This window comes from Lycium barbarum, chromosome 4 (assembly GCF_019175385.1).
Source record: "Lycium barbarum isolate Lr01 chromosome 4, ASM1917538v2, whole genome shotgun sequence".
Taxonomy (NCBI): domain Eukaryota; kingdom Viridiplantae; phylum Streptophyta; class Magnoliopsida; order Solanales; family Solanaceae; genus Lycium; species Lycium barbarum.
The window spans coordinates 56,075,806-56,147,894 of record NC_083340.1 but is presented as its reverse complement, the minus strand read 5'-3'; the positions used below and the strand labels follow the sequence as shown (position 1 = coordinate 56,147,894).

Sequence of the window (72,089 nt, the reverse complement as noted above, 5' to 3'; positions counted from 1 at the left end):
GATAAAGAAAATAGGAAAAAGGAGCCAGAAACTATACGAGTTAGAATCACTGAAAGAGGTCGAGATCCGAGGGGTAAGTGTTGATATATCTACCAAGGCCATCAACAGAGTATATTTTGGCGATAATTATACCTCTCCGAGACAGACGACTGAGTTGGCAGACAAGTTAGAGAGAACCAAGGAACAGTCAGTTAGAGATTGGGTGGCTACAGTTATTGGTCGTCCGAGCAAGAGGGCCGAATGTACTAACATGACAAATCGGATAGAAAGAGGTGGATGACCTTAGAGGAAAAATTTTGGTAGAGTGTAGTGTAGTTGCGGCTTCTCCTCACTCAGGCCGATAATGCACTCACTGCTGACAGACAAATCATTGTGGCTGTATTGATGTCGAGGTACTCGATTGATTTCAGAGTTTTGGAGAGTTCTCAGATCCAGTTGAGGGCTTCCCAGACTAACACTTCACTGGTCTATCCATGCCTAATTACAGAGTTGATTCGGAGGGCACCTGTGCATATTCTGCCTGACATCGATCACCAAATTATAGCCTCGCCTATCTATTCTATGGAGAGGAGCAAGAATAAGGCCCTCAGGGATGGCCTGGGAGAAGAGGATGGGTTCCCAGTGGCACTTGGATGTTTGCCTATGCCTCAGGAGTTTGTTCATTCAGCGGCCACGGGTGGATCTACGGAGGAGTTACCCGCCACTACTGCCCCTGTTATTGAGACTATCCAGACTGCAGATTCTAAGCCTCCAGCTACTGATACCATTGATGCTTCCGTTGAGACACAGACAGTTGTTACTGAGCCACAGACTTCAGCACCACAACCACAACGAGTTTCCCTATAGCCAGTGGTTCTCACAGCACAGCCCCAGGGTGCAGGCACAGTTGTTGACCCTTATGCCTTCTCGCTGGAGAATTTTACAAAATTTGCTAAGTAGGTGACAACAATGGATCAGTAGTCTAAGGTTATAGTGGCCCAGCTGGATGAGTTTGTGTGAGAGAGAGTGGGTGATGTTGTAGAGCCCGTGAGGTTGACATTGTCAGCTCAGCTCAATAGTTTTGAGGTGAGATTGACAACATTGGAGATGGCATGCGAGACGACTTGCGTTGATGCTTTGCAGGCAGAGTTAGAGAAATTTAAGGCTGATGTACTGGTGTTGAAGGCTCGTGACCCGAGCCTAGTAGCAGTCCCACCATCTGCTGCAGTGGAGATAGATGAGGAGGTTTCCGTGGTGCAGTTAGTTGCGCCTACCGCTGCGGATGGTCGGGGGAAGAGGAAGAGAGTAACTAGTGATGAGGAAGAGGAGACCGAGGAGGTGAGATATAGGACTCACCCGAGGGGTTCGAGTATAGAGGAGCAGCAAGTGGAGGAGGCCATTAGGAACTCTCTTTGCTCAACCTTCCTTTTGGGACTGCGGGAGCCACCTCGAATAGTGCTCCAGCTGGAAAGACATTTCCACCGACCCTTCCTACTCCAGAGCCAGTGCCTACTGGTACTACTACTGCTGCTGCTATTGATGTTGCTACTAATACTGCTGCTGGTGTGGTTGCGTCACATGATGCCTCGCAAACCGATGAGTCGCAAGCCGAGTCGCGCGCCTCAGGTATTCCTACTCCCGTATTTTACTTTTACTGCATTGGGGACATTGCAGATTTCTTAAGGTGGGGGTGGGAGTGGGAGTATTTGATTTACTAATAGTGTGTATATGCGTTTAGGACCCCCTCGGTCTTTCTTTCCATGGTTCTTTTCCCGAGGGGTTTATTTTTTGTTGAAGCTGGAATGTTTAGGTCGTATTTAGATAAAATAGAGTAATTTTGACTTATGTGGTGGTGGTTTGATTAACTTAAGGCAATCTTGTTGTGATTTGATTAAAAGCACTCCCCTCCGAATTTTTTTGTAAACTTGGACTTGGTTGTTTAATTGACATGCATGCTTCTTTGTGTGACATTTAGACTATTCTGTTACCTTGTGCATGGAATTTTAGCGGGGAGACTAGTGTGTTGACAATGATGATGCCATGTGTTGTGAGGTTTTGTATATATTCTCTATTATGTGTGTAATCTAGAACTTTCCTGGTTAGTCGTGCCTGCGTTCTTAGGATAAGTTGAGCTGTCAAGTGATCTTAGGCGTTGTTTGTGTTAGAAACCCCTTTAAGCTTGAATATAAGCCTACCTATAGATAAATATCCCTTGTTATCCATTTTGAGTCTTAAACCTGTTCTTTGACTAGCCGTAATAAGCCAATACCCATTCTGAATATCCCTCTCTTTGCACTGGGTCCCTCCTTGACACTAAAATGATGAGATTGAGGCTAAAAGCCTGAGTGGGGGTGATAGGTGGAATAAAGGGGAACATGAGGCGTAAGCCTAAAGTTAGGTAGAAGTCAATTGCCTAGTTAAAAGACATCGTGTGGTAAGTATAGAAAAAAAAGTAAAAAAATAATAATATAGAAGTAGAGTAGTGATAAAACCACACCGAGGCTATGAAAAAAAGAAAAAACGGAAGAAAACAAAAAGGGCAAAAAAGGTGAAAGGAAAACAAGTGCAGTGTTCAAAGAAGGTGAGTCACAGTTGTCCAAATATACATCCTACCCATCCCCGAGCCTACATTACAACCCTGAAAAAGTCCTAGTGTAATCACAGTGGAACTGTCTAAAGTCTAGGGTACTGAATATAAGGGCAAGCCTATTGTTTTTGCATGCGTAGCTAGAGAATTTCTTTGTGAGTGTGTGTGTTTGTCTTCTCCCTTGTCTTCTTTCCCACTTTGTGCGTACATAGGTGTTGGGACATTCTTTGGTCTTTGTGAGGGCATGAGAATTTGTTAAATGACTGGTTTTCTATAAGTCTTGGTTCATGTGTGCTATGGTTTCTGTAATAACTAAATGTCATTGATTGAAGCCTCATTGTTAGTTGCAACGAGTCCTTGATTGGTTTTGTTATTTTTTGGAGGGAGAGTCATTGGGATACAAGGGATATGTCGGTAGTTAATTGCCACAACCACTGTATATAGTTTTACTTTGTGATATTGAGACATTTGTAGATTGAGTCTGTTGGTTGACTTGCTTGAGGACAAGCAAAGACTTTAACTTGGGGGTGTTGATGTGCCATGAAATTATGGCACATCTAATGCTTTTTAACTCTAGGTTTTACTTATTTTCGAGTAAGTTAGTGTTAGTTTGATGTGTTTTGTGTATTGTACAGGTATTTCTAAGTTAGAATGCAAGGCAAGTAAAAACGACGGATTTTTGATGTTCAGTACTGGTTTTACACAAGTACGGACCATCTTTATGTCGACGGTCCGTCTTCTTGGACGTCGATATGCAAGGAAAAGTACTATAGCTAAGGAAGGTTGACGATATGCAGAGTTTGCAGATTGACGGACCGTCAATATATTGGACGGTCCATCGATTCGCACCGTCGATATACATCCTACAGAAAAGAGAGAAGTGTCAGACCGTCGAGTTGCACCGTCAACATGATCGACGGTTGTCGAAGTGCAAAGACGGTTGAGGTTCTGCAACTTAAAAATTGTCATCATATCATCAAAGTGCACAGTCAGCATGTTGACGGTACTGTCAAAGTACAAAGACGGTCCGTCGACTTACAGGATGACCTGGAACTGGATTGGGATTAATTATTCTGAGTTTGACTTTTATAAATACCTGATTATGTTTTATTTTTCAAACATCTGGAGTTAAGACTTGTATTAAGTACTTTTGGGTTCTTAGTATTTTTCAAGGTTTTCCAGACAATCACATTCGTTTAACTTTTAGTTTTATTCGTAAGTTTCAATAACAATTTCAATTTTGCAATCTTAGATCTATTATTGTTTATTTGTTGCCATGAGTAGCCAAACGCCTTTAATAAGGTTGTGAACCCAAGGATGGGTGTTTTGTGATTGGGGATTGTGATTGATATATGCATAATGGATTGTTAGGGTTTATTTGTTCTTCATCTTAATCGTATAGTTAGTGGTTGCAAATATTAGCTAACGCCATAAGCTTTAGTTTGTTTGGTAAAATAACTAGAGTTTGGTAAGAACAAATAACAAGAACTCAAGGCTTTAAACCATGTTTAATAAATTCACTTAGGAATAAGAGGAATTTACTTAGCATAACTAACTGTTCTTCATGCATACTTTCTTATCTTTGAGAAAAGAATAGAAATGAATAATATTTTCTTGTTGGGAAATAGTCTAGATTCACATAGAGGTTAAGTTCATTCATACAGCAATCCATTAGAAGTATATCAAGATATAGACCCATGATCATACACTTTATCTGACGGGGACACAACCTTGGTTCTTTTTACCCATATGTTTACAACTTAATTACTAGTCACTCTAAATTAGTCCACAAACCAAAACTCTTATAAAATCCTTTTTCTGGAATACACCAGGACCGCAAGATTAGTATAATACTCGTTTAGTAAACTTTTCACTCCATATTCCTTGTGGGATTCGACCCCAACATAGTTGGGTTACTATATTTGACAGCTCCCGCTTTATGATTTTAACTAGTGTAATTTGAGCGTATCAGATTATTGGGATCTCAACTGGGCCAGTCCAAAATATAACTTTCCCCTTCGAACATCCACATTTTCATAGACAGTTGCACCAAGCACGAGTTGCAGTCTTTTGTTGATTGTTTCGTCGGGTACCATCAGATACTCATAAGCGAAAAAGACACTAAGACGACAACCTTCATCACCCCTTGGGGAGTCTACCATTACCGGGTAATGTCGTTTAGCCTCAAGAATGCCGACGCCACATATATAACAGCCATGACAAGCCTGTTTCATGTCATGATGCATCGAGACATCGAAGTCTATGTGGACGATGTTATCATAAAGTCAAAGGAAAGCTCAGAGCATACCGTGCACCTGTGTAAGTTCTTCGACAGGCTTCGCAAGTTCAGCCTGAGGTTAAACTCGGCGAAGAGCGCATTTGGAGTTCCTGTGAGTAAGCTGTTAGGTTTGATAGTTAGCCGAAGAGGCATTGAGTTAGACCCTATGAAAATCAAGGTTGTTCAAGAACTGTCGCCTCCCAAAACTAAGAAAGAAGTCATGAGCTTCTTGGGAAGGCTGAACTACATCGGGCTATTCATAGCCAGTCAACTGTGATTGTGGAGCCAATCCTCAAATTGCTCAAGAAAGAATCCCCCATAAAATGGACGGAGGAGTGCCAAGAGGCATTTGATAAAATCAAGAAATACATTTCCAATCGTCCTATCCTAGTGCCACCCAGGCAAGGGAGTCTTCTGCTTCTGTACCTGTCAGTATCAGAAAATACTTTTTGGGTGCATGCTCGCCCAACATGCATGCTGGGGAAGGCAAAACGAACATGCCATCTATTACCTGAGCAAGAAATTCACATCCTGCGAGTCAAGATACACACTCGTAGAGAAAACATGTTGTGCCCTGACATGGATCACCCAAAAGCTAAGGCATTACTTGTCGGTATTCACCACTCACCTCATCTCCAGAATGGATCCCTTAAGATATATCTTTCGGCAACCGATGCCCGTTGGGAAGTAAGCCAAATGGCAGATGCTTCTAAGCGTAAAACCTTTACGGACTTTCTTCCCAGACGAAGAAGTAATGACTATAGAAGAAGAGGTACCGAGCCATACTCGGGTTAGAAACTGTTCTTTGATGGAGCAGTCAACTATAAAGGATCCGGTATCGAAGCAATGTTGATATCAGAAGCAGCACAACACTATCTGATGGCCGCAATGCTCAACTTCAGATGTGCTAACAACATGGCTGAATACGAAGCATGTATTCTCGGCCTCAAGATGGCATTGGACATGAACATACCAGAGTTGCTAGTAATCGGGGATTCCGACTTGCTCATAAATCAAGTGAAGCGAAATTGGGCGACCAAGAATGACAAAATACTGCCATATGTAAATCTGGTACAGAGATTGCACGGGAGATTTAAAAGCATCGATTTCAGGCATACTCGAAGGGCTCAGAATGAGTTTGTTGATGCTTTAGCTACAATAGCCTTCATGATTCAGCACCTCGAGAGTTCCCACATTGATCCCCTAGAGATCACTCTGAAGGAAGAACAAGCTCACTGCACACAGGTTGGGGCCGAGCCAGATGGCAAGCCATGGTACTCCGATATTAAGGCATACAGATAAAGGAGAGTATCCTCTATAAAGCTCAGCAAATCAAAAGAAAACCATCAGAAGACCAGCCAACAGATTCTTCCTAAATAAAGAAGTGTTATATAAAAGGATACCCGATCTCGGGTTACTTAGATGCGTAGACGCCAAAGAGGCCACAAAATTGCTGAAAGAGGTATATGCAGGGGCATGCGGACCTCACATGAATGAATTTATCCTGGCCAAAAATATCTTCAGGACAAGATACTACTGGATGACCATGGAGCATGACTCTTGTAAATTTGTGCAAAAATGTCATCAATGTCAGATACACGGAGACTTAATCAAGGTTCCTCCGACAGAACTACATGTAATGAGCTCCCTTTGGCCATTTGTGGCATGGGGGATGGACATTATCGGACCCATAAATATACCGGCATCCAATGGACATCGTTTCATCTTAGTCGCCATCGACTACTTCACCAAGTGGGTGGAAGCAACTTCTCACAAATCAGTGACCAAGAAAGTTGTGGTTGACTTCGTCAAGAACAATCTCATATGCCGTTTCGGTGTGCCTGAGTCCATCATAACAGACAATAGAGCAAATCTGAATACTGATCTGATGAAAGACATCTGTGAACAATTCAAGATAACTCACAGGAACTTTACCGCTTACCGGCCACAGATGAATAGAGCCGTAGAGTCTGCTAACAAGAACATCAAAAGAATCTTACGAAAGATGATCGATAACAACAAGAATTAGCACGATCATCTGCCTTATGCTTTATTATAGTACAGAACAACGACTTGGACATCTACCGGAGCAACCCCATATCTCCTTGTCTACGTCACAAAAGCGGTCATACCTGCAGAAGTGGAGATTCCTTTACTCAGGATCATCCAAGAAGTAGAACTGAATGATGCAGAATGGGTCAGAAACCACTACGAGCAGCTGGCCATGATCGATGAAAAAATAATGGTGGAAGTATACCACAAACAGCTATATAGACAGAGAATATCCCGAGCTTTCAACAAACGGGTTAGAGCCCGGCTCTTCAAAATTGGACAACTCGTACTCAAGCGAGTCTTCCCTCACCAAGAAGAATACAAAGGGAAATTTGTGCCAAACTGGCAAGGACCATACATGGTCAGAAAAGTACTCTCGGGAGGAGCCGTGGTCCTAGCCTAGATGGATGGACAAGAATGGCCCAAAGCTATCAATGCAGACACACTTAAGATATACTACATTTAGGACTCCTTTTGTTTATAATCCCATTATCATTTCCCTGTAATCATATCTTTTACTTGTAATCGTACTTTTGTAATAGAATAGGGAAAAATAATCATCCATGTAATGAAATGTTACACCTCGCACTTTCAAACATGAGCATACCACGTACTTCACCGTATTAATGGAGTATAAGAGACGTCCCATGAAGCTTTGGAAGGTACAAGCCATGGGAAGTACGTAACAATGAAGTAAAGGATGAATTACGATCTCGTAAGTCGTAACCGGGAAGGACGGCCTTGGAACCAAAGGACATGACTATTATAAAGAATTATTAATGATAAATATCATGTATGGAGAGTTTTGGAAGATTCCGGGACTAAGCAAATCGAAGAAAATAAATTTGTCGAAATTTGGAAAAAAGTTGGCAGAATTTTGGACAGAATTTTGGGTCAACTTTAGAGGGGTATATCTACAGGTATATCAGGAGTTTTGAGGTGTTTCAAGAGCCTAAAATGAAGTTCGTCGAGTCTAGTTTCCAACGCATAAAACCGTTCGTCAATATGACATTGGAGTAGGGATTTATGGGCGTTTTATAACGGACAGCCGGAGAAATACGGACCTGGGCGGAAAATCCGGAAAGCTCACTTAAAAGCCCACTTATGTGGTGACCCAGCCAAATTCAAGCTTGGCACCTTTAAAAAGGCTCTTACACTTCATTTTATTCAGTTTTCTTCAACTCCAGAACCCTCTAGAAATCTCCTAACATCTCCACACCTCTCTTGAATCTTCCACACTTCTCTCTCCATTATAAGAATGTTCTTGAAGGTTCTCCACCATTCCAAAACATTCTAAACCATCACAAAAGAGGATCAAAATCCAAAAATCCAAGATAATTCATGGAGAAGGATTGTTCATGTCTCTACTTAATGTTGTGATGAATTTGGTCTTGGAAGAAGTTGAGTGGGGTGAAGTTCTTCTAGTGTAAGGTATGTTCTCCATCCTTTTCTTATGGTTAAGTTGATTTAAAGGTTTAGCAAGTCCTATAAAAGAAGAGAATCATAGTAGAGAAGCTCCAAAGTATTAAAGTGAAGATTATGACTATGGAATGAATTTGAAATGAGATTGTGGATTAATTTGAGATTAAATTGAATATAATTCTTTGATTATGGTATTGTGGATATTGTTATGGTTGGTTGAGAAATTGGGAGAAACATCGTGTGGGATGTTTTATGGAGTATATTGGTGTTGATGATGATGTTGTTGATATTAGTATTGCTATTGTTGTTGTTTTGTTGGTATTGTGATTTCGATCTAGGGATATAATCAGGGGAGATGCTGCCTGAATTTCGACAGATTTTAAAAAGAATTAATTTGAAGACTTAAGATAAGCATATGACAATAGGTCTAACAGTGGTATGACTCTCACGAATGTAAATTTACGAGCTTAGAAGGATAAGCGTTAAGTAGTAAGAGACCAAAAAGTTTTGTTAAGGCTAAACCCTTTCTTTCTAAAGGCATGACTCTTTTCTTATGAACTCATACATGTTTTCCATAATATCCTTATTCCCAAAAGCTAGAAGTTCATGATTCTTAGATTTCCTTATGATGCTAAAGATAAGTGTGTTTCATGATGATGATGATTCCATTTTTGGAGATTCCAAAGCTTATGGATATGATGCTATTATGAAATTATTGAGCTTATTTCACGATTTTCTTGATTTTATTCATTTTTGTTGATCTCACCTTATAATAATTGTTCCTTCAAGGTAAGATATAGCGATGATGATTGTTCCATAAGATAATCGGAGGTTACCGACCTTACATCACTCCGATAAAGTTGTAGCTTTTAATTGGGCTCTCATGCATGCTTTATATATCTGTATGTATTTTAATAACACCGTGCCAATATGGCCGGGCAGACACCACTACGGTGGGCAGATTATGGATAATGATAATAACACCGTGCCTACATGGCCGGGCAGACACCACTAGTGGGCGGTGTGCGATGATTACCCCAGACGCAAGCTAATGATGATAACACCGAGCCTATATGGTCGGGCAGTTTACTTGTATATATTTATGATGTTGTTTAAAAAAATAAAATCAGCATGCATGGAGAAGGATTGTTCATGTCTCTACTTAATGTCGTGATGAATTTGGTCTTAGAAGAAGATGAGTGGGGTGAAGTTCTTCTAGTGTAAGGTATGTTCTCCATCCTATTTCTCATGATTAAGTTGATTTGAAGGTTTAGCAAGTTCTATAAGGGAAGAGAATCATAGTAGAAAAGTTCCAAAGTATTAAAGTGAAGATGATGATGACTGTTCATACCCGAATTTCGGGAGATTTTAGAAAGAATTAATTCGAAGACTTAAGATAAGAATATGATGATAAGTATAACAGTGGTATGAACACTCTTGAATGTAGATTTACGAGCTTGGAAGGATAAGCGTTAAGTAGTAGGAGACCAAAAAGGTATGTTAAGGCTAAACTCTTTCTTTCTAAAGACATGACTCTTTTCTTATGAACATATACATGTTTTCCATAATATCCTTATTCCCAAAAGCTAGAAGTTCATGATTCTTAGAGTTCCTTATGATGCTAAAGATAAGTATGTTCCATGATGATGATGATGATGATTTTTGGAGATTCCAAAGCTTATGGATATGATGCTATTATGAAATTATTGAGCTTATTTCATGATTTTGTTCATTGTTGTTGATCTCACCTTATAACAATTGTTCCTTCAAGGTGAGATATAGGGATGATGATTTGTTCCACAAGGTAATCGAAAGTTACCGACCTTACGTCACTCTGATAAAGTTGTAGCTTTTAATTGGGATCTCATGCATGCTTTATATATATGTATGTATTTTAATAACATCGTGCCTACATGGCTCGGCAGACACCTCTATGGTGGGCGGCTTATGGATAATGATAACAACACCATGCCTATATGGTCGGGCAGACACCACTAGTGGGCGGCGTGCGATAATTACCCCAGACGCGGGAGGCCCGGAAGCGGGCTAATGATGATAACACCAAGCCGACATGGTCGGGCAGTTTACTTGTATATATTTATGATGTTGTTTAAAAAAATAAAGTTAGCATGCATGATATCGGCCTTAAGAGGCAATCAGATGTACAGGTTATCTCTTTATCTCATGTAATGTTCCATATTTCTTATTATGATATTATTCATGCCTTACATACTCAGTACACTGTTCGTGCTGACGTCCTTTCTGGTGGACGTTGCGTTCATGCCCGCAGGTTCAGGTAGTCAGCTAGACAATCCAGACCAGTAGGACCTCCCGTCAGCCGCAGTCAATGCGCTCCGTTTGGTTCGAAGCTGCACACCCTTTTTGGTATGCTATCTTGATGTGTAGATATATGGGTATGACAGGGCCTTGTCTTGTCTTTTCTACAGTTTATATTCCATAGAGGTCTGGAGACAGTTTTATATTTTTGGAACGTCGTGTAGTTCTGTCATCTATTATTTTGTGTACAACACATGTAGCGGCCTTGCGTTGTTATCCTTAGCACATAGGCAAAATACATCAAAACACCCCTAAACTATACCCAAAATGTCGATATCACACCTAAACTATACGAGCGACCTATTACACACCTTAACATCTTAAAAGTGAATTAAATTACCCCTCCATAGACCAAAACCCAGGCACGTGTTTGTCCACATTTTTGAGCGCGTTGGAGCTGAAAAAAGGGCCATTAAAATTTAAAAAAAAATGGAAAATCAATTAAACAACCCTAATTAATAACCCCAACGGTTAAGTCCAAATTTTCACCCACCCGCATTTACCCATACCCGACCTAAACATTTTAGAACCCTAACTCCCCTAAATTGATGAAGAACACGCTCAAATCGGTGCTCAACCCAAGTTGTTTTTGAATCAAAGGTAACTAAATTCAACTTTTTTTTAGCTTGTTCTACTGTATAAGTTCAAGTATTGTTGTATTTCTCAACTGTAAAAATCGCTCAGATTCAATTTTTTTTTTGCATTTGTCGGTAATCTTTCGGATGGAGCACTACTTAATTTGCTTTTTTTTTCTCTTTTCTGGTAAATGTTTTTATACAATGGCTAAAATAGGCTTAAGCAAGAGGATGATCATGAGTTGAAGGATGTGCGATGCAAACGTGGATTTCTTTTGCCATTGTTGACTTCTTGGACCCCAAGGAACCTTGGTAGAAGATATTGGAGTTGTCCATATTATGGTGTAAGCGAAATTTATTTCAAAAATTGAACTTTGAAGAATTAATTTGATTTCAAATATTGAACTTTGAAGAGTTGAAAGACTGATTTTTTTTCTTGATTTTATTACATTTTTGGGTGCTACATCATGTGATTTTTTATCTTTGGAAGGATGCTGACATTGATCCAAGATCCAAATTTGTTATTCCTAAATTGGTGGGAAGAATTGGTGAACTTGAAGCATCATTGGAGGCTTTTGGAAAAGATGATTACAAGTCTTCTCCGTCAACAAACTCCGTGGAAAGCAAAATTGATATGAACAACATAGAAATTCAACTAGAAAATTTTGGAGAAGACATTAAGGAGATGAAGGAAAAAGAGAAGAAGTGGAAGAGAAAGTTGGCTAAGTCAAAGAAAAGGGAGAAAGTTCTTTTGATTTCCTTATTGTGTATTTGTATTATAGTAGTAAGTTTTCTATTTCAAAACTTGTTTTTTAGCGGTGTTGCAATGAAATTGCCCTAAGCTCTTGTTCTAGTTTGGCATGTTGTTAGGGGTTATTTTGTAGTAGTAAGTTTTGGTGCTTTTGGCATGTTGTTAGCAGGGTTGCACTTGTTAGTGTTGTAAAGAACTTATTTGTGTTGGCATTTTGTGGAATGAATTGGCAATGTTGGCTGTAATGTTGTTGTTATGCAATTGCTTTGCAAAATTAGTAAGTATAAGGCATAAAACAGTAAGAAATTTCATTTAACATTGAAAGAACTTTCATTAATCAAAGGAATAAAACATGAAAAGAAATAAAGAGACCTATTCTATAATTATGATCTCCGGTGCCTTCTTATTAACGAAGAATCATATGCGCCCGTTGACCTTGCAAGCTTGAAATTCCAAAACATTTCCTCTTTGCAGTCCGTTGTCATCAACAAACGCCTTCCATCCTTGGAAAAGACGCTTATATGCACCCACTTTTATTGCATATAGTAGGCGTGAGCATTGTGAAGAACAATGGCTTCACGGTCCTGTTTTGGAAGGAATTGGAAAGTATGGGAAGGAAATATGAAGTAATCCTTGTCAATGCATGATTTTGTTAACTTCTTCTCAAATGTTGTTAGGATGGTAGTCATTTTTGGTTTGAGGGGTTGCAATGAGAAGTAGTGAAAGAACTATGATTTAATAAGAATTGAGTAGTGAATGGGTGAAGCATTAATCACCAACCACCTTACTTAAATAAGCCAATGGAAGAGGTCAAAAACTTGACCAAAAATGTATTCGGAAAACAGATTACAAGGACTTCAAAAAGTGTACCAAGACTTGACCAAAACTGGACAAAATTAGTGCCATTCAACCCAACAATAAAGGCTAACAAAACTGCCAACAAGGCTGGACATAAATTCAAAACATATTAGACATTGCAAAACAAATTAGAACTAACGTTAAAAGCAGTCACAGCTGCATAACCATTGATCAAAAGAGAGTGACTTTACATAGACAAGAACTAATGTTAAATGCAGTCACAGCAGCCAATTCAAGTGCAGTCACAGCTGCCAATTCAAGTCCAGTCACAGCTGCCCAAAACAAACTTAAATGCAGTCATATCTACCAAACCACTACATATAGTTAAGGCAAAATAAATGAAATCACCCTTAAACTGCACCCAAAATGTAGATTTGATGTATTTTGCCTATAGTTAACCCCAACCAAATACAGTCACAACTGCCTAAACAAAGTATTAAAAAAACAACTACATAGAAAAATTCACAAAGCAGTCACAGCTGCCCAAAACATAAACTAAAGCCAGAATGGTCACATTCACAATGCAGTCACTACTTAGACAATTTCATAAGGCAGTGGTACTTCCTTGGCTCATTTGTACAGCTTTAGTCCTGGTTTGACTCTGCTTTTTGTCCCTTCTTTGTTGAAGCTTCCTTAAGGTCATATCTTGTCTTCCTTGCCATTTCACACCAACATTTGCTTTGTACCGCAGTTCACCAGTGACAACTGCACTTGACTTGATGTTTCTAAACATTTGACTAGGCAATCCAGGTTGCTCAAATAAATAGAACTACTTGTTAGTGGTACTTAATTTCAGAAAATGATATTTAATTGTTAAACATAGAACAGTCTTACATTGATGATAGTTGCTCCACTTTGTGTGTACAACACTCCCATTCCAACCATCTTTGGCCTATTAGTAGCAACACTCTACAAATTATACCAAAATATTAGCAACCAATTCAGCACTAAACTATACATGAAGTATGTGAAATTATTGACCTTTTCAATCGATCCCTTTGGCCTACCCCATCCTCTACCAGTTGGAGCAAGTGCCTTTCTTGGGCCAGCAACTGAACTTGGGCCAGCAGAAGCACTTGCACTTGGGCCAGCAGAAACACCTGCACTTGGGCCAGCAGTTGTAGGCTCTCTAAGACATCTCCTTTTATTGTGACCTGGGGTATGACACTTCCTACATGTCATTTCAACCCCCCTTTTAAAGAGTTTTCCTGTTTTTTAGGTTCACTTGCCTCTTTCCTCCTAGCAGTCTTAGGCCTGCCTGGCATCTTCCTCACTTCAGGTGGTATAATAGTAGGATTTGTAGATGTTGGCCACATCTTCAAGTTCAGAACCGGTTGAATAAAGTAGCTATATGTATTCATATAGGTATCTCTAGAATACCACTGAGAAATGTAATCCATTAGGTTCAACCTCTTGTGGTGACGAGCAACAATTGCATGAGGACATGGGATTCCTTTCAACATCCATGCTCTACAAGAACAAGTTTGTCTAGGCAGATCCACAACATGTCTAAAATAACCTTCAAGAACCTCATACCCTATATCAGAATTCCACTCAATACTGCATTTCATAGACCTTGCAGTATGCTCTGTCAGAACTTTCAATGCAATTGGAGAAAAGTCATGTATCCAACTATCACAAAACTCCCTCATCTGTCCTACTCTCTTCATCATTTTAACTCTTATTTCTTCAAGCATAGTTATTACAGTCTTGTTCCTTGCAGCCAGTATCAAAGAGTTGAAACATTCAATCATGTTATTGTCTATAATGTCACACTTTGTGGTATATTTTATGTAAAACTTGCTCCACCTTTCAGGTTTGTAATACATCAACTTATCAAGACATTCTTCTCCTAAAAGTTTTATGTAGTCTAAGTTCTCATTCAACTGAGACTCAAAAGTTGACTTTGCACACCTCCAGAAGCAATTCTTCCTCTGCTCTGTATTTTTGGGACCAATTGGATAAAACATGCCTAGCGCACATTCTATGTTCAACATTGGGCAGCTGCTCTTTTATGGAACTTTCAAGACCCTGTGAGGAATAAAAAACAGGCAGTTAGTAAAGTAAAAGAACATTAGTGTAAAGAGTTATGAAAACTGAATTCTACACTTAAATCTTACCTTCTGCATATCTCTTATCACAGCAATGTCTGTCCTATCTCCCAGCTGAAGATCTTCCTTTAAAATTCTAGCAAACCAAGTCAAATTGTGCTTGTTCTCAACCTCAACTACTGCCCAGGCCAGTGGCATCATCTGATTGTTTCCATCTTTACAAACAACAACAAGTAATTGACCTTTTGAGATTCCCTTTAAAACGTGACCATCCAAACCAATGCACTTCTTGCAACAAGCTAAGTATGACTTCGTCATTGCATCAAAACATATGTAGAATCCTCTAAACATTTTTTCCACCTACAAATGTCTCATCACTAAGACTAACTACACATGTACTACCTGGATTTGATCTTAACAACTCATCTCTATAATCTAAAATCCTCCCATACTCCGAAACATGGTCACCCATCAACTCAACTAAAACCTTGTTTCTTGCTCTTCTACACATAATTCTACCAACATAAAGATCCAACTCCTTCTTAATGAGCTGCTGAAACTCAAAAATCCTAATGCTTGGTTGTTCCTTTATTCTCTCATTATAGTGACTAGATAAGAATTTGGTATTGCAAAGCTTGTTCCTATTGGTAGGGTCACACTGGTGAATTGGATTATAGTTCTTCACCACAAAGTTGTTAGTCCTAGAGTCAAGACTAGCAAATAAAAGCCAAGGTGTTACACCTCGGAAAAGTCCCCGTACATGTACAAGGAATAGAACGACAAGGGTATGAGTGTGGGGTGTTTTACTAAGCAAGGGGTGATGATTCGTGAATTTTTTTGGAAATGAAAAGGTTATGGAATTTTATTCAGTACAGTAGTCGTGAAGTGGTATACGGCCCGTAAAGTGATTTACGGACCGTAAACCACCATCGTCCTCCAGCCTTTCAAGTTTCAACTTTCTGTTAAGTGGTGAAATGCTTAAATACGACTTGGAATACGGCCCGTAAACTAGTTTACGGACCGTAAACCTCGATCGTAAACTGCAATATTCTTCAGCCAACTTCTCTGTTTTGGACATGCTTAAATACGACCAGGGAGGACGGCTCGTAAACTGTGGTTTACGACCACTGTTCACCCCGACTGGAATTCATTAAAGATCAGATTTTGAATTAATAAAAGGGACCAAGGCTTCATTTTATTTCATTATGCATCTACACCATTCAAGAACACTCTAGAAGCTCTCCAAATATTCATCCACAAAATTCAAGAGATCAAAGGGGAACCAAGATCATCAACATCTAATTCATGAAAGCAAGTGCATGAGACTCTATTGGAAGTCATCTTCTTCAAGAAATCTCAAAAGGGTTGAAATAGGGTTTTGGTATAAAAAGAGTATTGTGGCTCAAGGCTTGTTCCACCATCATCCAAGGTATGTTTCATGACTATACCATATGGTTCAAGGTATTGGAAGGCTTAGATACTTGAAATGTATAAGAACATAGAAAATGGGCCTTGTATGGGTAAATAGTGGCACAATCGAATAGTAGTTGAATGGAGTCATGAATGTTGATAAGCTACGGTTGTGAATATGTTATAAATGACGTTTTGACCATGGAATAAGTGCGACGCATGAGTAAAAGTGGCGATTAGCTAAAACCACTAAATGTGGAGAAATTGGAGGAAATTGGTGGATTTTGCTAAACGTACATAAATGATGATTTCTGATTTCTATATTGTGGATATTGTCGCGAATGTTTGGGAGCTAAAATATAATATGGGAAACTCAGTATAAATAAAGGTAGTGCTGCCCAATTTTCCCTAGAAATAGTAGTCCGTCCTTATAATTTCTTAGCTAACGACGACATGAATTCTCTTGAAGGTATATGCACGCGCAATAGAGAAAGTACGAGCAAGCGATAAAAATAGTAAACGTCAAAGGTATGTGAGGCTATTCCCTTTCTTTCAAAGGCATGATCTGTTATATCCTGCATTTTCACATATTCAGAAAAATTCGAGATAATTTTGACTTGTAGCGAATAAGGCCGTATTTGGACTTTACTTAGTGTGAACGTGACGGTTATGGAAACATTGGTGCGGAAACATCGGGGAAGGTCAAGGGCAAAAATTGGAATTTCGGAGATTGGTTTCGGGAATTACAATTATGGTCTTTAACTAGTTGGGCTCAAAAAAAAAAAAAGAGAAAACAAAGGCCCAATTTAAATGATGGCCGGTTATGGAGGGAAATAAAATGGGCCAAGCCCATGTAATAATTTAATTAGGTTATATAAAGCAAGGGCTACTAGTCTTGAGCACATTTTAGAAGTTTCAAGACCAAAAAAAAAAAAAAAAATTGAGAGCAAGCAAAGGGCCAAGGGTTTCGGCCAAGTGGAGAAAAAAAATAGTTCATCTATCTTTGATCCAAAAATTCAAATCTTCTTGTATTTCTACTAATCTCAAGGTGCTCTTCAAGATGATATAATTATTTTGGCAAGAAATTACCTTTTGCGGCAAGTGGAAGAATTGATAAAAGGTAAGAGTTTTGTCATTTTTATACTATGGAAGATATATATATATATGTTGTAACATGTGTAAAGTGCATGAAAATATTGGAATTTTGGTGTAAGTGTGTGTGTATGTGTGGCCGTGTGGTAACTTGTATGAAGGAATATGAATTAAATTATTTAGTATGTTAATTGTGTTGTTGTAGTCTTGAGATGAAAATGGAAGGTTAATGGTTCTAGTTGGCATGAGAAAATTGTTGTTATGTGGTTGTCGGAAAGTAGGTGATTTTATTATCGTTTATGATATTATGGAAATGAAGTTGTTAAAGTGTGGATTGTTGTTGTTAAGTATGAATTTGTAAGTAGAAAATGAGTTGTGATGGTTTTGTTGTATATGTAAGAGTTTTGGATGGAATATGGAATTGATGGAATTGTTGAATATTGGATATATGACTTGGAATATTCTTGGCCTATGTTTGAATGATCTTAAATTAGTGTATGGATACGAGAATGTCGATATGGATTTGAAAATGCGAAGTTGGAAGGAAGGTTATGACATTATGTTGGAAAGATGGCTAGTTATGCTCTATTGTGTTTTATATGATAATTGTTGATGTTGTTGGATTGTTGGGTTGCTGTTGTTGATATATTAGGCCGAGCTAAGTCTCGGGGATGCTATATGTATAGGGGAAATGCTGCCAAAATTTTGGTAGACAAATATGTATTTAAGTTTGGATTCTTAAAAGCTTGAAATTCATATTTGGTAATTGTGACCAAGTGTAGATTTTGGAGCAAACGGGATTTGAGTTTGGGCAAGCGTAAGAAGGGCGAAAGGTATGTAAAGCTCACTCTTTCCTTCTTTTGGCATGTCCTATGTATACTAGGTCAAGACTTGAGCCTCGGGAACAATTCTGTCCATCGAAACCCGAGTTTGATTTTGAATACTATTCGTTCAATGTAATTGAACTATAATTCTTACGTTTTGTTGGAAAAGTGTCTAAACATCCATAACTTCCACAAGCGTATTCGGATTGCTTTGAAACTTTCTTGGATGACTCCATAGAGTCCAATGGTTGTAATTTATATCCGCCACCTCGACTTGACCCGAGGTGGGCCCACCAGTTCCGAAACTTCCTTCGCTTGTCTCACTTGAGCTATTCTTGTATGATATAAAAGTAAGTATTCTGATATACGATTTCTTGTGTGATGCATGATTCTGGCATGTGTGACTTATGTTTGGAAAGTAATAAATTTGACACTTGTATTATTGTGCGCACTGTGTGGTATTGACCGCTGGACCCCTGACCGCGGTGTGTGCGACATTGACCGCTGGACCCCTGACCGCGGTATGCCGCACTATGTGATGTTGACCGCTGGACCCCTGACCACGGTATCTGCGACATTGACCGCTGGACCCCTGACCGCGGTATGTCGGGTTTGGGATGCTAACCGCTGGACACTTGGTCGCGGTATGTGTGATAGTGACCGCTGGACTTTTGGCCGCGGTAATTGTGTGTTTGATTTTCTGTGTGTATGAGACGGAGATGTTTTTCAAAAGAAAGCAAAGTATTTTGACATTTTGATTGCCGTATTTGTCTTCCGGAACCTTATGTATGATTTGTACGTCAAATGCAACACTTTGGTATTCTGGCTATTGTGCTCACCTTCTGTACATTTTACTTCGGTTATGTCTTCATTTTCTGTACTTCATGCTTTGCATACTCAGTACATCTTTCGTACTGACCCAATTTCTTCGGGGGCTGCGTTTCATGCCCGCAGGTACAGATTCACGTTTTGTTGACCCACCGGCGTAGGATTTCCCTTTTGCTGTTCGGAGTGCTCCCTTTGTTCCGGAGCCGACGTTTTGGGTACATACTCTTCTGATGTATATGTTTATGTTTATTCAGGGTACGGCGGGGCCCTGTCCCGCCATCTGATTCTGTTGTTCCGTACTAGAGGTCTGTAGACATAGACGTGGGTAATGTACAGTTTTGTTTGGACGCGTTGTGTAAATTGTGTTTGGGCGGCCCATCCGCCGTGGCGGCCCTATCGGCCGCGTGTATGTATGTTTCGGTACGTTATGTATAGTATGATAGCCTTGTCGGCTTCTATGCAGTATATATGGTTGTAGGCACCAGTATGGAGCCATGTCTGATATTCATTTATATAGGAGTCGTCTGTATGCTGAATTTGGTAAATGAGCGCGTAGGGGAGCCCAGTTCGGGCACTAGTCACGGCCTACGGGGATGGGTCGTGACATGATCCCTAGCTTACGATTTCATAAATGCTCCCATCTTTTCCTTGCTATCAAAGGTTAAAAAGTCTAAGATTCCGAAGCATGATTTCCTTCTTGATATTCCATAAATGTTTTCCAAGTACTCCTATTTTCCAAAACCAAAGGTTGTGATTATGTGAGTTCTTATGATAACGACGAAGGATATTTTTTTTTCAATGACAACGATGATGTCAAAAGTGAGAATATCATTATGATGACCATAATGAGAGCAAATCTTATGTTTAAAAGTTTCAAGTTTACGATTTCAATGACTATATGAGGATGTCGAGCTAATTACTGATTTTCTCAATTTATTCATGGATGGTGACTTTATTTCTAAATCTTCCAAAGTATATGAATGGATGCCTTATGAAGTTCATGATTTTATTCTATGCTTCCTTTTAATGCTATTTTTCATTGATAGTCTCGCCTTATAATAATTGTTCCTTCAAGGTGAGACAAAGCGACGATGATTACTCCATAACATAATCGGAGGCTTTCGACCTTACGTCACTCCGGCGTACTTACAGCTTTTCCTTGGGCTCTCAAGCATGCTATGTATATTATGTATGTATATATATGATATGAAAGTGTTTTCAGGGGAAATGGGGAAAGGTGAGGCGCTATAGACGCATAGCCACCTGGTCAGCTGGCATATCATGATTTCATCCTGGACGCGGGATGCCCGGACGCGGGATATATGGGTTATGGATCGGGCCGTACGTTCCTCGGCACTAACTTATTATATTTACGGATCGGGCCGTACGTTCCTCGGCACTAACTTATTATATTTATGGATCGGGCAGTACGTTCCTCGGCACTAACATATGATGACATATGGATCGGGCTGCGCGTTCCGCAGCAATTTACTATATGGTGCTTTATGAGTATGCATGCATGGATCCGCCTTAAGAGGCAAGCAGTTATCAATTATCTCCTTGTACTTACTTTATTTTCTTATTCTTACTTTATTTCTTGATGTATGCCTTACATACTCAGTACAATGTTCGTACTAACATTCTTTTCTTTGGATGCTGTGTTCATGCCCACAGGTAGACGGGAAAGTGGTCTAGACTGATAGGAGTCACTAGCCGAGCTGAAGAGCACTCCATCTTCCGGAGGTGCTAATTGGTTGTTCCTTTTGTGTATATATTTGTATGTCACTCAATAGAGGCTCGTAGATGCTCGATGTGGGTTGTGTGGTTCCACAACATGGGTAGTACGCATGTGTATAAGTATATTGAAATATGTTTCTGTATCAACGCGTTATATTTTTGTAATGAAAAGCAAATCCTCTTTTTAAAGTTAACCGGAAATAGATGAAAGATTGTTAAATGGGTTAGGTAAATAATAGTACGAGCGGTGCTCGGTGGTTAGTCCCGGGTACCCGTCGCGGCCCCTAGCCGGGTCGTGACACAAGGACAACCCTCTACACACCTAACCCTTACCCTTGTAGGTTCATTAATACATTTTTAATGGCAACATGCTCATGGACTGCATACTTGGTAACTGGAGTTCTAAATTCATTAACACTTTCAAATTGGAGGCCTGTTTCCCACACTATTTTCTTGGAGGTTTTATCAAACACAACTCTGTTTGTAACCTTCCTTATTTTTGCTTTTACTCTCTGTTCAACTACTCCTTCATCATCATCAGATATGTCATCTAGATCAGTCTCAAAACTGGCAGCTTCATCTGAGGGGTAATAAGGCTCATCACCAACCAACTTACCTTCTATGGTGTCTCTATTAGCACCTTCAAATTCATCATACCCCACATCTGGCCCTTTTGGTCCTAAATCTAACTTAACATGTTCATGGACAGGAGCTCTTTCACCCCCCTTCCTTCTCTTTCTTTTCCCAGCTCTCTTTTCCTCCCTAAAACCCCTTAACTCCTCATCTACATCACTCTCACTGTGTACTTCTCCTTCATCAAACAATCCATCTAGGTATGAATCCAAATCACTACCAGTTTTAGAAAAATCAGGGACAGCCCTAGTTTGTGAAGATTTAGCAGTAGTATGAGGGGCATAATTTGATTCAGCAGTGGTATGAGAGGCAGGAATAGATTCATTAGCAGTAATAGAGGCAGGCTTTGATGCAGCAATAGTAGTGCTAGGGGCAGGATTTGGTTCAGTAGTAGTATTAGGGGTAGGATTTGATACAGCAGCAGTAGTATTCGAAGCAGGATTTGATTCAGTATTGTCAATAGTTGGAGGAGTACAAGGGACAGAAGTTGGAGGGTTAGGTTAGAGAGAGACAATAATTTGAGTTGGTTCAAAAGGAGGTTGATTGAATGGCTCTAAATCAGCATCAAAGGCATTAAAAGATGCAACACCACTACCCCCAATGTCTTGACCAGTCACTTTATCAAAAGAGACATCACTTTCCCCCTCCATATGGGTTATATATTCTAATAAAGGTGGGACCAGTATGGGCTCTTCAACCATGTGACACACAAAAGCCTCCAAAATATCCCTATCCCCCAAACATGCAGCAACTCGGGTTGTATTCCTATCACATTTGATTTCTACCAATACCACACTATCGATAAATTTAAGATAAATGGTGCATTTACCAGGGTCATACCCTAATTCTCTCACACAATCAAGCAATTCAAAGTAACAAAACCTATCTAAATCCATACGTGTAAATTCAGTTACTTGTCCGCCAACGTAGGGATTTTTGCTAGTCGCTAAATTCCCACCATGGTAAAATCGCAAAGTAATCAGTTCATAAGACATATTTCGACCAGAAAACAGTACAAATACTTCAATTTCATAGTCAAACACTTGACAACAACCAAATCGACATTTACATATTCAAGCATTTACCCAATCATTTACACTGTAAATTTGCAGAAAAATTAAAGAAGCAAAAAAACACTAGTTCTAATCGCACAACACAGAAACAAAATGAGCCAAAGGACTAACCTTTTAGTAACACAGCCGATGATTGTCCTCCAAACGTCAATAAAAAAGCCAACTTTGAATCGTCCAAGTTCAAAAAATCACCAACACTTCGATTATAGGTTTAAGATGAAGGATTGTTCATGGAGAAGGATTGTTCATGTCTCTACTTAATGTTGTGATGAATTTGGTCTTAGAAGAAGTTGAGTGGGGTGAAGTTTTTCTAGTGTAAGGTATGTTCTCCATCCTATTTCTCATGATTAAGTTGATTTGAAGGTTTAACAAGTCCTATAAGAGAAGAGAATCATAGTAGAAAAGTTCCAAAGTATTAAAGTGAAGATGATGATGACTGTTCATACCCGAATTTCGGGAGATTTTAAAAAGAATTAATTTGAAGACTTAAGATAAGAACATGATGATAAGTATAACAGTGGTATGAACTCTCTTGAATGTAGATTTACGAGCTTGGAAGGATAAGCGTTAAGTAGTAGGAGACCAAAAAGGTATGTTAAGGCTAAACCCTTTCTTTCTAAAGACATGACTCTTTTCTTATGAACATATACATGTTTTCCATAGTATCCTTATTCCCAAAAGCTAGAAGTTCATGATTCTTAGAGTTCCTTATGATGCTAAAGATAAGTATGTTCCGTAATGATGATGATGATGATTTTTGAAGATTCCAAAGCTTATGGATATGATGCTATTATGAAATTATTGAGCTTATTTCATGATTTTATTCATTGTTGTTGATCTCACCTTATAACAATTGTTCCTTCAAGGTGAGATATAGGGATGATGATTTGTTCCATAAGGTAATCGGAGGTTACTGACCTTACGTCACTCTGATAAAGTTGTAGCTTTTAATTGGGCTCTCATGCATGCTTCATATATATGTATGTATTTTAATAACACCGTGCCTACATGGCCCGGCAGACACCTCTATGGTGGGCGGCTTATGGATAATGATAACAATATCATGCCTATATGGTCGGGCAGACACCACTAGTGGGCGGCGTGCGATAATTACCCCGGACACGGGAGGCCCGGAAGCGGGCTAATGATGATAACACCAAGCCGACATGGTCGGGAAGTTTACTTGTATATATTTATGATGTTGTTTTAAAAAATAAAGTTAGCATGCATGATATCGGCCTTAAGAGGCAATCAGATGTATAGGCTATCTCTTTATCTCATGTTATGTTCCATATTTCTTATTATGATATTATTCATGCCTTACATACTCAGTACACTGTTTGTACTGACTTCCTTTCATGTGGACGCTGCGTTCATGCCCGCAGGTTCAAGTAGTTAGCCAGAAGATCCAGACCAGTAGGACTTCCCCTCAGCCGAAGTCAATGCGCTCCATTTGGTTCGGAGCTGCAACCCTTTTTGGTATGCTATCTTGATATGTAGATATGTAGGTATTACAGGGCCTTGTCTTGTCTTTTCTGCAGTTTATATTCTATAGAGGTCTGTAGACAGTTATATATAGTTGGAACGTCGTGTAGTTCTGTCATCTATTATTTTGTGTACAACACATGTAGCGGCCCTGCATTGTTATACTTAGCACATACGCGTATATATCCATATGCATGGTTTATGAGTTTCGATGCAAAGTTTATTATATTAATTTTACAGAAGTTGGTATAGCTCAGATATAAGTAAAAATGGGCCACCAGGTTACTCAGTATAGTGCAAGTACAAGTTTAGGGGTGCTTGGTCAGTAGTGGTCGGGCACTCGTCACGGCTCATCGGTTTGGGTCGTGACATGAACTATACGATGACCTAACTTCCTCACAAGTGGGATATGTAGGCAGTCCATATCGAACCCGATCGCATCATTAGTAAAAATTAAAACTCAATTATTTTTTTCTGAACTACATTCGACATGATTTCCTGCTGTGACAGGATACGTAGGCACTTTTGAGCTCGGTCGTCATGAAAGAAAGACCTAAGAAACCCTTAGGAAACCACAGAGACACAAAGGCAGGAAGGATCAACAAGGTCGGAATATAAGGATCGACGTAAGAGTCAGCCAATGTCCACCCTACACTGGGCAGAATTTTTTAGGAGACCTCAAAAATTGCTGTCAAAAGCAATCAGCAAAGAAGATGACAAGTCCACACCATACACTGGGGCAGAATTTTTAAGGGAACCTCAAAATTCTCGCACAACGAGAAGACACAAGAGTCAATGAAATAAAGGCCTGAAACTGGGGCAGAATTTTTGAGAAAGATCATAAAAATTCCACCGATTCAGGGACTCAGCGACGAAATCCCCTGAAAGATCGAAAGACCTCATTCGAAAAAACACATGTCATGACATCCAAAACGAAAACAAAGATTTTCAAAGGAAGCAACATGTATTTTATAACATTACTTTTAGATTATCAAAATTAGTATAAGATTGCTCTAAAGCCATCTCTCGAAATACCGAGTCCAAAAGGATTCAGATGAGTATCAAGAGAAGACAGCAGATGGGAGGAAAACGTCGCTAATCGGCCTCTTAGGAAACTAACTATTTTTCTATGGATGCAGGTTTTTAAACAGGAAGGCGGATACGTCATCAACTGGCTTACCCGCAACAAATAAAAAGATAAAACTCAACCAGACATCAAGTGACCAAAAGGAAAAGAGCATCTCTGACCACGAGGGTCATGAAACAAAGAAAAAGTGCACTCTGACCACGAGGGTCATGAAACAAAGAAAGAAAGCATCTCTGACCACGAGGGTCATGAAACAAATGGACAAAGTCATATTCGACCAAAAAGGGGGTCATGAAATGAATGAGAAAAACATATTCGACCAAAAGGGTCAACAAAACAAATGAATAGCAAAGACGTATTTGACCAAAAGGGTCATACAAAGAATGAACAACGAAGACATATCTAACTACAAGGGTCACATAAAGAACAAATGAATGGACAAAGACATATTCGACCAAACGGGTCATGACAAAGACGAAAGGGCATATCCGACCACAAGGGTTACAACCAATACAATGGACGAAAGAAAGATTATCCAACCGCAAGGGCCATATCTGTCATCTGTATGCCAAAAGGGCCATTAATACAAAATGCCAAAAAGGCATTCATATCAAACTGCCAAAAGGGCCATTCATACATACTGCCAAATAGGTCATTCATTCAAACAACCACAAGGGCCATTTATATCAAACTGCCAAAAGGTCATTCATACAAACTGCCAAAAGGGCCATTCATTCAAACAACCAAAAGGGCCATTCATACAAACTGCCAAAAAGGCCATTCATATTAAACTGCCAAAAGGGCCATTCATGCAAACTGCCAAAAGGGCCATTCATTCAAACCGCCGAAAGGGCCATTCATATCAAACTGCCAAAAGGGCCATTCATAAAAACTTCCAAAAGGGCCATTTGTACAAACTGCCAAAAGGACTATTTATACAACCTGCCAAAAGGACCATTCATTCAAATAGCCAAAAGGGTCATTCGTTCAAGCAGCCAAAAGGGTCATTCATTCAAATAGCCAAAAGGGCCATTCATACAAACAGCCAAAAGGGCCATTCATTCAAACACCATGAAGAATATCTGCAATACTGTTAAATTCGAGAAAATAGATACACAGCCGCCAAAAAGGAGCAGGCTAGCTGAACCAGATCCAGACAATCGTGGAGAAAACGTGGAACTTTTTCTTACGCAACCGGTCAAGATAGGGTGCCCATGAGAGTCAAGCTCCCAAGCCACGATTTGGAAGCCATTCGATCTCAGAGTTAGCCGTAATTTTGTTTGTTTTTACTTTCTTTACTAAAAACCGCGACCGGTCAGATGCACACCCGAAAATCTGAAGGTATTCCCGCATAAGGGATATACTCTTCTCCAGCGGGTCAAACTACATGTGACCTGATTCCCAGAGATCGAGGATATATAGGTGGGCTCAAGACCAGAGAGCCGGTCACACTCTAATAGCCGTCCAGAGAAATCCCAGTCACAACACTGGAGATCTCAGGACTTTTCTTCCAAATCACTTAAAGTCTTTGGTCGAGTCGAACTACAAGAAGCCTAAATTCTCGTATAGCCCGAGATATTTAGGAAACCCAGAAACCAGGGTTCGGGCACATGAAAAATGAGAGGTAGAATGAGGCGGGTCAGTCAAAAATTAGGGTTAGTCAAATTTCGTTCCTCAAGCATGGTCCTGCCATCCTCGAACACCGAAGGAGAAGTTGTTGACACCTAATTTTTGGCCTCGCGTAATGTATTTTAATTACTCAGAGTCCTTGGGTGACAAACAAAATGAACCATGCATTTTTTTAAAGTCAAAATGGTTTTCATAAAATTGTTTAGGTCAATATGTTACCCTTTTAGTTGGTAAAATAATTTCTATAATATCATAAATCATTTAGGAATTAATTGGCACATTTTGTGACATTTATAAGATATTTGTTAGATTTAATCAAAGAAAATTAATTTCAAATAATTATTTATTTAATTGTTTAAATCGTCAAAAATCAAATTAGCAAATATTTTATTCCCTTTAATCCAAGGAATTTGATTAATTAAAATAATTGACCATTTTACCCCTCAATCCTCAATTTTGTGTATTGGCAAAATTTGTTCGAATTAATCATAATTGTTTCTAGTGTTTAATTAGGATAATTAGTCAATTAGGAGGGGAATTATTGCAAATTGATTTTAAATTATTTAATTGTTTCTGTTATGACCACACTTAAATTAATCAATTCATGGTTTAAGGCAATTGGGATCATTTTCCCAAATTTAGCCTCCTAGTGGCTTTGATTGAAATGACCAAATTCATTGGCTTAAATTAACTAATGCCATTAATGTAATTTAACTTTAATTGGATAATTAGGCTTAATATGGCCATAATTTAAATAATCAATTAAGATTAAAATCAATTAAGGCCGTATTTGCAAGATAAGCCCATTGGCATAATCAACCGTGGTTTAAATTAAGTAGTAGGTTAATTTTGTCCTAAATTGATTATAATTAAAGTATTATGGTCAACAATCAAATATTTTAATTTTGCCCATTTTACCCTTTATATGCGTATATACACCTAATATACATGCGTACATAGTATACGTATGAAAGGGGCCTCCACTCATTTCTTTGAAAATTTGGACCGTGCCCAGTCCAAAACGGACCAGGACTCGACTCAAATGAAGCTGGCTTAAGTGGTAATACCCCCTCAATACCCTCATTTCAAAACAAAATAAACCAAACGCACCCTACCCTATTCTCTTTTCTCTTTCTCGCAAAACCCTAGAAGCCGCCTGAACATCACTCTCTCTTATCGCCCAGAAATGGAAAAAACTCAGAGGGATTCAGACTCCACTCAGTATTGTACGTTCATTTGCCGAAAACCATTAATGAATCCACTCGTTTTTTACCAAACGCCACTTTAGAGGTATAAAATCACTCTCATTTTTACTTGTTCTTCATTTTCTCGCCTGAATAGAGGTACAATCACGTTAATGGGTGTTGATTCTCACTTTTGGAACCCTCGATGTCCATTGGTTCTTCAAAAACCAACTGGATCGAGGGAAATCGGCTCTAATCTAGCCGTACGTTGTTTTATTGCGTTAATCTTAGCCGTTGATTCCATTCACAAGCAAAGGTTCCTTAGGAAATTTATGTTGTCCCAAATCGATTGACTAGGGTTTTAGTATCTTTTGGGGGTTCTATAAATAGAACCCCATCCCTAAAAAAAAAAAGGGGGAGTTTTTTCACGACCTCAGAGCCTGAATTTGAGTATTAAAACTCGATTTAGGCTTCTCAGTAAAATTTTAAGACTTAGCTTTTTTAAGGTTCGAGTCTCCTAGGTTCTAAAAATTTGTGTTTTTTCTTTTTGTGTGGCTGAGTTTGGGATTTGGAAGAACAAAGGCTTCAAATTCATTCTTGCTTACAGTTGCGCCTAAAAAAGGTAACACTTTAATCTTGTTGTTTATTTTTAGTTATTTTTCTAGTTATTTTCTGTTTATGTGATAGTGCCTTTTCCTTGCTATTAAGTGTTTTTAGGTTGGTTAGTAATTGTGCGACATAGTTATTTTTTTAAATCAAATTGTGCTTTAAAAGGACAAGAGAATCAGTCTCAAGTTGAACCTGTTGAATGTTGTGTTCTCTACAGTACTTCAGTGCCTGTTTTATGGCTTCAGCTTCAGCTTCCATGTTTGTTGCTATTCCCATTTGTTGTGCTTCTGCATAAACCAAATCTCCACTGTTATCCAAGATGCAGAATCCAAGTGAGCTACTCCCAGGATTTCCTCTGCATACCCCCATCTGTATTACATTGTAATCTCCCTGAAGGTGGCATTCTCCACAACACCTTAGCATAATAAACTTTTGGTTTATATCTACTAAGTTGTTGATGCATATTTTCCCAATCATTAGATAAATTCTACATCCATGGGAATGCCTTCCTTGCCAGTTGATGTACGATGCGTTGTACTTGTTGTTTCAGTCTGTAGAGAGTAACTGATCCTCCATGCTTAATGGAGTTTCTGCTTTTCCATAATGACCACATGATCACTGCTGGCATTGCTCTATAAACTGGTTGCAATTTTGGTTTTGTCTCAGCAGTCCACTATGCCATGATCATTTGTTGTAGACCCACTCCATCTGTGAGGATACCTGTGATACGCTCAAATTACACCTATTAATGGCATAAAGCGGACGTTGTCAAATATAGTAACCTAAACAAGGTTGGGGTCAAATCCCATAGGGAATATGGAGAGAAAAGGATACTAATTGTATGCGATACTACTCTTTAAAGGCTTTAATCCTATTCCGAATGTTTTAAAAAGAGATTTGGTTTGGAACAGCTATTTTGAAGTGTTTAGAATTTGTTTAGATTTTGAGAACCAATGTTGTGTCCCAGCGATGATTAGATGTTATGCTATGGGTGTCAATATGATATATTTCTAATCAGTCGAGGTTATGTATGCACTTAATCTCTAATACACTTTCTAATATTTTCCAATGGTTAGAAAGTATTTCTTTTCATGATTTACCCAAATGCAGAAAAGTTATAAATAAGGTTGATTAAATATGCCAAGTAGAACTCATCTTATCCCTAAGCGAGTTCATTAAACGAGGGTTAGCGCCCCGAGTCCTTGTTATATTATTTCAAATCACACCCTAGTTCATCTTTCCAAATAAACTAGGGTTTGTGCATGAACAAGTGTTTGCAACCACTTATAGAACAATGAATACGAGAAATAATAAAACACATCACAACCCATTATATATATATATACAATGTTAGATACCCATTACATAGCACCCATCATTTGGGTCCACAACTTTGATTAAAGAAACTACTCACACATTATGGTCTCAAAAGTAGTAAGCAATAAATGAGACATAAAGCTTACAAAGTGTAATAAAGATGATGGAAAATGGAATCTTGTTATCTTCACTAAACTCCAAAAGAGGAGTATTCAATGCTCACCCACCAAAAGAACTTTTTAAGTGGTTATAATAAAATCTGGATGCCAAAAATGACCTAAAATGTTCTTTAAATAGGCTCCAAAAACGCGCAGCAGAAACTGACAAAATTACCCCCGATAGCAAGATCGACGGACCGTCGATTTCTCCGTCCTTTGTACCTTTAGCAATGTGTTCCATTGGACGGTGCCGTCGACCAGTTCGATGCTCCGTCGAGTATTCCGTCTTTCTCTCCTCTTGTTGAGAGATCCTGCTTGACGACACAAACGACGAAGCGTCGATCGGTTCGACGCTTCGTCGATGCCTCCGTCCTTTGTCGTCTTCAACTTTGTCATCACTGGAAAATCGAGCTTATCGATTCTTCGAAGGACGGTTCGTCGGCTGATCGACGGAACGTCGATTCTTCATTTCTGACCAATTTTTCTTTTGTTCTTTGCTTTTTGCTTTTGGGCCATTGTTTTCCTAAAACATAACAAAACATATTAACGAGAACCAGACTTACTTGAAAACAACCAAAATTCCTAGTAAAAAGGCATCGAATGTGCCACAAATCCGCGGCACATCAATACCCCCAACTTAGGATCTTTGCTTGTCCTCAAGCAAGTCAGACAAAACAACCACAAAATAAAATTACAACTATGCTAAAAATAAAGTAAAAGTGACTACAATGGTGTTTGCTCATCGCTACTGGCATTTGCATTTTCAAATCAACTCCCTCTTTCTTTATTCCAAAACAGGGTTCTTTCAAAACAAACTTATTAGAATTGACCTTGACGCTTCAATTGATGACATCACATTATTAGAAGCATTTATGCGTGCGAGTATTCACCATTATGCCCTCACTTAGCTTAGAGAATGTCCCACACACAATTTTACAATAAGAATCGGGACAAGGATTGATGAGAATAGAAAGCACTCGCGCTCACAAAGAAGTTCATGATTTACAAGTGCAGATACCATATGCTTGCCTTTAATTTCAATGTCTAACACTTTCGGATGGTTCAGTTGTGATCACTATAGGACTTGTTCTTGGGTTGCAATGTTGGCTCGGGGATGGGTAGGATACTCATTTGGGAATTAGTGACTCATCCTCCTCGACACTACAGATTTTGACCTTTCTTCTCATGCCCAATCTATTCATTCTTCAACTCATGACTAAGATGTGATTTTACTCTTACTAGAATTTACAATATTTTTATGAGACAATATTATTATTGTTATAAAACTATATATATATATATATATGATTTTTTTTAAACATTACTCAAATTTAATCCGCTATCACATCCAGTTCTCAACTATGCAACTCACACACCCCCAGCTTTAGGCTCTTGGCCTTTACTTCACACATATACCACCTCCAGCTTAGGCGATTTGCCTCTTATCTCTAGTAGTGTCAAGGAGGGAATGAGTGCAAAGATGGAATGAATTCATGAAATGGGAAAAAGGTTTGTTATAGCTAATCAAGAGAAAAGGTCAAAGGCTCAACGTGAGAACTAGTGATATTCATATAGAACAGGTTTTGGGATTTTTAAGGCTGACTTGACTATTTAGAAGGAAAGCCTATGATCACTTCACAACCGACTATCCTAAGCAATATTGCACGACCTACCAGGCAAGTTCTGGATCCACATATGCTAACAATGAACACAAGAAGTTCTCACACTCACAATGGCATAAGGATTTGAACACTCAATTCATCCACACTCTAATATCTATGATGTCACAGAAAGAACCATACATGTCAATTCATTACAACCTGAGATACGCAATAAACTTTCGGAGGGGTCAATTTCAAATCAATCCATTTTCAGGGTCACAAATGTCCTTTTTAAAATAAAATTCATGCCAAAAGTTCAAAATGCAACATCCATGAAAGTCACAATCACTTTAAATAAAATTTAACAAATGTATACTACGAAGTACTTCAGGTTACCCCACCCCCAGCAAAAAGAGGATGCATTGTCCCCAATGCATCAAAAAATCATACCATCACCCCATGGTGGTGGTGCCAACCTAAAATACTCTAATCCTGCTGTTGCTGCTGAGGTGTCTCCTCCGTAGCAGTCTAAATGGGGGCCCTCTTTGTTGCTGGCTCAGTGGACTGAAGCGGTGGAGCTGACTGGCTCTGTGGCTGAAGGTCCTGAGGAGCTATCGTGATCGGCCTGACTGGTGCTGGGATAGCACTAGTGCTGGAAGATGCGCCGGTGAACCTCGTGTCTAGGCACGACCGCCGAATACCCTCCTGAAGGTCGAGGTCTTCATCCTCATTGTCCTCGTCCTCATCCTCATCATCAGCCAATGTGACAGGCCTCTTTCTTTTGTGATTCTCCTTAGGCTCATCCTTAGTCACCAAGTCAACTACTCGGATCAAATCGGAAATGCTGGCGACTAGTGTAGGTGGTGTCGGGTCGTCCACAATAACCTGCTCTCTCGTCCGAAGGGCCGCAATCTCAGCTGAGACCTGGTCAAGCTCGGTCTTCAAATCTCCCGAAGTACCAGACTCACTCTTCTTCTCAATAGTGAGTATCCGCATCTCTAAACTGTCAAGTCGTACATTGACTCTAGCATGATGCCTCTCCATAGCCTCCTGAAGAGGCTCCAACTCCGGTGCAATCTCTTTCCGGACAAACCTACCCAACTGCTGTAATATCCGGGTCACCTGCTGATTAGCATGCTCTGCCTTGATTGCAAACTCTCTGAAGTTGGCTCTGTTGAGGACAAAGAGATCCTCGGAAGTTGATGCTGCGGCTGACGGAGGAATAAGAGATGCAGATAGAACAGTAGGCCGAGGTAGTGCCTCAGAAGAAGGGGTAGCATCAGCTACAGATGGTGTAGAGGCCTCTGTGGTGGACAATCCTTCTGTTCCTATATCTACTGTGCCCTGTGGTACTGAATCCGTGACATGCTCAGCCTACTCACCCATGAGCTTTAGCAATGAACTATTGGTGGCCTGAGATGTACGGAGGGTCTCATCCCTACTCCGTGTGATATCGCACACCTTTGTTGCGGGAAGAGTAGTTGCAAATGTATCAATGTGCCTCACCTGGGCCAACCTACACAACTGCGTGATAAGGCACGGGAATATCAAGGCTGTCGCCTTCTGTGGTACGCGTGCCCGAATGGCTCTACTGATCAGATCACCCAAGTACATTGGTTACCTGGATAGCATAGCAGTCACAACCACTTCTCTGTCTGGTGTGACTGTGTTATCTGCTCCTGTGGGCAAAACCCGTTATATTACGAAATTCCACCAAAATTTAGCTTCCAAGCTGATATCTGCCTTATGGATTTTGGCAGCCAAGTTTCACACCCATGGGGCCTGGTCCGCCGGCCCTCTAGCCATCACCGTCGCAAACCATTCCCGTACCGATTTCTCAGCCCTTCTTTCAAATTTATCATCATATTCCACTGTGGTCAGTGCCACGAAGTCATTACCGAAATAAAACCTATTGATTGTGCGGGCTGAGATGTCAACATGGACACCCCGAACATACACTGTGTCCAATGGAGGGGCGGCTTTCAAAGCTCTCTTGTTCTTGTGGCGCTGCTCGAGCATTACTCTGTAAGTAGCATAGAATTCCCGAACCATTGTCGGGCAATAATCCCCTTGAGGCTGTGTGAATGCCTCAAGATGATAGTGCTGGATGAGATCGGTAATCCGAGGGTAGCTCTCTAAGCCGCTCATACTGATTTGTTCTTCTTCTTGAATATTTCTCCTCGGATTACCCCCGTCGACTGTAGTGGCCCCTTTTACATAGTACTTTTGACACCCTTCATAAGGGAAACGGATTGCCGCTATCTCAATCTTTTGCAGCCGCAGCCGCTCGTGCTCCTCATCTGAATTGCGCTCAGGAGCGGCTGGTTGTTCTATTGCTGCATCGCTAGAATCAGCGGATGTGGAGAATGAAGTCTCATCTGTAGACTAAGAGAAGAGTAAAGTGGGTGATTCTGCTTGAGGCGTGGTGGTCTGTGCCCTCGATCTAGTCGTTGGAACTACCGCTTGACAGTTAGAGTCAGAGGGTTCATCCCTAAGAGTAAGGGTTGTTTGACCCCGACCTCGGCCTTATCTGGGACCACCACCCCGCTTGACTGGATTCTTTGGAGGCATACCTGAAAAAAAGAACGCACTTCATTGTTAAGACAACCATAGAAACATAACAGAATCGGACAGAAGCACAAGACATGCGATAATGTTAAAGCTTCCAGTGGTCCGTCGATGTGCTACAAGAGTCGTCGAACAGATCAACGAAGCGTCGAAGTTCCCGTCGAATTGATCGACGAGCCGTCGATCTCATCGTCGATCTCTTGTTAGCCACTGGAAATTTCGATTAAAAGACATTGAGAAAGACTCCCCGTCGATCAATTCGACGGGTCGTCAATCTCATCGTCGATCTCTTGTTAGCCACTGGAAATTTCAACTGAAAGACGGTGGGAAAGACCCCCGTTTCGATCGATTCGACGGGTCGTCGAATCCACCGTCGATGTTGTTTTTTGTTAAGAACTTTTGATAAGGTTCATTCGACGTTGAGTAGGATGGTCCGTCGATTGAATCGACGAGCCGTTGAACTGAGCGTCGAATGTTTTCGCATGCTAAAACTACAGATTCCATACATTTCTTTGGCCGAGGTGCAAATCGTCACATATTTTGGGGTTACTCAGACTTCACTCCATGTTGGCTTGGGTTAGACTAGGGAAAACACTTTGCGGGCAAAATAACTCGATGGTCGTAATGCCCTCCAAGCCATCGTGACACACAATGCCTTACTTTGGCATTTCATCGAACAGTTGGTGGGCAAAACAACAACAATCTCATGAATGAGGTGTGTTTGTCGTAATGCCCTCCGACTTGGCTAAAGATCAATGACCCAATCAACCACAAAAAAACCAACAGACCACCCCCAGCAAAAAATAGGAGCATCCCAGGCGAAAATGAAATGATGCAAAAACAAGGAAAACAATAAAAAATATGCAAAAAGTGCCATGGAATGCAAAAACAAACAACACAAGGGAGGACACAATCCAGTAAGTCACATACAATGAAATAGAATGAATATGATTTCAACTTTTTAGAATGGAAAAACACCCGAAGAAGCACACATAAAGAAGGACAGAGTAGTAGGGGGGGGGGGGGGGGGCGGGTGGCGGTTGTGGGGTGGTGAAGGAAAGGGGAGGTGGGTGGGGTAACGGTTATCGAGAGGGGGAGAGGTGGAGAGAGAGAGAGAGAGAGAAAGACGTTATATATATAAAAAAAAATTGAGCCAGTGGAACGGACGTGGGTTATAAACCCACGTTTCTGAACCGTCGTGGTAAAAATACGGAGCGTCGATTAATTCGACGTTCCGTCGAGTGAACACCCCCTTCCGTCTTTTTTTTTTTTATGTATAAATGAAAAAGAGAGAAGAACGCCCGTCGAACTGACCGGTGATCAGTTCGACGGAGCGTTAAACCTGTCGTCATGTTGCCATTATTTCCAGTGACCAATATTTCAGGCGATCCACTCGACGGTGCATTCGACGTTTCGTCGATCAGATCGACGGTCCGTCGAATGTGTCGTGTAACTGCTGTCCTGGCAATTTCTGGGTTCAACACTTAGGTTCTTCAACACATCAACAAACATTAAACATAACAGAAAACAAAGGAAATACAAAAGTTAAACTACTTATAAAGCATTAAAGGTGGGTTGCCGCCCACACAACGCTTGGTTTAACGTCACGGCTTGACGTGATACCTCCATTTCCAGTTCAGGAACCGTATTTCAAATGATACCTATCAACCACCTTACCATTATGAATACACCAATGCTAATGCTTTACTCGTTGTGCATTCACTTTAAAATTTTGAGTGCCATCTTCGGTTTTTACCTCAATGACACTTCCATTTGGGGAAACACTTGCGATTTCAAACGGACCTGACCATCGAGACTTTAACTTGCCCGGAAAGAACTTTAGGCACGAATTGTACAACAAGACCAAGTCCTTCGGCTGAAAATACCTTTTGAGGATCTTCGAGTCATGATAGTATTTCATCGTTGATTTGAAACAACCTCAGCTTTGTTGCTTCATGCCAATCCATGTTCAGCTTCTTCAATTCCCAAAGGGCTTTATGCTCAAGTTCAATAGGCAAATGACAAGCCTTCCCAAATACCAACTTATACGGTGAAGTCCCAATAGGCGTTTTGAACGCCGTGCGATATGCCCATAGAGCATCATCCAACTATTTGGACCAGTCAGTGCCATTCACATTGACCGTCTTTATCAAGATGCTTTTTATCTCTCTGTTGGAGACTTCAACCTGACCACTCGTCTGAGGATGATATGGAGTGGCAACCCTGTGATGCACGCCATATTTTTCAACAAGATCAGCAAATGGTTTGTTGCAGAAATGAGAACCACCATCACTAATAATAGCTCTAGGAGTGCCAAATCTAGTAAAGATGTTATTTTTTAGAAAGGCATTGACTCTCCTACCATCATTGTTAGGCAAGGCCACCGCCTCCACCCACTTGGAGACATAATCCACCGCAACAAGAATATATTTCAGGCCATAGGAGCTCACGAAGGGCCCCATACATCAAAGAGCTCCACCTCAAGCACAAAATTCATCGGTGTTTCATGCTTCCGACCTATTGTGCCCTGGCGTTGGCATTTATCACTAGAACGTGCCAACATATTCGCATCACGATAGATGGATGGCCAATAGTAGCCACACTCTAGCACCTTGGCTACAGTTCTATTTCCACTGTGATGTCCACCAACTGGAGAATCATGACAAGCCTTCAAAATATCCATCACCTCATTCAGCCACACATCTTCTGATCATATTGTCAGCATAAGTCCTGAATAAGTAAGGCTCATCCCAATAATACTGTCGGCAATCTCTCAAGAATTTCTTCTTTTGATATGCCTTCAAATCTTCAGGAACAATGCCAGTTACCAAATAATTGTCAATATCGACATACCATGGTGCCACATCATTGGAGATTACCAAGAATCTTTCATCCGGAAAAGTGTCATCAATATCCAGCACATCAATCAGTCTCCCCGGTGCTTCCAGTCTGGAGAGATGGTCAGCTACTTAATTTTCTGACCCTTTTCGGTCTTTGACTTCAAAGTCAAATTCTTGTAGCAACAACACCCATCTTATCAACCGAGGCTTAGCATCCTTTTTATCCATCAAGTAGTGCAAGGCAGCATGGTCAGTGTGAACCACTACCTTGGCACCCAATAAATAAGCCCGGAACTTTTCAAAGGCATAAACAATAGCAAGTAGTTCCTGCTCCGTTACTTTATAGTTCAGTTGAGCTCCATTCAGTATTTTGCTGGCATAATAAATTGGGTGCAAGATTTTGTTGAGCCGCTGACCAAGCACAACGCCAATTGCAATACCACTGGCATCATACATTAATTCAAAGGGCTACGACCAATCCGGGGATACAACAATAGGTGCGGAGGTTAATTTCAGCTTTAACTCGTCAAAAGCCTTGATGCACTTCTCATCAAAATTGAATTTGGACTCTTTTTCCAAAAGTTTGCACATTGGGTTTGCAATTTTGGAGAAGTCTTTGATAAATCTTCTATAGAATCCGGCGTGTCCCAAGAAACTCCGAACTCTTTTTACTGAAATGGGTGGAGGGAGTTTTGAAATCACATCGATTTTGGCCTGATCAACCTCAATCCCTCTTTCGGAAATCTTATGGCCAAGGACAATTCCCTCCTTTACCATAAAATGACACTATTCCCAGTTGAGAACGAGGTTTGTCTCCTCACACCTTTGTAGCACCCGATCAAGATGGTCTAAACATTCATCGAATGAATCTCCCACCACAGAGAAGTCATCCATGAAGACTTCAAGAAAGTTTTCAACCATGTAAGAGAATATGGACATCATGCATCGTTGGAAAGTAGCTGGGGCATTGCAAAGACCAAATGGCATTCGGCTGAAAGCGAATGTCCCATAGGGACAAGTGAAAGTAGTCTTTTCTTGGTCTTCCAATGCAATGTTGATTTGGTTGTAACCTGAGTACCCATCCAAGAAACAATAATAAGACCTTTTAGCTAGCCGATCAAGCATTTGATCAATAAAAGGCATAGGGAAATGATCTTTGCAAGATGCAGTGTTCAACTTCCAGTAGTCCATACACACTCTCCAACCGGTGACAGTTCTTGTCGGAATCAACTCATTTTTAGAGTTAGGGACAACGGTGATGCCCCCTTTCTTTGGCACACACTGGACTGGACTTACCCATGGACTGTTGGCAATCGGATTAACCACCCCAGCATCTAGCCACTTAATAATCTCTTTCTTTACCACCTCTTGCATCGGTGGATTTAATCTTCTCTGATGTTCAACACTTGGTGAACTTTCCTCCTCCAACTGAATTCGGTGCTCAAAAATTCCGGAGGGAATCCCCCGGATGTCTGCAATAGTCCAACCCAAAGCTCTTAAATGCTTCCTCAAAACTGCGATGAGTCTTTGAGTTTGGCCCTCATTCAGAAGTGATGACACAATAACTGGGAGTGTGGCATTTTCTCCAAGAAACTCATAATTAAGATGGGATGGAAGTTGCTTGAGTTCCAACTTCGGTGGCTCAATAATTGATGGTTTTGCTAGAGGAGTTGTTCGTTTCTATAAATCAAGAGACAATTTCTTGGGCTCATAAGAGTAAGATCCCAGACCGGTGAGTGAATTCACTATCTCAATATATCCCTCCATTTCTTCTGCATCAAAGTTCACCAAAATGGCCGATAATGCTTCACCCAAGCATTCTTCCTCCATTTTGAATTCTACCGCTTCATCCACCACATCAATAGAATTAATGACTGAAATACTTTGATAAAGACTAGGTAATTTCATACCCTTGCTGGCGTGAAAAGTTACCTCTTCATCGTTCACCCGGAACATGATTTCATTCTTCTCGGAATCCATAAGATCCCTCCCTGTCGCAAGGAAAGGTCTCTCCAGAATAATAGGAATTTGTTGATCAATGGCACAGTCAAGAATCACGAAATCTGCCGGTAGTAGGAATTCCCCGATTTGAACAAGCACATCATCAACTACCCCCACTGGCCTTTTTATCGATCTGTCAGCCATATGCAACCTCATGGTAGTTGGCCTTGGCATCCCTAATCCTGATCTCTTGAAAATCTCAAGGGGCATAAGATTTATGCTAGCCCCGTTATCATAAATCTTAGCCTTAGCAAAATCCTGCTGCCCTATGGTGCATGGAATGGTGAATGCTCCAAGATCTTCCCTTTTTTGCACTGTGGTCTTGGAAATAATGGCACTAACGCGATGAGTGATACCCACAGTGTCGTGTTTCAATGGCTTCTTCTTCTTTGTTAAGAGATCCTTCAAATACTTAGCAAACCCAGGCATTTCTTGGACAGCGTCCATGAAAGGAATGTTCAATGTCAACTGCTTGAGTTGATCATAAAATCGCAAGCACTTGTCATCTTCTGTTTTCCTCACTAGCCTTTGAGGAAAAGGCAGTGAAGTTTTGAATAATTAGCTCAAAGGGCGTAGAGCGCCAGAAAGTTTTGCCTTCCCCTTTTCCTGTTTTTCTGCTTGTGCCTTGAGATTATCAAGAATTTACTCCTCTTCAGCTATAATAGGGACTTCCTCCTCTGTTTCTTCCTCCACAATAACATCAGATATATCAGGTTGCGCTTCTTCTTCAACAATTGGCTCGAGATCAATCACCTTTTTATCAGCACCTTGAAGTATTTTTCCACTTCGAGTGCTAATAGCAGCTACATGCTCCACAGAGTTTACCCCATTACCTTTCAGATTTGGAACTGTATCACTTAGTAGTTGTCCACGTTGAGGAGTATGCACTTCTCTGGAAAGGTCTCTGAATTGCGATTCAAGCTTCTGAATGAAAGTTGAATGAGATAGTTGAACCTGAGACATTTCTTTGATTGTGCTCTCTGTTCTGTCCTGATTCATTAGCATTTTATGCATCATACGTTTTAGCTCCGCAGAATCATTAGCATTGTTGCCAGCAGAGTTGCTAGCTGAATTGTCTCTCTACTGTTGGGAATTTGATGCTTGCCCCCTTGGTGGAATGTAGGGGTTCGAGCTCTTGTTGCCTTAATTGTTGTTATTGTAATTCCCTTGATTTGGATTTCCCTGATCATTTCTGCTATAATTGTTCCCTTGAAATTGGTGTTGAGGCTTTTGCCATGGGTGATAGCCCGAACCTTGATAATTTTGCCTTTGATAGCCCCTTTGCGAGTTGTTGACATAATTAGCATCTTCATACTGTTGTTTCCCATCTTGGTACATCCCCTCAGGGACTTGCTACATGCCCTGTGGATGAGGTGGTAACTCCTCAACAACATTTACCCCTTGTGCATCCTTTGCTACCAACTTCTTTGATAATAGATCCACCGTGGTTTGCAATTGAGCAAAGGCATGATCTCTCTCATGGTTTTCTTTTGCAACGGCAGCTAGTGATGGACTACCATAAGAGAGATCACTATCAGTTGAATGCCAAGCTTGATTGTGGGTGGTTAGTTTATCAAGCAAACGGGTGATGATGATAAATGACTTGTCCATGAAGCATCCTCCCGCGGTAGTATTGACAGCAATCATATTCATTGTATCTAAGCCCTTGTAGAATTTCTTCGTGAGAATAGCATCCGGAAACCCGTGAGTTGGAGATTGAGCTAGATAATACTTGAACCGCTCCCATGCCGAATATAGTTGTTCCTCCGGGAGCTGTTTGAACTCAAAGATCTTATCTGGAAGTTCATCCTTTTTGCTCGGTGGGAAACACTTCTTCAGAAATGTGTTGGCTAGCTCGCTCTAGGTATGGATAGAATTGCTAGGAAGCTTTTCATACAATTCCTTTGCTTGGCCAGCCAAGGAATATTTGAAGACCCGTAACTGCAGTGCATCAACAGAAACAGCACCTTGGGATTGTTGAGCACACACGTGCAGGAAGTTCTTCAAATGTCGAAGTGGACAATCCTCCAAAGAATTTCGGAAATAACCTTCAATTTTCAGCAGCTGATAGATAGAACTATCAATTTTGAATGTAGCATTTCCAGTCCTAGGAGGGACCACAACAGAAGTATAATCAGCCTCATTGATGAATTCCGCAAATATATTCTCCTCTTCGTCCTAATCTGGTGCAAGTGGGTTCACTTGGAGTCCACCTTGGTTTCCTTGATTGCGATTCTGTCTTCCAGCCATGTTCACCTAGTTCACCACAACAACAAACAAGGTGTGATGGAATAGAAAACGTTTTAAAGAAGAGTACGCACAATCAGTAATTTCTAAACCATATTCCCCGGCAACGGTGCCAAATTTTGATACGCTCAAATTACTCCTATTAATGGCGTAAAGCGGACGTTGTAAAATATAGTAACACAAACAAGGTTGGGGTCGAATCCCATAGGGAATATGGAGAGAAAATGATCCTAATTGTATGCGATACTAGTCTTTAAAGGCTTTAATCCTATTCTGAATGTTTTAAAAAATAGATTTGGTTTGGAACAGTTATTTTGAAGTGTTTAGAATTTGTTTAGATTTTGAGAAGCAAAGTTGTGTCCCCGCGATGATTAGATGTTATGCTATGGGTGTCAATATGATATATTTCTAATGGGTCGAGGTTATGTATGCACTTAATCTCTAATACACTTTCTAATATTTTCCAATAGTTAGAAAGTATTTTTTTTTCATGATTTTCCCAAATGCAGAAAAGTTATAAATAAGGTTGATTAAATATGCCAAGTAGAACTCATCTTATCCCTAAGCGAGTTCATTAAACGAGGGTTAGCGCTCCGAGTCCTTGTTATATTATTTCAAATCACACCCTAGTTCATCTTTCCAAATAAACTAGGGTTTGTGCATGAACAAGTGTTTGCAACCACTTATAGAACAATGAATACGAGAAATAATAAAACACATCACAACCCATTATATATATATACAATGTTAGATACCCATTACATAGCACCCATCATTTGGGTCCACAACTTTGATTAAAGAAACTACTCACACATTATGGTCTCAAAAGTAGTAAGCTGAGACATAAAGCTTACAAAGTGTAATAAAAATGATGGAAAATGGAATCTTGTTGTCTTCACTAAGCTCCAAAAGGGGATTATTCAATGCTCACCCACCAAAGGAAATTTTTAAGTGGTTATAATAAAATATGGATGCCAAAAATGACCTAAAATGTTCTTTAAATAGGCTCCAAAAACGCGCAGCAGAAACTGACAAAATTACCCCCGATAGCAAGATCGACGGACCGTCGATCGTTCGACGATCCGTCGATTTCTCCGTCCTTTGTACCTTCAGCAATGTGTTCCATTCGACGGTGCCATCGACCAGTTCGACGCTCCATCGAGTATTCCGTCTTTCTCTCCTCTTGTTGAGAGATCCTGCTTGACGACACAAACGACGAAGCATCGATCAGTTCGACGCTTCGTCGATGCCTCCGTCCTTTGTCTTCTTCAACTTTGTCATCACTGGAAAATCGAGCTTATCGACGCTTCAAGGGACGGTTCGTCGGCTGATCGACGGAACGTCGATTCTTCATTTCTGTCCAATTTTTCTTTTGCTCTTTACTTTTTGCTTTTGGGCCATTGTTTTCCTGAAATACAACAAAACATATTAACGAGAACCAGACTTACTTGAAAACAACCAAAATTTCTAGTAAAAAGGCGTCGAATGTGCCACAAATCCGCGGCACATCAACCTGCACAACAAGCAAAAAACTTCCATAACTTGACAGCTATAGAAGAAGTTAGAAATAAGTGAGCTACAGTTTCTTCCTTATGCTCCTCACAGCACCAGCATCTTGATTGTATATTGATCATCATTCTTTTCAAAATATCATCTATAGAGATTCTCCCTTTCCACAACCTCCAAATGAAGAAACTTATCTTTATTGGCAACCTTTTCTCCCATATGATCCAAATAGCTGGTTTGTTTGCTCTCTCTATGCCTTAAAAATTCCCTTGCAGATTTAACTGAGAATTTGCCACTTGTTTCCAACATCCAACATGGTTCATCATCTTTTTCTCCATCTGGAACTTTGATATTATCCTTGATATGCTGAGCCAATTCCTGATCTAGAGTATCTGTTAACAGTTTCATGTTCCATTCACCATCCTTTACAAACTGTCTAACCTCTATCTCTTCTTCTCTAGTAGCATCAGGAGTGATATAATATAGTGCCCCAAGCCTTATCCAATTCTCATACCAGAAGCTTGAAATTCTATTTCTCAAATACCAAAATATCTGTGGCTTAATTGCATCTCTTATGATCACCATCTTTGTTACACCTCGGACATTTCGTGTTATTGTGCTGTGAATAGGCTAACACAAGCTTAAGGTGAACATGAATTCCATGTTACCATAAGGAGAGTACTTAGTAGCTTTAAAGTGTATACGACAAGATATTAAAGTTATATGAATCGGTGAAACTAAGTTCGTCGGAGGAAGTAAAGTATAAGTCGTGTTTAGAGAGGTTTTTGCAAGTCTCGAGTTAACGATTATTTAGTAATGTCTTAGGAGGAGTTATAGGGCTCCTTAGATGGTTAGTGAAGTGTTAAACAAGTGCCAAGAAGACTCCATAAGGATTTGAGATCAAACGAATCAAGAATATAATTTTGGAAAAGGTGAGTTATACGACCACTTATACGGTCTGTATAATGGTCCATATAATAGTTACAGTGACGGGTCATCACAGTAACATTATACGGACCGTATAAGGGTCCGTATAATCCAATCGGGCAGCTTTAGTTTTTTTATATAAAGATGACCCAAGTTCTTATTTTTCATTTCTCATCTTCTCCACAACTCTTGAGAGCTCTAGAATATTCTGCACACAATATTAACACAAATCCAAGGGAAATCAAAGTTTAAACACCAAGAATCAAGAGAATCAAGTGTAGATAAGCTCACTAGGGTTTGTAGAAGTCACGATTTCCATTGATATTGAAGTTAGGGTTTTTCTCAAGTGGAGTATCTTCATCCAAAGTTCATTCTTATGTGATCAAAGGTGAGTTTTACATCTATTTCATGTTACTAAAAGTATTTGAGTGGTTGAATAACTTGGATGAGAGAAGAAAGTAGAATATGAAGCTTAATTATGGATTTAATGGTATTTTGAGTAGTAAGTTAACTAGAGTCATGATTCTTAGTATGATATAGGTATAATATTGTTATGAATGATACTAAGGATGTTGAGGAAGTATTATACGAGGATGGATATGGTGTTGTGTTGTAGTTATGATTGTGGATGACTTTGAAAGGGAGTTTTGAGAATTGAACATTGCTTAACTTGAAGAAGTCTATTGATTATAGTATTGTGGGTATTGATATTGATGTTTGGGAGTTATTTATTATATGGAGAAAGTTGTAGAAACAAAGGAAATGCTACCCAATTGTCGTTAGCCTTTTTAGTCATTTTAGCTTTAACTTAAGCATGTTTCTAATGATCTAACCTTAGTACGAATTCCCTTGTATGTAGAATTGTGAGCTTCGAAGGAAAGGGTTTAGTCAATAATGTTAAAGAGACGTAAAGGTATGTAAGGCTAGCCCTTTCTTTCAAAAGGCATGATTCTTATATCACCATCTCCTATATATGTTCTCATGACCTTCTTACATTCCAAAAGTGGAAAGTCTAAGATTATTAAGAGCTTCTAATGAGAAGGAAATGAGATGTGTCTTATGATAATGATGATGATGATGATTTTATTTCTAGAGGTTCCAAAGTTTATGGATTGATACTATTATGAGATTAATGACCTCGTTTCATAATTTCTTTGATGTTATTCATTGTTGGTCATCTCACCTCATGATACTAGTTCCTTCAAGGTGAGACATAGTGACGATGATTGTTCCATAATATAATCAGAGGGTACCGACCTTACGTCACTCCGATAGAGTTATAGCTTTTACTTGAGCTCTCATGCATGCTTTATGCTTTGTATATGTATGATTGCACCGTGCATTTTTGGCCGGGCAAACACCACTACGCTAAGCGAAAGTGGGCGGCTTATGGATAACACCATGCCGGGCAGTCACCACTAGTGGGCGGCGTGAGATGGTTAACCCAGATGCGGGCTGATGATGATAAACAACTTATGTATGTATATGATATGATGATGTTTTAATTATAAAAGTTAGCATGCATGACTCCGCCTATTGAGGCGATCAGTTATAGGTTATTCCTTCATCGTATGCTCTCTTATTTCTTGATTATGCTGTTATACATGCCTTACATACTAAGTACATTGTTCGTACTGACATCCTTTCTTTAATGGACGCTGCGTTCATGCCCGCAGGTAGATAGGGAGACGGCGCAGACACTTAGAAGCTCATCAGCAGATATACAGGAGCACTCCACTACTTTGGAGTTGCAGTTTATTGGTATATTATTTTGTGTACATGTTTAGGGCATGGCGAGGTCCTGTCCCGTCCTTATGTTTTCAGTACTCCAGTTATAGGCTCGCAAATACATATGTGTGGGTAGTAGATGTTATGTGATCTCTTAGTGCATATGCTCTGTTTATCATTTCGTTGCCTCGTAGGCTCATGTGCATGTATGTTTTGAGAGATATTCGAAGATCATTCCATGATAAGTTTGTGTTGGGAATGGTATATGTTCAAGTTGAGTTTGATGATAAGTCTGATAGGTAGTGCTCGGTAGTCAGCTCCGGGTACCTGTCATGGCCCTCTAGTTGGGTCGTGACAATCTTCTTTTAAGTGTGAGAACCTCCTCTATCTATTGCCATAGTAGGATGCCATTTCTTGCAGTATTTGTTCAGCATGTAGCTACTCCAGAAGCTTCTTCCACATCTGAAATTCCACCACAACTTCACAAATAGTGCATTGGATATATCAGTTAATGATCTAAGACCAATCCCTCCTTCATCCTTTGGTAGACATAACTTGTCCCATGCCACCCAGTGTTTTCTTTTCACCCCCACAGTATTGCACCAAAAGAATTTTGCAAATATCTTGTGAAGCTGCTTTATCACCCCAGAAGGAGGATTCATAGCTGACATTAAATACACAGGCATGGTTTGTAACACATGATTAACCAGCACATATCTACCTCCAAAAGATAACAGTCTGTTTTGCCAGGAGAAAATCCTTTTCGTCAATTTTTTGATCAAATCCTCATAATATATCAGCTTCCTTCTTCCATAAAACACTGGACATCCAAAATATGTGAAAGGAAAGGATCCATTTCTCATATTAGTATGTCTTTTGATCTTGTTATTAACTATGGCAGATACCTTATGATGAGTATAGTAACAACTTTTATCAGTATTGACCAGTTGTCCTGATGCCTTCTCATACTTCCTCAACCTCTTCATCATTTTCTTTAATGAATATCCATCCCCAGAACAGAATAGGATTTTATCATCAGCATATGATAGATGATTGATTTGAGGACTCCATTTTGGTATTTTATAGCCTATGAACCTTGGCTTCTCATGCAGCTTATTTAGACTCCTTGTTAAGACTTCTGCTGCAATAATGAATAGTGTAGGGGAAAGTGGATCACCTTGCTTTAACCCCCTACTTGATCTAAAACAACCATGACTTTGACCATTTATCAATATTGAATACCAGTTGTTTGACAGTAATCTCCATACCAAATCAATGATAACCTCTCCAAATCCAAACTGTCTTAGTACTTTAGTCAAAAATATCCAAGAGAGCCTATCATATGCCTTTGCCATGTCTAATTTGATCACCATATTAGTATGTTTAGCTCTCAAATTGATATCTCTGATGATCTCTTGTGCCAGTAATACATTTTCTGCAATGTTCCTTCCCTTCACAAATCCTGTTTGATTATAAGAGATAATACTAGGAAGAACCTTAGTCAATCTATTATGCAGCACTTTTGATAGTATCTTATTGAAGAAGGAGCTGAGACTGATAGGTCTCATACTTTAGTAATAAAACCAGGTTAGTATGTGTGATAAATTGTGGTATCTCAGAACCACAAAAGAATGCTCTAACCATTTGAACCACATCTATCTTGATAATCTCCCAACACTTTTGATAGAAGTGTCCTGTGAATCCATCAGGCCCATTAGGACTATCCCCATTGAGTGATAACACAACTTTCTTTACTTCACTTTCAGATGGCAACTCCTCCATATTCTTTTGTTGCTCTTCAGTAATCAGCTTAGGAATAGTTTTCAACAATGCATAATCACCTCCTGAGTTTTCTTCACTAAACTGTGACTTAAAGATCCTGATTGCCTCATAACCAATATCTGCTTCCTTTTCCAACCAAGTACCATTTGGATCTTGTATTCTTTTCAAGGCCAATTTATTCCTCTTGCCTCTCACATATGAATGGAAGAATTTAGTATTTATATCCCCATCATTGAACCATTTCATACCAGCCTTTTGCTTCCAGTACTCTTCCTCCAAGTGTAAAAATTTGGTTAATTCAGCTTGTGCTTGATGTAGCAGCATTCTATTCTCCCTTGAAGCATTAGTTTCAAACTGCAACTCCTTCACTTTTATAGTAGCTTCAATAGTGGCAATTTGCTGAAATATATTCCCATAAGTGTTCCTGCTCCATTGAACCAGTGCTCTTTTAAATTTCCTTAACTTGTGATGAAATACATAAAATGGATTTCCACAAAAATCAGCAATCCAGTTCTCCTTTCTATAAATGTATGATGATTTGTCCAGAAGTTAAGAAACTTGAAAGATTTGATAATATTATGTGCATTGCTGTTACACTCCAGATGTAATGGTGCATGATCAAAACCATGTCTGATAATATGAATCACTGTTGTAGATGGCATAATATCTAGCACTTGCTGGTTCATCAAAATCCTATCTAACCTTATGAATATGCAATCTTCTTCAGTCCTCCCATTCCACCAGGTGAATTTGCTTACAGAGAATCCTACATCAATCAAACCACAACTTTGTGTATAGTTAAAAAAATATAATGTCTCATTGGATGTGATTGGAAGACCAACTTGTTTCTCCTCATAAGAGACTATGACATTAAAATCCCCTCCTATTATCCAAGAAAGGTCATGCTGATTTGCTAACTCCACCATAGATTCCCATAACTCTTCCCTCTCCTCTCTATCACATTTAGCATAAACTACTGACACCAGCACTGATTGACTTAAGGATGGGTGAGTTCGTTGCAGAGTAACTTGTTGTTCTAATTAGGAGATAACTACACCAAGCCATTCATCTGTCCAAAAGATCCAAATATTTCCTGAACAGTTCACCTTGCAATTCTGATAGCCTAACTTCCTTCTATACTCTTCAATAGTAATAGGATCTTGAAAAGGTTCCATTAGGCCTATGATACAATAATGACATCTACTTTTTAGTTCAATTAACCTCTCAAAAGATTTCTGAGTGTTAACTGACCTAATATTCCAAAATAAAGCTTTGCCTATCATTGAGAATTATTGGATTTATTCTTACTCTTCCTTGTTGAAACTCGTGCAGCTGGAACACTGGTATTTCTGACAGGTTTTTCTTTATTTATTGCCTGCTTCAATTTCTGCACACTTCTAGAAGATAAATCTGTCTCCCGTGCTACATCATCAATGTTCTGAGTCAAATCTTCCTCCTCTTGGCTATTATGATCAGCTTGTGCTTCTACCTCATCTTGTTTTCCATGATGTGCACTCTCTACTGGTTCCACAAGCAAATTGCCAGAATTGTCACTTTCTGGTGGCCTTGTGATTTCTTTTCCTTCTTTTCCTTCTTAATCCTCCAATCCCTGAACTGATATAGGAGTATCATCTTGATCTGTAACATCCTGCAGCACTTCACCTGATTTATCTTCTTCCAAACCTTTCTCCAAGTTTTTGTTGAGTAAGGTGTCACTAGTTTCTTGTGAATAATGTTCCCTCTTATCTCTAACTGGAGTACCTGGGTTAACCTTAGAAACCTATTGAGACAAAATCTCCCCTTTATCATTGAGTTGATTACCAAAGTTCTTCTCAATCCATTCCTTTGTTGATATCCTCTCCACCTGATTTGATTCTTCCATCTGCTTTTTCTTGCCCTTATCATTAGTGTTTACATTGTGCTGCACTGTAACAACCTGATTAGAAGCATCAGCAACCTTTGCTTCCACCATCCTTTCATCTGAAGACTTATGCATATCTATCAAGTCTATTATATCCTAATCTGTGTTCTATAGTGCTGTATATTGATTAGTTTGCAAAGTTTGATTCTCCTTTGGTTTCCAAGAATTTTTCATCATATCTACCTCTATGAAATTTCCTCTTATTCTTTTGTTTTCCCTTTTTATCCTTGAATCCATCATTATCATTAACCTCTGCAGGTTGCACCTTGTCTACTGCTTCATTCCCTTTCATTGTGTCAGCATTATGCCTTTTGTGTTCATTAGCCTCAGACCTGTTGTTTTTTGCTTGTGTGACATAGTTTACTGCTCTAGCATATGGTTTAATTTGTTATGGGTTTGAAAGCGTTCCTCCTGAACATTGTACTTTTGTTAATCATATGCCTAATCTCGTTATAGTTGGTTTGTTGGTTAAGACCAACTAATAGACCAAGTATGCATTTGTTTTGAACAATTTTTCTGATAGTACTTTGTTAGAAAGGGTATTATGAACATGGATCCCTTTAAATGATGCTTAGACCTTTGCTTGACTATTTGTCCTTTTAGTATAATGACATAAGATTGTGTTATTTGACATAAATGGCTTGAATGATCTTATAATGACAATGCTTAATCCTGCTTGGATGTATGAGGTCGTTATTAAACTGTAATAATCCATTAGATTTGGCCTAAATCATTGGATAGTGTGTTAATTTAAGTATGTTATCTTGACATTGATAGTCAAATGTGATCATACGTCTTCTTGATTAACAAATTTCCCGAGCTAGACGGAGCGGGATACATATTTTCTTTTTGAATTATACTTATGAAAGTAAATAACTCGTAATTTCTTGTAATTTCTAATTTTTAGGAAAATAATAATTAAACATCAATCCTTGCAATTTTTTTGGGATTTTTAAATTTTAAATTTTTGTTAAGGGCATCCTTACTCTGTCTTGGACTCGGGAAATTAGAAAATTAAAATACGCATTTTATGAGGTGAAAATTAGGTGTCAACAATTGCCCCTTCGAAGTTCAAGGATGGCAAGAGCTACGAATTTGACAAACCTAATTTTTACCGAATAATAGAAATTACAGCCCTTCTTGTGCAATATTTTTAAAGGATGGTCGGACCCCGATTTCTCGGCTTCCTACATATCTCAGGCTAAATGAAAATTCAGGTCGTTTGTAGTTCTGACTCTATGAGGACTATGAAATAAAAAGTTTTTCTTTAAACTATCTCGAGGTGTCCCGAGATAATTATAGGAATATGACCAATCCTCGAAACATGAGTAGCCTACATATCCCTGGCTTTGGGAATCATGCCAATTGTAGTTAGACTCAATAGCCCGAAAAGGAATATCCCTTTATGCGGGAATCCTTTTGGCTACTTCCGGTTGAAAATCCAAACCGGAGGCAGTTTTTGGAAAGGATTTATTAGTGTTGATGCTTGAAGTGATATCCGATCATTGGCGTAGAAAGCTTGACTCTCGTACACGATTTTTGACCGGTTGCCTAAGAAAAGTTTCACGTATGCTCCGCATGTTTTGAACCCGACTTTTGCTTCCATCTTCGGTAGCTTTTAGCTCGTTTCCAAATGTTGAGTCCTGTGTGTTAGTCTTTTGGAAATTTCGATTCTAATGTTGAGTCCTGTGTGTTAGGCTTTTGGAAATTTCTGACCTATGTCTGTCTTTTCACAAATGCCTATCCATCTTCTTTCTTTTCTCCTGCAAGTGTGTGTTTTTCGTGTATTTTTGAAAAAAATGATCTACTCTGGATAATAATCACGATACTTTGAACGACTCTTTTTTTGTTATTTTCAGATGTTTTCATCGTTCAATTATAACTTCTGTTAGGATCTGGGTCGGGCTATACCGCATTTTTGCGAACCTACACACCCCAGTCCGGTTGTCATTTTCGTAAGCAAGATGCTACTAATGAAAATCACGTTTTCAAGTGTGGGGTCATTTTTGTTTCTTATGACATTCGCCACCACTGAAAATTTGATTCATGTCATTTTCACATATTGCGATGACTGTCGCAAATCTGGTGTTGACTACATCGTTATCCTCATACGAAGCTTGCGGTATACCATTTTGGGACCACATCACTTATAGTCAAAAATACCCAAATGTAGACTGCACATCAGAGTGCAGTAGCATATATTCCTTTCATGATGACTACTAACCTCTGTGTCCAGTATTACAACATTTAGTCCGAATATTCAAGTTAACTATTGCATACTCAAGTGTAGAGCCTTTTCTCATGACTACCACTATCCCTTAACCATGATTACATTAACTTGTAATAAACTGAAGTAGTGACCGCAAATCTTGATGTAGGAATCACATTCGTATTTTAACGATTGTGGGCATCAACCTCGGAATTGTGCTACCTATTTTTGGCAATATATATGGATGACGGCTCAGCCCCTTCGGCACATAGTCGTTTAATCCATATCGTCATTTTGAAGAATGAAGCTTACCTCGATGGCAAGATTGACGCCTTCCTTTTTTGACTCCGGCGAAGAATACCCGCTCATTGACAGGGTTCACATCTTCAAAAAGGACTTGACTCGATTGTGAATACGACATTTTGATATCGATATCAACGCTTCATTTTAAATTTTTAGATTTTTATGACGTCTAATCAGTCAATGTATCAAGGCAAGCCATGCGATGTCTAGGCCAGGGTCTCAATACCTTGACACAATACTGTTTAGTGGAGACCAAGCTTTCGGTATCGTGATTATATCTTTCAGTAGTATTTAAAACTTTTTTTTTAAAAAAAAAAGTGTGCTCTGAAATCGAATAAACTTATCAGTGTAAAACAAACTTTACTTAGGGAGGGCTTCGTTACATTTCCGTATACTCTTTTGCGCAACTATTCCTTGAAGCTTCTTCTTTACTTGGCTTGTTGTTGTTACCCTGTTTTAAACATTCTAGCAAAAGAGTTAGTGTAAGACATCCATGCTTGTTTGTTCCTGAATCCACAGAAAATTTATTAGTTTCCTATATGGTCGACCGCTCTCCCTGCGCATGGACTTCTCCCCTTCACATTCTGGCAGGAAAAGATGCTCATTTTCCTTAAAATCTTTTATTTTTCTAGCAGAGCTGAAAAGTTTTTTGGGCGATGATTTTTGGAGAATATATGTATTTTGGTATATTATATATGTTTCGAAAATGATATATTTTACACACGCCCTTTTAATGTCATTACATTGGTTACTCAAACAAGGTCTCCCATCTCTTTTCTTCTTCTTGATCTTGACTTGTGAAATTTTTGAATCCCTTTCGAAAATTTTGCCCCAGTTTGTATACATCTTTATCTCAACTTGAATTTCACTATGTCGAAGGAATTTTTGAGACCCTCTCAAAAAATTCTACCCCAGTGTAAGTGTGTACTTGTCAATCCTTGATTTCACTGCGTTTGAGGAATTTTTGAGATCGTTCTCAAAAATTCTGCCCCAGTGTAGAAGTTTTAATCAGTCCGTTCTTTAGAACAGATATATTTAAATTCTACCCCAATTTCCTTTTGGGGTTACCTTCATCTTTCTCTTGCTAAAACATTTCTGAGGCTTCCTATGGTTTGTTGGAGATTTCATTTGGAATGACCAAGCTCGGGAAAGCGCCTACGTATCTCGTTTCGGGAATAAGGTCGAAACGTAGTTCGGGGTAAACATATTGGAATTTCCTGTGAGACCGAACTCAAAAGAGCACCTACGTATCCCAAAATAGGAATTAGGTCATGACGTAGTTCAAATACATAATTGTGAATTTTTGGTTAAAGCGACCAAGCTTGGAAAAGCGCCTACGTATCCCCTTATAAGTATAGTGTAACATCCCGTAAATCCGAGTTAGGTGTGAATGTGTAAAAATCTAGTGTTAACACGATATTATATCTATATGAATCCATTCTTCATGAATTCAGGTGGAAGATGGTCGTTTTGAAGTCAAACCAACAATTGAAGTTCTTAAGGGCTCTTAAATTCGCTTAAGTTTTGGTAGGTCTGTCTTCTGGGCGATTTTCATGAAAATGTGTTGCGAATTTGGAAAAACATCCTTAATTAAAGTTGTATATCTTTGAAATAGCTTTCCAATGGTAGGTCGCCCAGCCCGATAAAAGTTATGTACAAAATGTTATGTCCGTTTTACTAAAGGGCACAAAAGCTAGAGATTTCGCCCAAAATTCGCCCAGAAAGTACGGGACGTCCTTTTGGACGTACATCTTCCGTTCCTCACTGGTTTTTGTAGCCTAAGTACGGACTACAAGTACGGGACGTACTTGTAGGCCGTACTTTCACCGTTTCTAGCAGACAATTTGGGTTTAAAATGGGTATGGTCTTATTTTGTTCCCATTTTTTTTCGTACTTCCAAACCCTAAGTACGCAAATCATCCCTCCAAGTCTTCAAATCAAAGGTAAGAACACCCTTAACATACTAATCTATTCTAACATCAAACCCATGATTCTTACCATGATTCTTGTGATCAAAACCTAGGGCTTGCCGCATAATTCTTCCTAAAATGATTCCAGCTAGGGTTTGGGTGTTCTTCATTAGGAAAGTGAATTGTTAAACTTTTTTCAATAGATTAAGGTATGTCTCTTTTAAAAATCATTTTTGACTATAAGGATGATTTGTATGTCTGTCTTTTTGAAAACTTATTTTGAATGAAAATCACTTTTGAACCTATTGTTGGAAGTATAAATTTTGTTCAAGATTATTTAATGAATGAAAGGAAAATTAATCTTTTCATGTTTCTTGAACTCTAATTCATGTCTAAATGGTGGTTAATGTGTGTAACGGGACAAACCCACATTAAACCTAGATTGTAACAAACCCTATATATGTATAAGATATTATGAATGTTTCCCTCTATGAGAGATGCTTAATAATGATGGTTAAGAGTTGGCAATGACATTCTTATTGATGAATTGAGACATGGAAATCTCTTTTAAAGGAGTTATATGTTTTCAAAACATTGATTGGAATGATTTATTCTTTCGATATGGCATAACGAACTTTAATGTCATTGATGGTATGACTACTTTGAGATAAATTGTGAATCGGCTAATATGCCATGGACCTTGTTGTTGTGTTTGCCTTGCTATTCGGGAGCAAGAGTAGCCATTATGGATCCTAGTGTATTAATTGCCTTTCCATTCGGGGGTAAGAGTGGCCACTTCCGGGCTTCCTACCTGGGGTGTATTAATGGCCTTGATATTCGGGAGAAAGAGTAGCCACCGTGAATCCATATTCTGGTGTATTGCGCAGCGTTGTTGATAATGAGTTTGGCCTATATGGGCGATGGTGATATGAATTTTATTATGGAACTGGTATTTATTTCTGATCGATTTAAAACATAATGGAAACTGAGATTTTGAAATGTCTTGTAAACTGTTTAACAAATGATATTAAGAATCACAAAATGGAGTAACCGTTTTTATACTACCTTTTTCTGGATTGATTTCTTTATGTATTATTATAATTTATTATCGTATTACTTGTTGTGCCCGAGACACTCACTGAGTACGAAGTACTCAGGCATACCATTATTGTTTTTAATGGTATGTTAGGTAACAGAGAAGAGCAGGTTCTTGATACCTTAGGCGCTTAGGAAGGACTTGCTATTGCTGCTAATTTGGTGAGCCCACAGGTTGATTCATGGGACACCCTATTTATTCGTTCATTTATTATTAGTTTTTTGGCTGCGTCCCGATGAGTCAAACTATTATCTCTTTATCCTAGAAACAACATAGTATACATTTTTGTGGGTAGTTGTTGAGTTATTGATTAACTCTCAGGCACGTTGTTATGTTTGTCAAATATTGATTACTAAAGACTTCCACTGAATTAATTCATATATGCATGATTTGTTTACCTTTATTTTGTAAACTGTTGGACGCAAAGGTTGTACCTGGTAGGTGCAAGTATTATTATTGTGTTGTTTAGGTTATTCCGATGTTGTTCATGACGTTGGATAACGGTCACGTCTAGGGTGGGTTTTGAGGCGTGACAAGCTTGGTATCAGAGCCTAGGTTTAAATACGTCCTAGGATTATTGTCGGTGTATGTGGAGCTGTGTCTAGTGGAGTTTTTCTTGTGCAGCCTGATCATCTGCATGACCGAGAAACTCTAAAGACATTTATAGGTGTTTCCTATTCTTCTTGATTCTAGATTGTGCTGTAGAGCTTAAAGTCCTTTTAGGATCGTTTTAATTCGCTCGTTAATTCGTGCCTTGGAGAAATGGCTCTGATGCGATCCAAAAATGGTAGCCGAGGACATCCCGTGGGAGTTAACCGAAATCTTGGGGGCGCGAATGCTGGTAATGGAAATGATGCTAGAAATCAAGCACCGCCTGCTCCTACTGTTCCTGTTACGGGTGTACCTGAGATTGGTACTATGCAAATGGCTATTCAAATATTGACTGCATTGGTTGCTGCTCAGCAGCAGCGTGGAGGTGTTGGACCTCACGGTGGAGGCAGACTTAAGCAATTCCTCGACTTGAAGTCACTAGAGTTCTTTGGGTCATGAGAGATGGATGATCCCCCAACACTTTTTAGATGAGACCTTCAAGGCATTGAGGGCAATGGATGCCTCGGATTCCGAAGTTGTAACGCTTGCTTCTTATCAGTTGAAGGATGTTGCTCACGTATGGTTTGAGATGTGGGAATCTGAGAGGGGTGATGATGCTTTAGCTCCGACATGGTCTGAATTTGAAGAGGCATTCATGGAAAAGTTTTTGTCTGATAAGGAAAGAATTGCTATGACTATGAAGTTTGAAAAGCTAGAGTAGGATAATAAGTCAGTTCGTGAGTATAGTTTGGAGCACACCCGTCTGTCAAGGTAAGCTTTATACATGATTCCGACTGAAAAGCATAAGTTGACTCATTTTGTGAAAAGATTGGTACCACGTATCAAGTCTTCATGTGCTGCTGTGGCTATGTCTCCTACTTGTACTTTCTCATCTCTGGTTGGGTTTGCTGAACAAAAAGAGACTTGAAAACATGAGGAGAGGGTGGATCGAGATCAGAACAAGAAGGCCCGATCGGCAGGTGGTTTTAGTGGTAATAATTATAAAGGAGGTCAGAGTAAAGGGTATTCGGCACCTGCTCAGTCTGGCGCATATTCGAATGCTAGTGTACCTTCTGGCAGGCAAGGTCAGAAGAATAACAACCAATGCAGGTTCTCCCAAGGTAGTAGTCGGTCCGCTGTATGGGAGGATCATATCTGTCATCACTATGGTATTAGGGGGCATCTTAAGAGGGACTGCAGAAAGTAGCTATGTGAGATGGCTGCTATGAATAACCAAAAGAATGATCCGCTTGCTTTTGCATCTACTAAAAATCAACCTGCTGGCAATGCTAACAATTATAATCAGAATGCTCGTAACAACGGCAAGGGAAGGAAATTGCTAATACTTCTGGTGGAGGGACAACTCGACTTTATGGGCTGGAGAGGCAGCTGAGGCTTCTGATGCTGTGCTTACAGGTATCTTTACCATCTGTTCTCATGATGCTTACTCATTGATTGATCCGGGTTCAAATTTATCCTATGTGACCCCTTATTTTTCTCTTGATTTGGGAATGAAACCCGAACCTTTGTATGAGCCTTTTGCTGTTGATACGCCTTCTGCTGCCAGAGAGGCTGAGGTGAGTATCGTCGCATCGCCTCCGACAACATCTTTTGCTGTTATTGCTTCTAGAGTGTATAGAATTTGTGTTGTTGTGATCAAGAGACGTGAGACCATGGCTAATTTGTATGAACTTGAGATGGTGGATTTTGAGTAATTATGGGGATGGATTGGTTGTCCGTATGTTATGCTAATGTGGATTGTCGCCATAAGTTAGTTCGCTTCGTCTTTCCCAAGGAGCCTGGTATTGTGTGGGAGGGTGAAATTTCTAAGCCAAGGGGTAGATTTATTTCCTATCTTAAGGCTCATAAGATGATTACGAAGGGGTGTAGTTACCATTTGGTTGTTGTTAATGATACAAAAGCCATAGTACCTGAATTTGCTTCTATTCCGATAGTTAGTGATTATCCCAAAGTGTTTCCCGAAGATCTTCCTGGTATTCCTCTTGATAGGGTTATTGATTTTGGGATTGATGTTATTCCGGACACCCAACCTATTTCTATTCCACCTTATCTATGGCTCCAGCGGAGCTAAGGGAGTTAAAGGATCAGTTGAAGGACTTGTTGGATAAAGGTTTCATCCAACCAAGTTCCTCACCTTGGGGTACTCCAGTCTTGTTTAATAGAAAGAAAGATGGTTCCCTTAGAATGTGTGTTGACTACCGTCAGCTTAATAAAGTGACCATTAAGAATAAGTATCCCTTGCCTACGATAGATGATTTGTTTGACCAACTTAATGGTGCTAAGTTCTTTTCAAAGATTGACCTGAGGTCTGGGTATCATCAATTGAAGATAAAGGAGGAGGATATCCCGAAAACGCTTTCTGTATGCGTTATGGGCACTTTGAGTCTAGTCATGTCCTTTGGGTTGACTAATGCCCCTGATGCATTCATGGATTTAGTGAATCGTATGTTTAAACCGTATCTAGACCGCTTCATTATTGTTTTTATTGATGACATTTTGGTGTACTCTAAGAATCGTGAGGATCATGCTAATCATTTGAGGATAACTTTGACAACACTTAAGGAGAACGAGCTGTATGCAAAATTATCTAAGTGTGAATTCTGGCTTGATTCTGTGACTTTCTTGGGTCATGTGGTGACTAATGATGGCATTAAAGTAGACCTTCAAAAAATTTCAGCAGTGAAGGATTGGCCTAGACCCACTAGTGCTGCTGAAATTCGTAGTTTCTTAGGTTTGGCAAATTATTACCGAAAGTTTGTGGAAGGTTTTTCGTCAATAGCCTCTCCACTGACTAAATTGACACAAAAGACTGCTAAGTTTCAGTGGTCCGAAGCTTGTGAAAAGAGTTTCCAAGAGCTTAAGACAAGGTTGACTTCGGCTCCTATTTTGACGTTACCTTCCGGGTCTAGTGGATATGTGGTGTATTGTGATGCTTCTAGAATTGGTTTGGGTTGTGTGTTGATGCAGAATGGTAAGGTGATTGCTTATGCTTCACGTCAGTTGAAGAAGCATGAGAAGAATTATCCGACTCATGACTTGGAGTTGGCTGCTGTGGTATTTGCTTTGAAAATTTTGCGTCATTAGCTGTATGGTGAGCATTGTGATGTTTTTACTGATCACAAGATTCTGCAATATATCTTCAAGCAGCGAGAGTTGAACCTCAGGCAGAGGAGGTGGTTGGAGTTGTTAAAACACTACGACTTGAATATTCTGTATCATCCTGGTAAGGCTAATGTGGTTGTTGATGCTTTGAGTAGGAAATCTATGGGCACGTTGGCTTATTTGCGTGATCATGACATGCCCATGGGGAAAGAGATTCGAAGGCTTGCCAGTCTTGGGGTTAGGCTTGATGAAACAGAAGATGGAGAGTTAGTGGGAATCACTCGATCACGGTATGACATTGTAGAAAGGATTAAATCAAAGCAATATGATGATGAACTTTTGGCAAAGCTGAGAGATGGAGTGGAAAAGGGTGAGTACACTCCCTATACTGTGGGTACTGGTGATAGTGTCCTACGGTTGCAAGGGTGATTGTGTTTTCCTAATGTTGATGGTCTTCGACAAGAATTAATGATGGAAGCTCATAGTTCCAAGTATTCGGTTAATCCGGGATCCACCAAAATGTATAAGGATTTGAAACAACACTACTGGTGGAAGAGCATGAAGGTTGATATTTCTAGCTTCGTGGGTAGGTGTTTGAACTGTCAACAGGTGAAGGCTGAACACCAAAGGCCTGGAGGCCTGGCTCAGAATATTGAGATTCCACAGTGGAAGTGGGAGGAGATCAACATGGATTTCGTTGTGGGGTTACCCCGCACAAAGGCCAAGTTTGACTCGATTTGGGTTATCGTGGATAGACTCACAAAGTCTGCCCATTTTCTCCCTGTGAAGACGTCATATACCACGGCGGAGTATGCCAAGTTATATCTAAAAGAGATAGGTAGATTGCATGGTGTTCCGACATCGATTATATCTGACAGAGGTACGCAATTTATTGCTTATTTTTGGACATCCTTTCAGGAAGGGTTGGGAACTAGAGTGAAATTAAGCACTTTCTTTCATCCTCAAACAGACGGGTAGGCGGAGAGAACTATCCATAATTTGGAAGATATGCTACGAGCCTGTGTAATCATTTCTGGAGGAAGTTAGGATGAACACCTACCTTTGGTGGAATTCGCTTGCAACAATAGCTATCAAGCGAGTATCTAGATGGCTCCTTATGAGGCTCTTTATGGGAGGCGTTGTCGGTCTCCAATTGGTTGGTTTGAACCAACGAAAGTAGAGTTATATGGCCCTGATTCAGTTCATGAGGCGATCGAGAAGGTAAATCTTATTGTGCAGCGACTGAAGACCGCACAGAGTAGACAAAAGTCTTATACGGACATGAGGCATAGGGAATTGGAATTTGCTGTTGGTAATAAGGTTTTCTTGAAAGTGTCACCTATGAAGGGGTAATGCGTTTTGGCAGAAAGGGCAAGCTTGGTCCTCGCTATATTGGTCCTTACGAGATAACGAAAAGGGTTGGGAAGGTAGCGTACGAGTTGATATTATCGGTTGAGATGTCCACGGTTTATCAAGTGTTTCACATTTCGATGTTGAGATTGTACAAACCTGATCCTTACCATGTGTTGAATCATGAACAGATTGAAATTAATGAGGCATTGTCTTATAAAGAAGAGTCAGTTTCAATTTTAGATCGTCAAGTTAGAAGGTTGATAACATAGGATATAGCGTCGGTTAAAGTGTTATGGCCAAATCATAACACATAGGAAGCTACTTGGGAAGCGGAGGAGGACATGAAGAAAAGATATCCTGACTTGTTCCCTACTACAGGTATGTGTTGAACCTTTCGGATGTATTTTCCTGTGAAAGTTTAGAGTGAAGTATAAATCTCACAATCGTGTTTATGCTTGAATAATGCATTTGTTATATTTTTAGTCTTATGTTGTCTCTGAGTATGTTTCACCTTGCTAGAAGAACTCTTGAAATTCTGAAATTTGAGGTTTAGTAAAGAATCCTAGGCCATGACTTTCATTCGGGGACGAATGATCTTAAGAAGGGATAATGTAACATCCTTTAAATCCGAGTTAGATGTGAATTTGTAAAAATCTAGTGTTAACACGATATTATATCTATATGAATCCATTCTTGATGAATTCGGGTGGGAGATGGTCGTTTTGAAGTCAAACCAACAATTGAAGTTCTTAAGGGCTCTTAAATTCGTTTAAGTTTTGGTAGGTCTGTCTTCTGGGCGATGTTTATGAAAATGTGTTACGAATTTGGACAAACTTCCTTGATGAAAATTGTAGATCTTTGCAATATCTTTCCAATGGTAGGTCGCCCAGCCCGAGAAAAGTTATGTACAAAAGGTTATGTCCATTTTACTGAAGGACACAAAAGCTGGAGATTTCGCCCAAAATACGCCTAGAAAGTACGGGACGTCCTTTTGGACGTTCTTCTTCCATTTCTCACTGGTTTCTTTAGCCTAAGTACGGGATACAAGTACGGGACATACTTCAAAGTATGGGACGTACTTGTAGGTCGTACTTTCACCGACTCTGACAGAACATTTGAGTTTAAAATGGGTATGCTCTTATTTTGTTCCCATTTTTTTTCATACTTCCAAACCCTAAGCATGCAAATCATCCCTCCAAGTCTTCAAATCAAAGGTAAGAACACCCTTAACATTACTAATCTATTCTAACATCAAACTCATGATTCTTGTGATCAAAAACTAGGGTTTGCAGCATAATTCTTCCTAAAGTAATTCAAGCTAGGGTTTGGGTGTTCTTCATTAGGAAGGTGAATTGTTAAACTTTGTTTAACATATTAAGGTATGTCTCTTTTAATATGTCTCTTTTAAAAATCATTTTTGACTATAAGGATGATTTGTATGTCTCTCTTTTTGAAAGCTTATTTTGAATGAATATCACTTTTGAACCTATTGTTGGAAGTATAAATTTTGTTCAAGATTCTTTAATGAATGAAAGGAAAAGTAATCTTTTCATGTTTCTTGAACTCTAATTCATGTCTAAATGGTGGTTAATGTATGTGAGGGGACAAACCCTCATTAAACCTAGATTGTAACAAACCCTATATATGTATAAGATATTATGAATGTTTTACTCTATGAGAGATGCTTAATAATGATGGTTAAGAGTTGGTAATGACATTCTTATTGTCACACCCCAATCCTGATAGGGCATGACGGGTACCCGACTCTCATTAGAGTCGAACGAACCCTCAGACATTCGCTCTATCAAAACCTATCATTTCAAAAACTTTTAAGAACATAAAAAATTTCAAAAAAGAAATCATCTAAAATACATAATCTTTTAAAGTCCACAAATGTCTCAACTGACATCACTTTGTCGACATCTCGACAAATATACCACAGGACACTGTCTGCAGAAGTATCTAAGAAGTAAACTGAATATTATGAGTCAGGACAGGGCCCTGACATACCTATAATCATACATATCTATACATGACTCAGCACAGCTCCAGAATGAGGTGGAGATTTCCAATCCAGCTGACGTCTAAGCATCCTAGCTATACACTTAACCTGCCAAACAATCTAGGGCTGCGGGTATGAACGCAGCGTCCCCAGCCAAAAAGACGTCAGTACGGAAAATGTAATGAGTATGTAAAGTGGTAACAAGTCATAATCATAATTTAACTTAGGAGAGAAGAAATCACAATCCAACTCAACGCTTGTAGCCTTCGCTGGAAGAAACATAAATGTGCACACGAAGTCTCAACACAATCTTTAAGTAAATAATGCAATCCAACACACATGCCGCTTCTGACATGTTAACAGAATGGTCCCTTCGGACAGCCGCTTCCGGCTAGTATCACAATAGTCCCTTTGGACGGCCACTTCCGACATAATAATGATGGCCCCTTTGGGCAGCCGCTTCTGGCTTAATAATGATGGCCCCTTTGGGCAGCCGCTTCCGGCTTAATATCTCAATCATGTCAACACAAACTCAATCCATAAGTATCAATTTCAATCATATCATAAGTTACTAATCCATTCACCACAATCCAGTGATTAGCCTTAGTCTTTTATAAAAGTTATCAAATTTGTATCTCACTAGCCTCAAGAGGACATACTTCCAGGTTTGATGGTAGAATTTTTATGAAATTCTTACTACCTATATTCTACTCAATTTCATCTTATTGCCTTTCCCAAAGAATAAATGATCATATCAATACAAAGGGATAATACTATGGAATGTAAACATAAATCGTAAATCAAATGAAGTAGTAAAATCTCGCACCCCCTTCGGAGTGGTTTTGAAAATCAAACTTTATGTTTTCTTTAGTATAAAACTTATTTTCTCGAAATCGTTAGTAGAACCATATACATAACTCAACTTGGCACCTTATGGGTGTTCCCTTCGGAACAGAATTGGAGTACAATATCAATAAGCCATCACAAGAAGCATTTAGACCTTACTTGTCTAAGAATGGAATCATATGGGGTACATATAGAATGAATAACAAAAATATCATGCCAAAAGAAGAAATGTTTTCCTTACATACCTGGAAGCTTACATTTCACTTTCCAACTTACTTCTTGCCTTGCAATCTACGTAAGATCATTCATAGTCTCGTAGTCTACATATAAAGCCATTCATACTATTGTTAGGCCCGTTATTATATACTTATCCTAAACCTCCAAGTAAATCTTTCTAGAATCTGCCAAAATTTCGGCTCATCTCCTCTATTTATATGTCCAGCCCGAAATCATAATCCAGCAACCAACAACAATAACAATAATACCAACATCAACCACAATATTATCAATACCAATATATTCCATAAAATATCCCACACGACATTTGTCCAATTTTCCACCAACAAATCCACTATACGATTATTCTACAACTCTACTTCCGTAAATAAACTTATATCCATATCAATAAGGACAGATTCATACCTTATTCTCGCTAGTACCGCGATATCTACAATATTTGCATTGAATTCCAACCAAGATTCACCGCAGTACGATGGTATAATCGCAACTACGCGCTGTCCAAACTTAAATCTGGAGATTATACTTAATTCGCGTTAAAATCTAGTGGATAGAAGTTGGGAGAATTTTCTAGAAGGTTTGGGAAATATTTGGAGAATTCTTGGCTGAAAAATGAGGTTTAGGATCAGATTTGATCCTTAAATAGTGGGTCAAATTCGGGTCGGGTCACTGTAGCAGTCACTGTTGCAGCACTGTTACTGTAGCAGCATTTCTGCTCCATCAGCCTAACTTGTAACGTCCATAATTCTCCACTTCGATGCCGTATCGATGAGAGGTTTGTTGCGCTGGAAACTAGACACGACGAACTTTATTTTAGGCTTTTACTTTGCCTCACTACTCCTCTTCTACTAAAAGATATTCTTTTTCCGAGTTGGGCCAAAATTACCCCTCATATTCTCTTCCAAGTTCCAAAAAATTTAATTTCCTTAATCCACTTACCCTTCAATCCTTCCATATCCCACTATATGCACTTAAACCCTTATAACCATAAGTTAAACACATATTAGCTCACATACCTCCTGAACGGTAAGTCGAATCTCAACATACGAAACTACGGGGTGTAACACTTATTGATGAATTGAGACATGGAAATCTTTTGTAAAGGAGTTATACGTTTTCAAAACATTGATTGCAATGACTTATTCTTTTGATAGCGCATAATGAACTTTAATGTTATTGATGGTATGACTACTTTGAGGTAAATTGTGAATCGACTAATATGCCATGGACATTGTTGTTGCGTTTGCCTTGCTATTCGGGAGCAAGAGTAGCCACTATAGATCCTAGTGTATTAATTGCCTTGCCATTCGGGGGGAAGAGTGGCCACTTCCGGGTTCGCTACCTAGGGTGTATTAATGGCCTTGCTATTCGGGGGAAAGAGTAGCCACCGTGAATCCATATTCCGGCGTATTGCGCAGCGTTGTTGATATTGAGTTTGGCCTATATGGGCGATTGCGATATCCATCTTTATTATGGTACTGGTATTTATGTCTGATTGATTTAAAGCATAATGGAAACCTGGATTTTGAATGGCTTGTAAACTGTTTAACAAATGATATTAAGAATCACAAAGTGGAATAACCATTTTTATACTGCCTTTTCTGGACTGATTTCTTTATGTATTATTATAATTTATTTTCATATTACTTGTTGTCCCCGAGACACTCATTGAGTACGAAGTACTCAGGCATACCATTGTTGTTTTTGATGGTATGTTAGGTAACAGAGAAGAGTAGGTTCTTGTGTTCCTGCAGATTGGGTGAGCCAACACGTTCATTTGTGGGACACCCTATTTATTCGTTCATTTATTATTAGTTTTTGGGTTGCGTCCGGATGAGTAAAACTATTATCTCTTTATCCTAGAATCTTCATAGTATACATTCTTGTGGGTAGTTGTTGAGTTATTGATTAACTCTCAGGCATGTTGTTATGTTTGACAAATATTGATTAGTAAAGACTTCCGCTGAATTAATTCATATATGCATGATTTGTTTACCTTTATTTTGAAAACTGTTGGAGGCGAAGGTTGAACCTGGTGGGTTCAAGTATTATTATTGTGTTATTTAGGTTCTTCCGATGTTGTTCATGACGTCGGATGTCGGTCACATCTAGGGTGGGTTTTGGTGCGTGACATATAGGGAATCAGGTCCTCGCGTACTTTGTACATGGTTTTGGTTTTGGTTTTTTCTAAAAATGCAAAATTACAAGCAAAGGAAACATAATTAAAGTAACATAAACTATAAAAACTCTGAATCTTCACAGTCGTCTTCTCTTTCACACGTAGTATAACTTGATGGCATCTAAATTTGTTGCTCTTGGCCACTCCTGACAATCCATTTCAGCAAGTAATATTGCTCCTCCTGATAGTACCTTTTGCACCATATAGGGCCCTTGCTAGTTTGGTGCAAACTTTCCCTTGTATTCCTCTTCGTTTGGGAATATTCGTTTGAGCACCAATTGCCCAATTTGAAAAACCCTAGTTCTCACATACTTGTTGAAAGCTCGCACCATTCTTTGTTGGTACAATTGACCGTGGCAAACAACAATCATTCGCTTTTCATCTATCAAAGCCAGTTGTTCATACCTTTTGTGGATCCATTATGCATCGTCCAACTCAGATTCTTGTATTATTCAAAGTGAAGGGATTTCTACTTTGGTTGATATTACTACTTCAGTGCCATACACCAATAGGTATGGAGTGGCCCCAGTTAAAGTTCTGGCAGTAGTGCGATATCCCAATAATGCATAAGGCAGTTGTTCATGCAAGTCTTTGTAGTTATCGATCATCTTTCTGAGGATCTTTTTGATGTTTTTGTTGGAGGTTTCCATAGCCCCATTCTTTTGTGGCCGGTATGCAGTTGATTCTGGTGAGTGATTCGAAACTGCGCACATATTTGTTTCATCAAGTGGCTATTCAGATTAGCCCTATTGCTTGTTATGATTGATTCTGGGATACCAAATTGGCATATGATGTGGTTGCGCACAAAATCTGTGAATACTTTCTTCATTACTGATCAATAAGATGCTGCTTCCACCCACTTGGTGAAGTAGTCTATGGCGACCGAAATGAAATGGTGTTTGTTTGACGCAGCTGGCTCAATTGGTGCTATGACATCCATTCCCCAAGCGGCGAATGGCCAAGGTGACGTCATAGCATTCAGTTCTGTTCGAAGAACCTTTATCAAGTCTCCATGAATCTGACACTTGTGACATTTCTGGACGAACTTGCTACAATCGTTCTCCATGGTCATCCAGTAATAACCTGTCCTTATGATTTTCTTTGCTAGCACAAACCCATTCATGTGAGGCCCATAAGTTCCGGCATGTACTTCTTCAATTAATCTTGTAGCTTCAACAGAATCAACACATCTAAGAAATCCCAATTTCAGGGGTCTTTTGTACATGACATTTTTGTTGAAGAAAAAACCATTTGCTAACTTCCTGATAGTCTTCTTCTGATTTAAGGTGATTCCTTCAGGATTCTCTCCTTTCTCCATGTACACTTTGATGTCAATGTACCAAGGTTTTCCATCAGTCTCTGCCTCTACAAAAGCACAGTGGGCTGGTTGATCTCTGATTTTAATTTTGACAGGATCGATGTATCTACTGTCGGGATGCTGAATCATGGATGCTACTGTTGCCAATGCATCAACAAACTCATTTTGGGTTCATGTGTCACGACCCGACTAGGGCCGCGATGAGCACCCGGCGCTACCCCACCTGGGCACCCCTTTAACATTCTTTCACATAACTTCTGGGTGAGCCATAAATCAAAACATGCATTCTAGTCATCAATCATACTAGTCCCATTTGGGCGACAAAATTTCCTATATAACATCATAGGCATCTATGCCACACCAAATGTATATGGGCCAACATGGCAGACAAAATAATATACAAAACACGGGCCAACAAGGCCAGACATATCTAACCATATACACGTGACTACGAGCCTCTAAGAAGAGTATAACATATCACATGAGCGGGACAGGACCCCGCTATGCCCATAATTATATACACAAAAGAATAAGTACCCAAAATCTATGGCCCCGAAGGAAATGGAGCTCTGCTATGTAATCTCTGAATAAGCAGCTATGGATCAAGTCTGTCTCCCTGTGCACCTGCGGGCATGACGCAGCGTCCACAAACAAAAGGACGTCAGTACGAAGAATGTACTGAGTATGTAAAGCATGATCAACATCGATATAGAAGCATAATTAACAACATGTGAAGTAGCATAGGAGGGGAGACAATAATATCATCATCATGGCACTTACTTGCTTTCCATAGAGACATTCTGTTTCTATTGCGTATCCGCATACATACATCCATATATGTACTTAATTACCCTCATAATCATTTACATCTCATATACATAACATATTCGTACTCTTAATGATGTCATATACCTAGCATATACACATATATACAGATATACATAGCATTCCCGACCATGAAGGTTCGGTGTTTCATACATACTTGGCCAACCAAGGCTCAAGGTTATATCTACCTGGCCCTACCAAGGCATCAGGGTTATCCGTACCATCTGCATTATAGGCTTACTCGTCGTGTGAGGAACGTAGTACACATCAAGGATCGCAGGCTCAGTAGCTTTTGAGAATAGAATCATATGGAGTACATCATGAGCTCATAGAAGGATAAATGATTGGCAAAAGAACCATGTCTTATGAAAGAAGGGTTAGCCTTACATACCTTTTCGTTGAACTATTCTACACTTGCACATACTCCTCTGATGCTCACGTTTCTACCTTCATTAAGGTCATACTATCCTTAGAATTGACAACTAGCATAAATGGCTAAAGCTAGGGAAAATCGGATAGCATCTCCTTTATTTATACAACATTCCTCCATATCGTAATTCAACTCCCAAACGTCAACAATACATTTACAATATCATAACAATAGCCTTTAGTCATCTACAGTATCCATATTCTCAATTCACTTCCAATTTTCCATATTCAAGACCACAACAGAAGATTTCGTCCATTCACATACAATGCCTATTTCATGATCTTAACGTCATTTATAACCCATTCATGTCACAACACAACAACAATCATGATTCAATTCAAACTATTTCTCAAAACGTCACTATTCATCTTTCATGACCCATTTTGCTATACTCTTCTAAAATCCAAGCATTTCAACTTCCAAATACCTTAAACAACATTTAAATACCATAAATCTTACCTTAGATGTTGTAGGAACAAGCCTTAGTCAAAACACTCCACTTGAGCAAAAACCCTAGTTTTTCTCCATTTAGATTTCTTGACTTGAATGATCTTTAATGGGTTTGCTTACACTTGATTCACTTATTTTGTGTTGTTGATCACTAAAAGCCCTTGAAAACTTGTGGAATATATGTAGAGAGATATTTTAGAGAGAAGGGGTGTGATGTAGAAGTGAAATGAAATAAGTTTTGGTCCCCTTATTTAATGACTTAAAAATCTGAATTGAAGTGCACACTGGTCGTAAACTTGGTTTAGGCCCGTATTCCGGTTTACGGACCGTCCTTCGTGGTCATGTTTAACCATAACAAAATCAGAAACTCAGGCTGCAACATGGTGATTTACGACCATGGTTTACGGGTCGTAAATCACTTTACGGTCCGTATTCCAGGTCGTATTTAACTATTGATCATCTGGCAGAAAGTTGAAGTCTCAAATGATAAAATACGACAGGCCAGTTTACGGACCGTATACCATTTTACGGTCCGTATTTAACTTTACGACCGAATGGCCAGATTGCAGACCTGCAACTTTTCACATTTCTTGACTCTTCATTCTAATCATCCACATCCATTTGCCTACCTTGCTCCATCTCATACCTTGCCTTATCTTAGCCAACTTTCTCGTCTTGCATCGGATGCCTTTGACATCTCGCCTAAGGTCGTCGAACGTCATTTCTTACTCATGGAACGTCATATACTCGTACTCATCACTAGTTCATTCACTTTCGTACCAACGGAAGATTTTCCGAGGTGTAACATTCTCCCCCCCCCCCCCCCCCCCCCCCCTTAGGAACATTCGTCCTCGAATGTTAAAGTCTTCTGGAGTTCTATGAAAATTATGCCATTGTTTCACCTATAATATGGCACTACCAACCTGTCACAGCATCCCATAATAACAAAGCCTCACAGGGCAACAACATAATAGCAACAAAATTTGGCCACACACGACCCAAAAGCATAAAAATAAAACATACATACCTTATGATCTTGACGTCTCATCTTGGATCTCTTCCAAGGGCTGAAATAATTGTGGGTATCTGGATCGCATAGTTTCTTCCGCTTCCCATGTCATTTCCTCTCGTTTACTGCTTCTCCACAGAACCTTAACTGAGGTCACCTCTTTGTTTCTAAGCCTCCGTACTTGCTTGTCTAGTATGGCAATGGGTATCTCTTCATAAGTCAATTTCTCTGTCACTTGCACATCATTTAATGGGACGATCCTTGTAGGATCTCCAATACATTTCCGGAGCATCGAGACGTGGAAAATTTGATGGACTGACTCCAAATCGGGAGGTAGATCTAACTCATAGGCCACCTTGCCTATCTTGCGCACAATTTCATAAGGCCCAATGTACCGGGGACTAAGCTTCCCCCTTTTGCCAAATATTATCACGCCCTTCATTGGCGACACTTTCAAGAATACCCAATCTTTCACCTGGAACTCCAAATCTCTTCGACGATTATCCGCATAGGACTTTTGACAACTCTGAGCTACTAATAACCGATCTCGTATGAGCTTGACTTTCTCTATGGCTTGCTGAACCAAGTCTGGCCCTATCAACTGAGCCTCCCCTGTTTCAAACCACCCAATTGGGGATCTACACTTCCGCCCATATAAAGCCTCATACGGTGCCATTTGAATGCTAGAATGATAACTATTTTTGTAAGAAAATTCAATGAGTGGCAAATGATCATCCCAATTACCTCCAACATCCATCATACATGCCCATAACATATCTTCAAGAGTCTGAATATTACGTTCAACTTGTCCATCGGTCTGTGGATGAAATGTCGTGCTAAGGCTCACTTGGGTACCTAAACCCGCTTGGAAAAACTCCCAAAATTTAGCTGTAAACTGAGTTCCTCTGTATCAGATAATCGATACTGGAACACCATGGAGTCTCACTATCTCTTTAACATACAGTTTTGCATAATCTTCAGCCACATACGTCGTCCTGACTGGCAAGAAGTGAGCTGACTTTGTGAGTCTATCAACAGTCACCCATATGGAATCATACTTACGTCGAGAACGGGGTAAGCCTGTAATGAAATCCATGTTAATCACTTCCCACTTCCAAGTTGGGATTTCTATAGCTTGCAACAATCCGCCCGGCTTTTGGTGCTCGATTTTCACTTGTTGGCAATTAGGACATTGAGCCACGAATTCCGCTACATCTTTCTTCATCCCATTCCACCAATATACAGACTTGAGATCATGACACATTTTCGTCGCTCCGGGGTGGACAGAATAACGGGAACAATAAGCTTCTCTCAATATCTGGTGGCGTAGCCCCGCCACATTGGGAACACATAATCTGCCTCGACATCGAAGGACTCCGTCTCCTGAAATATCAAATGATGACTCATCTTTTTGGGGGAGTGTATCTATGTACTGCATTAGCATGGGATCTTCGTATTGCTGCTGTTTCACCTCCGCGACTAGCGACGAAACTGTTGAATTCTGAATAGTAGTTCCCTTGTTGCCTGAGTCCACTACTCGGACTCTTAGGCTAGCTAATTGCAGAAGCTCACGAGTCATTTCTCTCTTCTCCGGTCGTACATCACATAAACTTCCCATAGATCTGTGGCTAAGAGCATCAGCTACAACATTCGCCTTTCTGGGGTGATACAAGATATCAACATCATAATCTTTTAGCAACTCTAGCCATCGTCGTTGCCGCAAATTCAACTCTTTCTTCCTGAAAATATACTGAAGGATCTTATGATCGGTATAAATATCCACATGGACACCATATCAATAATGTCTCCATATCGTTAAAGCATGAACCACTGCGGCCAATTCTAGATCGTGGGTCGGATAATTCTGCTCATGTTTCCGCAGTTGTCTTGAAGCATATGCAACCACTTTACCGTGCTGCATCAATACACAGCCTAGCCCAACACCTGAAGCATCACAATAAACAACATATCCTTCCAATCCCTCTGGAAATGTCAAGACTGGTGCAGAAGTCAACCTATCTTTCAACTCTTGGAAACTACGTTCGCAAGCATCTGTCCACTGAAACTTTGCCAATTTCTGGATCAATCTTGTAAGTGGTGCAGAAATAGAAGAAAAACCCTCAACGAATCTCCTGTAATAACCTGCTAAGCACAGAAAGCTACGTATCTCCGTAGGAGTTGTGGGCCGTGGCCAAGTCTTCGCAACCTCATTCTTTTGGCTATCCACTCGAATACCATCGGCTGCAACAATATGCCCTAGGAATGCCACTGAGTTCAACCAGAACTCGCATTTGGAAAACTTTACAAACAACTCTCGCGTTCGAAGAACTCCAAGGACAATACGCAAATGATATGCATGTACTGCCTCAGATCTAGAATACACCAGATATCGTCGATGAATACAATCACGAACAAATCTAGAAAGGGCCTGAACACATCGTTCATCAAGTCCATGAACACTGCCGGCACATTGGTTAGCCCAAATGACATTACTCGGAACTCAAAATGGTCGTATCTCGTTCTGAAGGCTGTCTTAGGGATATCTTTCTCCCTAACTCTCACTTGGTGATACCCGGACCTCAAATCGATCTTTGAAAACCATTTGACACATTGCAACTGATCAAATAAATCATTAATCCTCGAAAGAGGATATTTGTTCTTAATCGTCACTTTATTCAATTGCCGATAATCAATGAACATTCTCAACGATCCATCTTTCTTTCGGACAAACAATACGGGTGCTCTCCACGGGGATGAACTAGGCCTAATGAAGCCTTTATCAATCAAATCTTCCAATTGCTTCTTCAACTCTTTCAATTCTGCGGAGCCATTCTATAGGGAGGAATAGATATAGGCTTAGTGTCTGGCAACACCTCAATAGCAAAATCAATCTCCCGCTCGGGAGGAAGGCCCGGAAGCTCTTCCGAGAACACATCCGAGAATTCATTCACCACTGGAACTGACTGTAGAGTCGGCGACTCAGCTTCTACATCTTGAACTCGTACTAGATGATAAATACACCCTTTTGTGATCATTTTCCTTGCCTTTAGATAGGAAATAAACCTACCTTTTGGTGATGCCGTATTTCCTTTCCATTCTAAAAGTGGTTCTCCCGGAAACTGGAAACGAAC

General features: G+C 39.6%; 2 protein-coding genes across 2 annotated transcripts; both read right to left on the bottom strand.

Annotated features, from left to right (window-relative positions):
- Positions 1-14,017: 14,017 nt before the first annotated feature.
- Positions 14,018-14,593, bottom strand: LOC132637506 (uncharacterized). Its single transcript, XM_060354585.1, has one exon. The coding sequence runs from the start codon at positions 14,591-14,593 to the stop codon at positions 14,018-14,020; it is 576 nt and encodes a 191-aa protein (XP_060210568.1).
- A 31,146-nt stretch (positions 14,594-45,739) lies between these two features.
- LOC132637503 (uncharacterized) lies at positions 45,740-49,369 on the bottom strand. The gene is made up of 7 exons (XM_060354584.1): positions 49,261-49,369; positions 49,021-49,136; positions 48,819-48,936; positions 48,465-48,746; positions 47,715-48,192; positions 46,997-47,580; positions 45,740-46,836 (listed from the first exon to the last, which is right to left on the bottom strand). Exons 1-7 carry the CDS (start codon positions 49,367-49,369, stop codon positions 45,740-45,742), a joined length of 2,784 nt encoding a protein of 927 aa, XP_060210567.1.
- Positions 49,370-72,089: the final 22,720 nt, after the last annotated feature.

Coding starts and splice junctions, on each gene's coding strand:
- LOC132637506 (XM_060354585.1), bottom strand. CDS start 14,593: ATGATTGAATGTTTCAACTCTTTGATACTGGCTGCAAGGAACAAGACT.
- LOC132637503 (XM_060354584.1), bottom strand. CDS start 49,369: ATGAAAGGGAATGAAGCAGTAGACAAGGTGCAACCTGCAGAGGTTAAT. Junction 49,137..49,260: donor TAAGAGGAAATTTCATAGAG/GTAGATATGATG, acceptor ATAAGTCTTCAG/ATGAAAGGATGGTGGAAGCA. Junction 48,747..48,818: donor TTTGGAAGAAGATAAATCAG/GTGAAGTGCTGC, acceptor AGGATTAAGAAG/GAAAAGAAGGAAAAGAAATC.